The sequence below is a fragment of the Salvelinus alpinus genome, chromosome 33, assembly GCF_045679555.1.
Source record: "Salvelinus alpinus chromosome 33, SLU_Salpinus.1, whole genome shotgun sequence".
In the NCBI taxonomy this organism is placed as follows: Eukaryota; Metazoa; Chordata; class Actinopteri; order Salmoniformes; family Salmonidae; genus Salvelinus; species Salvelinus alpinus.
Genome location: NC_092118.1, coordinates 26,012,298 through 26,069,347, shown reverse-complemented (window position 1 = coordinate 26,069,347; position 57,050 = coordinate 26,012,298). Strand labels below are relative to the sequence as shown.

The 57,050-nt window shown below is 43.7% G+C and overlaps 1 protein-coding gene and 2 pseudogenes across 1 annotated transcript; 2 read left to right on the top strand and 1 right to left on the bottom strand.

The window, feature by feature from the left end:
- Nucleotides 1-479: 479 nt before the first annotated feature.
- LOC139563178 (nucleotide-binding oligomerization domain-containing protein 2-like) lies at nt 480-8,142 on the bottom strand (annotated as a pseudogene).
- Nucleotides 8,143-18,008: 9,866 nt separating this feature from the next.
- Nucleotides 18,009-20,920, top strand: LOC139563026 (membrane-spanning 4-domains subfamily A member 4A-like). Its single transcript, XM_071381270.1, has 7 exons — nt 18,009-18,162; nt 18,517-18,623; nt 18,778-18,888; nt 19,013-19,066; nt 19,180-19,341; nt 19,583-19,705; nt 20,148-20,920. The coding sequence occupies exons 1-7, from the start codon at nt 18,156-18,158 to the stop codon at nt 20,184-20,186; spliced, it is 603 nt and encodes a 200-aa protein (XP_071237371.1). The 5' UTR covers nt 18,009-18,155; the 3' UTR covers nt 20,187-20,920.
- Nucleotides 20,921-22,580: 1,660 nt separating this feature from the next.
- On the top strand, nt 22,581-28,802 carry LOC139563177 (membrane-spanning 4-domains subfamily A member 4D-like; annotated as a pseudogene).
- The last annotated feature ends 28,248 nt before the right edge of the window (nt 28,803-57,050 follow it).

Sequence of the window (57,050 nt, the reverse complement as noted above, 5' to 3'; positions counted from 1 at the left end):
ATTTAAGGCAGCCATAGGCTTTAGGTGATTGTGGGAGATTGTCTATGTCTAAGTGTTTAGTGTCAGCACTTATGTTTCTTAGCTTCACGATCGGTTGTTTTGTTCATTTTGTAAGTATTTGTTTTTTCCTTCATTAAAAGAAGATGTATTTTTCACGCGCTGCGCCTTGGTCCTCTCTCTCTTATCAAGACGATCGTGACAAATCTTTAATTTGTTGTACCCCCTAGCATATGTTATCATTGTCTGTTTGTATACTTCTTGTATGTATACTGGTTTATCTGCAAACAAAAAAAATTATAATAAAAAAATCTTGGCCTGATCTTGGTACTCCCCCGCCATTGTGATCTACATCAATTTTTGCCAAATTTATTCTATTACAATCACCTTCATACATAGGTTTAAATTATATTGTGAGCTAAACACAAAAATTTTAAAACATATAAAAACATTTTCGTTAAAGTATCACCTTAGAGATTACTAATAATACTGTCACCACTACAACAACAAAATACTTAAATATGTAATTTTGTCCTTGAAAAGTTGAATTGAAATACTGTAGAATTACACATTCCTATGGAGGACTGCTCCTTCTGGGGAGTGCCAATATGGCCGACCAGGTGCTTCAAAGCCAATACAATGGCCAATACAAACCATCAGCAGTACAGGGTTTATATTCATAATTGATTGCCTCCCACATTAACAGTGCTGTTGACAGGTCTGGGATCCACTATAATGTGACTTGTACAGTGTCCACAGATTAATGTCATTCAAACCAGGCATGTGTGTGTGTTGACATGCAAATTACTTGTTCTGAATGCAGAAGGATGTGCAAATATTGATAAAAGCAGCATGTGAATTCTTCATATTATATTTTGGAGAAATTATATTTCATTAATTGTACTCTGAATTGCTGTTTTACTTCAAATTAAAGCTGCAATATGTAACTTTTTGGGATTTTCTACATTATACTTGCTTGTTGCCACAAACTGAAATTAAGCAAACTATTAGAAATTTAGCAACCAGCAAATGGCAGAGAGATATCTGCATAGTGCATCTTTAAAATGTAATGGCCTACATTAACATTTCTCTGTAGGCAAGGTGACATAACAAGCCGTTCTTTCCCCACCATAGAGCACTGACACAATAGGACTAATGTAATCACTGTTAGTGATTCACTGATAAAATAAGAGTCGTGTCACCGCTGAATCAACCCTTGTCATCAAACATACTAGCACTGCCAGTCGGTGTACAATAGGGTATATAAGAATACTGATGTACCAGTTCAAATACCTGAGTGTTATTTGATAATTAGCCAGAAACAATAGGGTCACACAATGGTGCTTACTTAAAACAAGTGTCAGACCAGTTCCTTATCACAATGACAAATATGACTAATATGAAAAGAATGCTACCAAACAAGCTGCCTGTAGTAGCAGAGCAGGTCAGAAGTTGCTACTTATTGTGAATGGATAAAACAAGCTTGCCCACACTGTTTACATCATTGGGAACATCACATCCAACATGATCCATAATGTACATAAAAACATATAAATATCACAACTACCATTTTAAGGGAAATGCTACTAAAGAAGTTACATAAATTACAAACAGACATACACATGGCTGTAAACAATAATACTCCAGTATAGTTGACCCGCACTTGGCATCATCAGAATGTAAGCCTGGGTTCCCGCTGTGTCATCTCCTCCACCTCTTCTGGGCTGAGCTCATTACCTCTCAACCTAGAAAGAAAACAATTATTCTCTTAACTCTAATTTACAGTCTTTGGATTAGAGACCTTCTTAAGTGATTTGAGATCCATTCTTCACGTGTATGGGGAGGTATAGGAGACTACAACATACTGTACTGTATGTATAGGACATAACACTTTGTAAATTACATTTCTCAGCCAGTATATAACTGTCTAAATGATTAAAGCATAATGTTAACATACCACACTGCCTTCACACTAGTGTTGCTTTCAAGAGCCAGTATTAGACACTCCACACCTGTTCTTGTGATGCAGTTTTTGGTTAACCTGTGGAGGGCATGAGAGAGCAGAGTGAAAAATGTGTTTAGCACAACCACAACTTTCAAAATGTCAGTTGAGGCAAAACAGAACGTGGGTAGCTGCAAAGTCCTTTTCAGTATTCAGGATGTGCTATCAATATACTCACCACAGCTCCTCAAGCGTACTGTTCTTGATGAGTGGGGCAAGAGCACATGCTCCTGCACTGCCAACACCATAGTCTACCAGGCTGCCATGAAACATACATCTGACAGTAAGATTTATTCCTATATTGAAGTATTTGAATGATAACAGGGCTGTCTGGACATATAGTTGCCCATTATAGTATGGATGTGTTAGTAATGTTCATGGTTCAACCTATCACTAGTCTAACATTACCTGAGCCACACCAAGGTTTGGCTGTCCTTTAGAGCATTGGCAATGGCCTCTGCACCTTTATCACCTATTTTATTTCCCCAAAGCCTAAAAAACGAAGAGATTATTAAAATTGTAAATCAGATATTACAGCATTGTGATAGGCATAAAAACAACTTTGTCATTCTCAGAGAGATAGGGTAGTCTGCTTCCTACCCCAAGAACTGTAGTGACCGATTGAACCTCAGTCCCTCCGCCAGTTGCCCTGCCCCTGCTGCGGTGATGTTATTGTTTCCCAGCCTGCAATACAAAGTCAGAGAAAGTGTTCGATTGAATATGGTATTAGCTATTGCTATGTGAGGTAACATTGTACAGTATCTTATATGATGAGAGTTGAAAAATATCCTCACTTTAGAGAGAGAAAATTCTGCTTTATCTTCAGGAGGTGAGCAAAGCACTGTGCAGGCATCAGTTAGCTTGTTGTTGAAGAGCCTTTCAGAGATATTAATCAAGATCAATAAAGGTTATTCATCAGTTTTTACATCTGCATATTTGACATAGAACGTTTACAGCCACCATATCCTAGCTATAGGTCACCTGACAGTGGAAAATAGATTTGTACATACTCACGCAATCTTCTGAAAACACTCACACTGGATGCCTTTTTCAATCAATTTACAGATTCCCTCATCTGATATGTTATTGTGTCTCAGGCTGAGGGAGTGAAATAAAAAATAATCGTATTATTAGGCTTTAGTTTAGTGTCCTGTGTGTTATGTTACTGGCACAAGGTAACATGTTTATGCTAAAATAATCCCATAGTGAGTGTCATAGTAAATAGCTTAGTAAATGGTCCCGTGTGGCTCAGTTGGTAGAGCATGGCGCTTGCAACGCCAGGGTTGTGGGTTCATTCCCCACGGGGGGACCAGGATGAATATGTATGAACTTTCCAATTTGTAAGTCGCTCTGGATAAGAGCGTCTGCTAAATGACTTAAATGTAAATGTAGCATGGTAAAGCTTTCCACACTTACTATACAGAGTGGCAGACATGCAGGCAAGGCAGCAGCTGCTCCACCCCAACGTCTCCTACGTAGTTGTAGTCTAGCTGGAGCCCCACAGGGTTCCTAAGGTGCTGGAGCAAGTAGGCCAGTGCAGTACACTCCACAGGGCCTATGTTACAATAGGTCAGCTTCAGGTGTTCCACCTCTAGCTTAGCCATAGTGTCTCTGGCGATCCTGCTGTCCTGCATCTCATGGATGCACTTGATGAGCCACACGAAGCCCGGCATGGCGTGCATGCTCTTCTCCCCCTCCACGGGCCGAGGGATGGATTTAAAGTGCTTCTGCATGCCTTTGGCCAGTCACCACCTGCTTGGACTTCCTGTCCAGAGTGGGCCCAGGGCAGGAGAGGAGCAGCAGGCTACGGTGGCGCTGAGACAAGAGCCCAGACACAAAAGTAGCTGTTATCTGGAGGTTTGGGGTCTCTGCTGCCGTATTGGCCTCCTTCAAGGCCCCTTGTTGGGTCAAGCAGTGCCCCAGACATGCCCTGTGAAAGCCAGGCTGTTGCTGCCTGTCCTGGGGCTGAAAGAGCTTAGGGATGATGGAGCGGTCCGAGTTATTGTTCAGGACAACGTAGAGAGCAGCAAAGAAGCACTGCATGGTAATGTGCAGGAACTGGTAGTGTTTGCAGTTAGTGGAGGAGGAGAGGTCTTTACTACGTATGAGGAGCCCCATGCAGATATCTTCCTCGGTCACACAACACTTCTGTAGCTCTGTGCCTGTGAAGATGTAACAAGAGGCCCCCAGGCCCTCCATGGCTAGCTGCCCCAGATGCAGGGCAGTATCCTGGTGCTCCTGCACCCATCCTATCCCCATGGTGTTCCTCTGAGAGGCCCGGCGCTGGAAGAAGTGCTGCAGGATCATGAGGTAAACATCTGTGATGGTCTGGGGACTGCCCTCTCCCTCTCCACAGCCCAGCAGCTCCTTATAACACTTGGACACAATCTAGCAGAAAACCGGGATGTGACACAGGCCCAGTAGAGCTGTGTTGCTTCGTAGAGATTCCAGGACCCTGGTGGCCAATGTCGGGTTGCGATGATGCTTCCTCACGAAGCAGTCGATCCCGCCGGGCGAGAAGCCTTTCAAGAGGACTTCCTTGCGAAGGTACCGCTTCAGGGCAGGACCCACTGCCTCCGGCCGGCTGGTCACCACCTTAGGATGGGGATAAACTTTATTGTCCCTGAGGAGAAAATTGTCTTGATACAGGAACTGCTTCAGCAGCAAGTTGAAGAGCAGGGTGGAGGCGGGGGCACGCTGGGTGGGGCAGCAGTGCCTCTGCTCTGAGTCTGAGAAGCTCTGCATGAACTCATCCAGGCCGTCGAAGGTGAAGAGGATGAGGTGCGGATGGTCCAGGATGAACTGGAAGATTCGGTCCTGGTCCCCGTCCGGCCAGCAGCAGTGAAGGAACAGCAGCTCTCTGAGAGACAGCTCCCTCTGCTCCGAGCTCAGCCTGCGGCAGCTGAAGGGAAAGAGGAGGAAGAAATCATGTAGAGCCGCCCCCCTGGCCCAAAGGAGGTGTAGCCTCTGGAGAAGGGTGCTCTTCCCACTGCCTGCCTCCCCAGAGACTAGCACAGTGTCAGCCTCCTGGTTCAGGGTGCCCACCAGGCCCACCATGTCCTCCAGCCCCAGAGCACCAGTCTGGGGCTGGGCCTCACTGCCACCCTGGGCAAGCTCCAGCTGACCCTCTGTGACCCTCTGTGTCTTCTAGAGACAGACTGCTGGTTCCTCCAAACGTGCTGAGGAAATGTGACTGGGCCGACAGTGCTGTGCAGCTTCTTCTGATAGGACAAGCACTCTGCAGCAACACACAAATAATACGAATGATTGAAATACACAGGACATCATAGCAAACAATACAATATCTAACAAGTATTAGTGTAACATCTATGTATTAGTGCTATATGCAAATGCCTTGCAAGTAGCCGTGTGACTTTTAGTGCTTTGTGATATAATACAGTACCTTTGGGAGGAGCCTCTTGGTTAGATGGTGAGGGATGGTCTTCTGTTTGCTGAAAGTATTGCAGTAGTGTCAGGACCCGGTTGCGAACTCGGGTCTCCGGTGTGAGAAACAGTCACTTAGCAAACTGAGCCACTAATAGTCGGCAGAACCCAGAAGATGAGGCAGACACAGCAGTACTTGAGACTGTGTTTTAATAAAGAAAAAAGGAAAGTTCTTCAGGCAAAAATATAAATCCACAACGTCAAAAGTAATACCAAGAGAAAAAGGTAATCCTCCAAGTCAAAAGGTAAATCCACAAGGTGGTAGGTACAGCAGAAAAAAGCCTCAAAAGATAATCAAAAATAAATAAACGAGAACAAAAACAGAGTACCACAAGAGAATCCAACTGGAGTAACAAATGTACACAGCATTGCTGGGGCTGGGTGCTAACATTCAAACACAGATCAAAGAACTGAGGAAAACTAAGGGTTTAAATACATTCAAGGGAAACGAGGCACAGGCGCAAATAATAACTGGAAACAAGGGAAAACAAAAGGGTCAAAAAAGCACAATGGGGGCATCTAGTGGCCAAAACCGGAACAATCCTGGCCAAATCCTGACAAGTAGGACCTTTGTTGCAGGCTCCCCCCTTGATCTGACCTGGTAGAAGCCTTGCCTACATGACAAAGAAGTCAGTTAATTCACATTCACCCATACTATCTGAACCTAAATAACATGTCTAATTACAAAAAAAGTCTAAGGACAGCATGACCTGTTTGGATGTGCAAACATGAACTTAATTCCAAGAGGGACAGGGAAGTTGTGTAATATCATTGTACTCTACATCATACCAGGCATGTAGACATAAATAAAGCTTTTATACTGGTCTCAGGGTGCGATTGGTTACCTGTTGTGAGGGGGTGTACACAAGTAGCTGCACTTCATCGCAATCAGATGGTGTAAAGCTGCCCGTATCCAGCAGGACCTCCAGAGCTCCTTCAATAGGGTCCCTTAGCCTCCTCACCAGACCAGGCCTGTCTGTCTGGAGGGTCTGGATAGCTGTACCATGTGGTTATTTTGTACCTTCTCTAGTATCTTCTAGATCGGCAGTATGACAGTTTCCAAAAGAGAGGCCAGCTCTTTTGAAAACAATAAAATTAAATAAAAATGTAATGATCTGTATCTATGTAATGATCTGTATCTATGTAATGATCTGTATCTATGTAATGATCTGTATCTATGTAATGATCTGTATCTTTGTAATGATCTGTATCTATGTAATGATCTGTATCTATGTAATGATTTGTATCTACGCAATGATTTGAATCTATGTAATGATCTGTATCTATGTAATGATCTGTATCTATGTAATGATTTGTATCTATGTAATGATTTGTATCTATGTAATGATCAGCAGGTCGAGGGTTAGAAGCAGTCAGGGTGTGGCTGTCTGATGCCCGGAAAAGAAGGCAAGAAGGCAAGTGTAAAGAAAGAAGAAGAAAGTGATAAAAAGATAGAGAGAGACAGAGAGAACAAGATAGAGAGAGACAGAGAGAACAAGATAGAGAGAGACAGAGAGAACAAGATAGAGAGAGACAGAGAGAACAAGATAGAGAGAGACAGAGAGAACAAGATAGAGAGAGACAGAGAGAGCAAGATAGAGAGAGACAGAGAGAACACGAGAGAGAGAGACAGAGAGAACAAGATAGAGAGACAGAGAGAACAATATAGAGAGAGACAGAGAGAACACGATAGAGAGAGACAGAGAGAACAAGATAGAGAGAGACCGAGAGAACAAGATAGAGAGAGACAGAGAGAACAAGATAGAGAGAGACAGAGAGAACAATATAGAGAGAGACAGAGAGAACAAGATAGAGAGAGACAGAGAGAACAAGATAGAGAGAGACAGAGAGAACAAGATAGAGAGAGACAGAGAGAACAAGATAGAGAGAGACAGAGAGAACAAGATAGAGAGAGACAGAGAGAACAAGATAGAGAGACAGAGAGAACAAGATAGAGAGAGACAGAGAGAATAAGATAGAGAGAGACAGAGAGAACAAGATAGAGAGACAGAGAGAGCAAGATAGAGAGAGACAGAGAGAACAAGATAGAGAGACAGAGAGAACAAGATAGAGAGAGACAGAGAGAACAAGATAGAGAGAGACAGAGAGAGCAAGATAGAGACAGAGACAGAGACAACGAGAGTGAGAGCAGAGAGAAAGTTTCAAGCTAGACACAGGGATACCGGAGATGTTATGGTTAAAAGGAGTGACAGATGTGGGATTTATTAAAGGAGTTTTACCTGTAACTGTTACTCCTAAATTATTTTATTGACGTTATTGAAGGCAGTATTTATTGAAACCAGAAGTAATAGCAGGGATTATACCTATGTTAAATTAAATAATGGATAATGATGTTATTATTGGAGGAGAAGATGTTTTTTGAAACTTGTCCATGTTTTCAGTCCGAAAGGCTCCACTATGCTGAGACCTTGATGGTTTGGGAGTAGTAGGAAGAGGAGGGGGGGGGGGGGGGCAGGAGGAGAGCAAGATAGAGAGCAGAAGGCAAAGAGAAAGAAAAGCAAAAGAAAAGCCATGGAGATTCAGAATGGATAGAGGAGGAGGATGGAGAGAGTGGCCAGTACCCTATGATAGCATTGCCAAACCCACGGGCTGGGGATGATGGGGCACCGGTCACTCTGGATGTATACAGGGCATGGACACAGAGAGATGTGGTCCGAGCCAAAGAGGGTGTAGTGCATCCTAAGACAGGTATAGAAGGGTTCAGAAGAGATCTGGGAGGTCTAGCAGCCAGCTTTAAGCTAGAAACAGGGGAGATTGAGAGAGCAGTAAGACAGCTGGTGGAGAAGGACTGGGCAGCGGTCTGGGGACAGTGGGTACCTGGACATAATGATTTGGTGGTATTGCCCTGGGCAGCAGATGGGCCGTATGTCAACAGAATAACACAGCTGTGTAATAATCTGAGGGAACACTATCACCGACATACCGATTTTCCCAAGGTCCACGAATGTAAGCAGGGAGACAGTGAGACCATAAGTCAGTACCTAGAGAGGCTGAAAGATGTATTCAATGCCAACAGTGGGTTAATAGAGCCACCGGTAGCCCAGGGGAACAATACAGCATATCACCAGCTACTGAAAATAGCTTTCCTCAGTGGAATGCGCCCAGAGATAAGTCATACCATGAATAAGACTCTAGTAGGGTGGGGAAGAGCAACTCTAGCAGAGGTAAAGAGATATGCCGTTCACTATGAGCAGCATGGGAAAAATGACAGAACTAAAAAAGAACAGAAGGGAGTAGAGTACCTGATAGCAACCCTAGGGGAAATAGCGGGGAGGAGCAGAGACTGTAGACAGAAGAGGAAAAACAGGGAAACGCAATGACAGAGACGGAGAGGATCTGTGTTTTAATTGTGATAAAACAGGACACCTGGTATGAGAGTGTAAGGCTCTCCTGAGAAATGAGGGACAGGGATAATACCGTGATAGACAGAAAAGACAGAATAAGAATAGGAGGAGACAGGAAGACTCCGAGTAGGAGAAAGAGAGCAAGGACTTATTGGATCTAGACTGTGAAGTGTTTGAATTGGCTTAGCTTTAGGATATTATTTCGTGGAAAGACTGTCTGCCCCATTAGTTTTAAAAATATGAAAAGTTAGGAGGGCAGGCAGGTATTTTAGTTTTTATTTTATGTTTATGTTTAGTAAGTCGCTAGGAAGAGATATGATGATTTTGTTGAACGTAGTTGTTACCCCAACTGAAAGGGGGATGAAAGCTTAGGTGGTTTCAGGAACTAAGGTGTTAGACACTGAACCATTGCCCAGAAATGATTCTACACAGCAGGCCGAAATAGTAGCATTGACTAGAGCCTGCGAAATAAGAAAGGAGAGAAAGGTTACTATTTACACAGACAGCGCATATGCATTTAAAACCATACAAAGCAGCACAGATAAATCTTAAAGAAGATAGGACAATTGACAGAGAATTGTTACAGGATAGCCAAGAATGAACACCCCAGAAAGAATTGGACATGTGGAAAAAGAAAAGGGTAATTCTATGAGGTAATGTCTGGTATAAGGATCATTTATTTATTTTTATTAAAGTTACTGTTTAGATATGCAGTAATATTGACACATGGGTAAAGCCATGTGTCAACAGGGGGATGGTAGAGCAGGTTAGGAAACATTTTGTGGCCTATCGGGCCTATGGTATAACTAACTACTTGGGGAAAAAATTAAAGATTTGTTCACAATGTGTTATCTGTGCACAGAATAATCATCAAGGTAGAGTAAGAGCACCACTGGGGGAATACCCCCCAGGTAGAATATCCATTCCAACAATTGGAAATGGACTTCATTGAACTATCTCGAAGTGAGGGAAAGAAGTGGTGTTTAATAATAGATAAATATATTAAATGGGTAGAAGCGTTCCCAACTTACTTGGCGGACACAATTATGGTAGCTAAAATATTAGGTCCAGATATTATCCCTAGAGTTGGTTTACTAGGATCTATTTCTTTAAACAACCGAGTACATTTTAGCTAATCAGGTAGACCATATAGAATTCCCGAATTGGGTGGACCAGAGCAAGCAGATATAGAAATAGAACATACCCTAGCAGAACACATGAGAATGTTGTTTGTTAACCACACCCGTATGTCAAAGCTTTTGTGTCCTAAAGGCGAGTTAAAGAAGAAGGTGATTCCCTCGATCCAACCGGGAGACTGGGTGTGGATTCAATCCTTGAGGATAAAAGACTGGAAGCAGCCCCGTTGGGAAGGCCCATACCATACCACTGTTAACTATCGCCTTTGCCATTAGAATAGCGGAGAGAGCTACTTAGGTCCACGTTACCCACTGCAAAAAGATAGGAACACATACAAACATTGCTGAACACACACAGAGTTAGGGGGCAGAACCGAGTACCAATAGGGTCCGGGGGTTAACCCCCTAACAAAGATTCCCTTTCCTGACCTATCATCACTGTGTGTGCTCATAGAGGTGTGACTATGGGGTGGTTCCTAGCAGACCGACTAAGGGCAGGAGAGGGTTGGCGGTTTTTGGGAATATTAGGGACTCTGAGCTGCATCATAGTCTTGGTAATCTTTCTGATACATCCAGATCCACCACCTTCCGGTACTAATTATACGACGCCGTTGTCATTGATAAGAAGTAAAAGACAAACTATTTAACACACTGACCATCAAGGACGAGTGACTTACAGAATAGGAGTCAAAGAAGGTCAAGATGTAGGATTTAAGGTAAACATTAAACAATTTCCTAGGAAAGCAGACAACTGTACAGGGATTGGGTTGGCCAGATTGAGATACTCGGCCAACCCACCTCGGTTCACTTTAACTCCTGGTGAGTACCAGTGTTATAGATACAAGAATGGCACCAGGAATTTATGAGATTTTAATGGATGTAAGTCTGATAGTTAATGTGACTGACTTTGGAAGCACAGGAGAAAATTCTTAGCCTCACAGCACCTATAACTGCTGTATGGTTGGCTTGTACCAGCAAAGGACGCATACGACAGAAACTACCAAAAGGGTGGTTAGGTACTTGCGCCCCAGTGCTATTGGTCCAACCAGTTAGAGTTAGTCATCAGAGGCCAGTTATAGGAGGCCAAAGTAGGCACAGGAGGAGTTTTGACCAGGATGGGAGTAGCCCTGTCTAGATGAATGCTATTGGCATCCCCAGGGGAGTTCCAGATGAATACAAAGCTATGAATCAAATAGGTGAAGGCTTTACCACTACGTTATTTTGGTGGTTGACAATAAATAAAAATGTGGATTGGATTAATTACATCTATTATAATCAACAGAAATTCATGAATGACACCGGGGATGCAGTTATCTGACCAATTATCCGCCACCTCCCTCATGACCTGGCAAAATAGGCTGGCTCTCGATATGTTATTGGCAGAAAAGGGCGGGGTATGTAGAATGATAGGGGTTTATTGCTGCACGTTTATTCCTAACAACACATCACCAGATGGGACAGTTACAAGAGCTCTAGCAGGGTTAACGGCTCTAAGTGAAGAATGGGCTGAGAACTCAGGGGTTAATACATCTGTGACAGGGTGGTTCGATGAAATGTTTGGTAAATGGAAAACTATAGTAGCTACCATTTTGGGGGATGCTATTGTTTGTATGGGTATGCTCGTATTATGTGGTTGTTGTCTTATTCCCTGTGTTCGAGGCTTGGTGAACAAGGCGTTGGTGAATGCAGTGACTCAGCAGATGTTGAGGTACGGACCTATTCCAGACTCCGACCAATGGGATGAGGCCTGGTGGACACTGATGATCCCTTCGATGCCGATAATTTACAATTAGAAAAAACTTTTCTTAGTTCTAACGTGTGAAGGTTATAGTGAAAATCTCAAAAGGAAGAGTTATAACTGGAAGTAGAAATATAAATATACCCAGGTGAGGTGAAATAGACGTTGTAAATACATTTATGGGTGTGATGATGTGATTTTTTTAATAAACAAATGTTGTATCAAGATGTAATATTTAGTCAAAGGGTGGATTGATAGAATAATTTGTATGTTTAAGATAATGACTAAAGTATTCCACCCTGAAACCATATAATTGTATGAAATATGTTAGAGTCATAATTCAATAATGTGTGTGACTAGGCCATTGTGTTACTATTTTGCAATATGAGCTGGGTATAGTTGAGACATCCAAGGCCAACTGAACTGTCGACTTGTGAGAACTCTGAAACCAATAACAGGAAAGAGGCCTCCCCAACCTAGGTAGGGGAGTAACTGTTAGAAAGAGCTAGGCTTGCAGAAGATAATGAGAAACTATGTGTTAGTATTGTTGAAAAATACAGCCCACCTAAAGAGAGGTGGAGTTTCTACTGATGTGAGTTCATGTGTGTGTGTGTGTGTGTGTGTGTGTGTGTGTGTGTGTGTGTGTGTGTGTGTGTGTGTGTGTGTGTGTGTGTGTGTGTGTGTGTGTGTGTGTGTGTGTGTGTGTGTGTGTGTGTGTGTGTGTGTGTGTGTGTGTGTGTTATAAAAAGATTGTGTTCTCATTTTGAAGTGAGAGCGCTCTCTGAATAAAGTATTGATCTATTGCAGAATCTGAGATTTTGTCTAATTCTTTATTATCCAGAGATTTACGACCTCTGGGGAATAGACAAAGCTTGAGTGATAGTTGAGTTCAACCATTGGGATAAAAATTCTCGTGACAGTCTATAAACCAGATAAAGTAAAACAATTTTAGAGAAGGCAAAGAGATAGCTAAGGGTTGTGATTGCACAATTGTCATACATTGAATTTTGCAGAGAGCATGTGAGAAATAGGTGAATCCAAAACGTGATAATAAGCCTCAAAGGCAACCGTGACACCTGCATTCAACTTTGCATCTGTAAAATAAAAACCCTTTATGCTGAATAGACCATGGATAAAATTGTAACTTGCGTTTCAGCGGGAGATTTGTCTGATTTCTTCGAGATCATCACCTGTCTACTCGAGTCCTGCGAAACAGAATGGTCCACTCAAATGAAACAGGCTGAAATCTGTCAACTCCTGTCTCACTTCCTCATTCCACAATTCCTCATTCCTCATGCCGCTAGATTTCCCGCTGTAAATTATGGCTTTTTCCTAAACCATTTAATAACGAATCTATAAACATATTAAGTTATTGTTTCAACGTAAAGCATTTGCAAGTTCTCTGAAAGTATTGTATTACTGTGAGCTATTGAATTATGAGAAACTACATGTGCATGTACCTTTTATCTAAAGGGAAAGTGACATGTCAATGAAACGTTTAGAATTTGTTTAAATCCTGGCTCTTTATTCCAATGATTTAATGTCCCTTCTAATAGGTCTCAGTCAGTGGCGACTCGTCGTTCATGGCAGGTGGGGCAGAGACACACATTTTTTGCAAAAAAATACAATAAAAATAAATAAATGTTATTTTGGTGTCACATATCAGTTTGAAAACAATGTAAAACATATATATTTCATTGTGTTAATAAAGCTGCACACAAACATGGTCTCATTTTTGTTTTCTTGAGAAGGCAGCTCCAAAATACAGTGTTTCAGCCTAGCTCAGTGCTTTCTGTGGTGGTGGTGCAAGCCAGTAGAAAATACGTAGTGTTTAATGCCAAAAAATTCTAGCCCCTTGGGTGCTGCCATAGAGTTACATTAGAAGTGCCCATACAATAAGGCTCAAGGTCATTGGCCATAGATAAAATGATGTGAAATCACTTTATATGTACAGTAGCTTTGATTGAACTGATCATGTCAACATCATACTTTCAAAATCTTAGCTAGCGGTCATCATCATGAATTAAGTCGACAATCTACTGGTAAATCCTTTTGAATCTTTGTCATATGAAGAGAAATAATGAAGAGAAATTATAGATAAAACGTATTGGTGCTCATCGGCCATTGGAAATAAACATTACACAACAAGTTGGAAATCACAAATTCAACAATGAGTGGTTTGGAAGGAATCAGTGACGGTGGCTAACTGCAAGCATTGCAAAGCAATCACTATCCTGCTATTCAGTGGAGTGGCAGTGTCGTCCCAAATCTGGGATTAAGGGGCTCTTTTCCAAGTTTAAAATGATTAACATTCAACATTGGCTATGCTGTCAATGAAGCATGATTTGTGCTGCGCTCAAAACAACTGTTAACTCGGAACTGCAAAACTTGACTTCAATGAGTTCAAGACAACTGGGAAATCGGGAATAAACGAGATCCGACTGGGAAAATACATTTTGAATGGTCATCCAACTCGGAAATGTAAATCTGTTCTCTTTCGAGAGCTACGACCTGAAGATCAATTAAATCATCATGATTCAAAAAAATATATTTTTCAGAGTTCCCAGTTGTTTTGAAAGCGCCATAAATCCAGACTTTGATGACAACATTTTCCCACAAAGGACCACCACGCCACTTTCCTGTTCAAGTGAGCACAGTACAACAAGGTGAGTCCAAAAATGAATTGTATGCTGCTGCATAAATGCTGTAATATTCCAGGGAGATATGTCTATTGTAACTAAGAAAGTAATAATAAGTGTATGTTGTGTAGTAACATGTTAGTAGGCCATATGCCTCACCCTAATAATTTGGCATATTGACCTCTCTTAATTGTGCCTACTGTTCTGACTTGGTGGTGCACATGTAGCCTATAACCTGTTTTAGAGAAATGTAATCATTGAATATTGTAAGAGCTTTCATTGTCAGCTTATATGCCCCCCTTATTTATCCTACAGTTCTGACTTGGTGTACAGGGCGAACACTGTAAGAGCGGCACATGTTCTGAATTCTGTTGCTGTACATTTCAAAAGTGCTAAACAAATAGTTATATTGACTACGTCCATCCTAGCTCGCTCATTAATGTCTTAATCCCCTCATGCCATAGTTTGTACATCTCAATTGTCATTAGAAACCACATTTGTTTAAAACTTCTTGTGAATAGGGTGGCGCTGTTTTCACTTTGGGAAAAAATCGTGCCCAAATTAAACGGCCTCGTACTCTGTTCTAGATCATACAATATGCATATTAGTATTACTATTGGATAGAAAACACTCTGAAGTTTCTAAAACTGTTTGAATTATATCTGTGAGTAAAACAGAACTCATTTGGCAGCAAACTTCCATACAGGAAGTGAAAAATCTGAAAACGAGGGTCTGTGTCAGGGCCTGCCTATTCAACTGGCTTTTATTTATCGATCTGTATGCACTTCATACGCCTTCCACTAGATGTCAACAGGCAGTAGAAGGTTGAATCGGGTGTCTAGCTTGATGTGAGGCAGAATAAGAGCTTTTGGAGTGGCAGGTCAGCTCTTTTGTCAGTTTTCGACGGCGCGCGAGGGAGCTCCACGTTGTCTTCTGAGAAGCGTTCGGTATACACGGCGAATTGCTCCGGCTCTGATTTTATTTGATACATATGAGAAAAACATCATAAAGTAGGATTTTTCAACCGAGTTTGATCAGTTTATTCAACGTTTATTGGGAATTTTGGAATTTTTTGTTCCATGCGCAAACATTTCTTGGACACGTGAGCTCCACAATGCTAGCCAAAGTTGAAATTCGACAGAAGAAATGGACATTCTAAAACCAAACAACGATTTATTCTGGAAATAGGACTCCTTGCACTACATTCTGATGGAAGATCAAGAAAGGTAAGAGATTATTTATGATGTTATTTCGTATTTTTGTGGTAAATGTTGGCTCCAACAAGGCGGAGAATATGTGAGCGCTGTCTCACAATACTGCATGCTGTATGTTCTACTAAAGTTATTTTTAAAAATCTAACACAGCGGTTGCATTAAGAACCAGTGTATCTTTCATTTGCTGTACATCATGTATTTTTTAGTAAAGTTTATGATGAGTTCTTTGATTAGATTAGGTGACTGTCCAAAATATCTCCGGAGATTTTGGTGAATTGTTGCTATGTATTCACAATGTATAACCACGATTTGCAGCTCTAAATATGCACATTTTCGAACAAAACATAAATGTATTGTATAACATGATGTTATAAGACTGTCATCTGATGAAGTTGTTCAAGGTTAGTGATTAATTTTATCTCTATTTTGTCATTTTTGTGAAAGCTATTTTGGCGGGGAGTAAATGGCGTTTTGTGTTTGGCTATTGTAGTGAGCTAATAGAAATATATATTGTGTTTTCGCTGTAAAACACTTAAAAAATCGGAAATATTGGCTGGATTCACAAGATGTTTATCTTTCATTTGCTGTACACCATGCATTTATGTATTTCACGTTGCTCTCTGTAATTATTCTGGCTGCTTTGGTGCTATTCGTGATGGTGGCTGCAATGTAAAACTATGATTTATACCTCAAATATGCACATTTTCGAACAAAACATAAATGTATTGTATAACATGATGTTATAAGACTGTCATCTGATGAAGTTGTTCAAGGTTAGTGATTACTTTTATCTATATTTCTGGGTTTTGTGAAAGCTACCTATGCGGTGGAAACATGGTGAAAACATGTCGTTGTGTGTTTGGCTATTGTGGTTAGCTAATAGAAATACATATTGTGTTTTCGCTGTAAAACATTTTAAAAATCGGAAATGATGGCTGGATTCACAAGATGTTTATCTTTCATTTGCTGTATTGGACTTGTGATTTCATGAAATTATATTATATGATATCCCTGTCCCGTTAGGCTAGGCTATGCTAGTCAGCTTTTTTGATGAGGAGGATCCCGGATCCGGGAGAGAGAAGCGGTAGAGCTTTGCAAGTCAGCCATATTAGCACTTTTTTATTTTGAAAGGCACTAAATGAGGCTGAATAAACTGTTTTGCTGCCAGACCAGGCTCCGCTGATAGCCAGGTGTAGAAAATATTTTGGGACAGCTTTATGTAGGCCCTAACAGTTTGTGGGCACCGTTTGTCACCGTTATAGTACACTTAATGTATTGTTTAGTGTTGTGTTGTGTAGTGACTTTTTGTTATTTTTTGGCCTACCAAGATTTACATGCTAAAATTGCCACAGCTCTCAGTTAACAGTAAAACAAACAGTAAACCTCTGTTTCTGACAGAGGCATAATAATGAAGACTAGTTTATCTGATCAATTTCGTATCAATGTGGCAATATTAGGGGGATGTCTATAGCTTTATAAGAGTACAAAATGTATCCGATTACAATAATTATAACCATTGGGGTATTTGTAGGTTTAATTGAGGTTTAGAGTTTAGTGAATAATTTGCCACAAATATAATGCTTTTAGTTTTCTAAACATTAAGGACTAACTTATTTCTTGCCACCCATTCTGAAACTGACTGCAGCTATTTGTTAAGTGTTGCAGTGATTTCACTTGCTGTGGTAGCTGATGGCATGATTTGTGTTAATGTTTACAAAGCACTTATCAAGGAGCGTGCCCCTCCACAACAACCCAGTGGCATACTGAAAAGGTCTTCACTGCTGACCTATGTGGGTGGAAGTCACACATTTTCAAATAAAAGAAGCAAGCTATAAATCAAACTAAACATTGTAGTCCAGTCTTTTGAATGAACATCTTTCAATCAAATAAATAACAGTAAGATCATATGACCACGATTCAACTTGTGAAAAGCCTTACAGTCGAATGAAATGTACACCTCACATGTAATGCATTGAAGTGTAAGTCAAATCTAAGCTAGTCTAAATGGTCCATGTCTGCTAGGGCTGATGTCGGGCGATGAAACAACGGAAGCAATTCATTTTCAATGGAAGAAAATCGATGAGAAGCATAGTGGGCGGGGGGACCGTTGGGCGATGCGAACATGACATGGGAACATTATGCAAATACTCTGCGATATCGCAGTGCAATTAACCAATCGTAGCTCACTATAGCTTACAGTCTGAAATGGCACCCTACCCCTGGTGGCCTGCGGACCGAATTTGTCCCACAGGGGGTTTATATGGCCCCTTAGGGTACCATTTGCATCTGAAATGGCAACCTTTTCCCCATAAAGTGCACTACTTAGGGTGTCATTTTGAACACGAACATAGTCTTCAACAATTTTCCAGTTAAAACCATCAGTTAGAATATTCTGTCCTGCACTGAGGAAATCTAACAGTTAAGGGGGAGGAGTGTGTGAGCCTAGAGAGGGGTCAAATTCCTCTGACAAGAAGGGGGCGGGATTGGATAAAAAATAACGGGGCACACAAAGAGTTTAGGGGCGTTGGTGGTTTTGTTATGAATTTCGTCAAGGAAGTCAAAAGTAGACTATTTTAAAGATTATCGAAGGTTTCAGAGATCTTAATAACATCCAACAGTTATGGCAGGTAAAACAAATATCATTGCATTGCATGGTTAGTAAAAACAAGACAATCTGGACTCTGATCTGCATGTTTGCATTAAAAACAAACACAATCTTTTTTGGGCCTTCCTCTGACACGTCTTAGGGTGTCATTTTGAACACAACGATTTGCCAGTAAAAAACATCAGTTAGAATGTATTGTCCTGCACTGAGGAAATCTAACAGTTAAGAACTTTTGTATGTGAACTTTTGCATGTCAACAGCAATCTGTGTAATATGCTCATCCCAAAGAACATTTAAATCTATTCAATCAATTGGATTGAATTACAGTAGGTTCAACAGTCTATTGCAAGACTGTTTACTCAAATGTTATTTTCAGATGAAGAGGCCGTGCCCGGTGCAGAGGGTCCTCTTGTCGCAGTGACTTTTCAGAAAACTGCTCACAAAAAACAGAAGTACCTGGAGTCTGAACCCAAAGCATTGGGGGTAAAACATCCTGAGCAAATAAATGAAGTGTTGTCTGTGTAGTCTGGCAATCCATTTAAATGTCACTATAATGTATTATGATTTATGAAATGTTATTTAATGTTATTTAATATGTAGCTCATTTTACTTTACCTCTCTCTGTTCCTCTTCTCAGGTGGCTCAGATTGCTCTCAGTTTATTCTACATAAGTTCTGTCATTGTCATGTTCACCAACAGCATGACCATGTTGGTTGAAGATTTAACACATGTCATTGGATCAGTGTTTGTGAGTGACCACCATACATGTGCCCCCTGCACTCACTTGATTGATATTAAAAGACAAGCAAATGAAAGAGTTGAGTGTTGAGACTATGAGTTTGACGTGACATTTACTGTTGTACTCTCTTCAGGTGATCATAGCTGGTAGTTTGGCCATAGCTGCACAGAATCTCCATCTTCCCACTGTAAGTTATGCAATTTGTAGGCGTACATGTTCTTTGAGAAAACAAGTGAGATATACTGTATCAGTGGCATTTATTCTGCTCTCAGTTGCTCTCCTCTCCTCCTTCTGTCTCAGCTGAAGGCCTGTCTGGGGATGCAGGTAGTGGCCTGTGTAGCATCAGCGTTCAACTTGATCGTCTCTGTGTCAAACTTGGCTGGACACAGATATGGTTATGGCTGCTGGAAATACGTTGAAATCAACAGCACTGATCACAACAATACTTGCTATTCAATCACTGTGAGTATGTACAGACAATATGTCAGTATGTGTTGGAAATATTTTAATGTAAATGGATATGGAGAAAGAGGATGTTCAAACTGTGATGCTCAGATTACATGTTAAAGTGGGCTGAGATTGAGAATGTCCTATCAAATGTTACAAGCAAATATTACTTATCAAATGTGTAAAGAGGCAAATATGTCATACAATAGGAAAAAACATGAAACAAAGTACACATTGCTCCAATTCTTGTCAACAGGATTCTACTGCACATTACTTTGCTGAGTTGGTCCTGATACATACTGCTCTCATCGCTATCTCTGTCACGCTGGCTGCCTACTGCTGCAAGGTGGTCAACTGCTGCTCCCCGGGACAACGAATGGTGAGTCAGTGTAGAAATGGAACCTCTAGAATCAGAAACGGACTGGCCATAGGTCAATTCTGGCAAATGCCAGACGGATCCATTGGCCAGTGAGCCAGTCTAAATTGGGGTTTTATCACAGAATTATCATGATTTGGCTTATGATGGGAACAAAAAGGGAAAGAAAATGATCCAGTGAGTTGTAAATGCCCAGGCTAATTTCTAGTCCCGTGCAGTCCATGCCTTCCTAGAACCTTCCTTGAAATGCGAAGTTCGGTTGGAGGCCAACCAATACTATGCTTGTGGTGTGTCTAGAATGAGCTGAGTGGCCTTTTCTCATCGTTTCAAATATTGTATTTGACCAGATACCGAACAGGTCATCTGAATTATCATCAGTGGTTGAATGTTGTTTGAACATGACGGTTCTAATCTCTTAATTGAGTGTGTGAGTTCTCTCTTCTAGCCGGTGATCACAGTCCAAGTCCCTCCTGCTCAGCAATGAGGAAAGATTCTGTGTGAGGACCAATCAAGACAAGAGATCCAACCCTACTAACCAACCACCAAAAACATGTTATTCTTCCATCAACAAAAATATTGTAGTCCTATATGTCTACACATACAATGAGTGCACAAAACTTTAAGAACACTGTGCTTCCCACAGTTGTGTAAAGTTGGCTGGATGTCCTTTAGATGGTGGACCATTCTTGATACACACGGGAAACTATTTAGTGTGAAAAACCCAGCAGCGCAGCAGTTCTTGAGACAAACCGGTGCCCATTCACTCTCTGAACGGTACACATACACAAAACATGTCTCAATTGTCTCAAGGCTTAAAAATCCTTCTTGAACCTGTCTCCTTCCCTTCATTTACACTGACTTAAGTGGATTTAACAAGTGATATCAATAAGGGATCATTGCTTTCACCTGGATTAATCTGGTCAACCTATGTCATATAATGAACAGGTGTTCATAATGTTTTGTGCACTCAGTGTAAGTCACGCTGATGGATTTCTTTATGTAATTAAAAACTCTTTGACATGATGTAGCCTAATGTGAGTTACATGTTTAGGGGTCCTAGCAGGTGCAGGAACCCTATTGTTCTGTTCGTGTTCTTGTTATATTTCCTGGGTCTTCCTCCTTTTGGTCAATATCTCCACAAGCGATTGTTAAAAAGTTGATCAATGGAGGGTTTATAAATGGCTTACAATTCACCAATAAAGTATACCCATCAATTTATATTACAATGCCGCCCCTTTTTGGCTAACAGAGAACTACAATTCCGCTAGATATGAAGTGCCCATTTCTCCTAATCCATTTGTAGATGGTAGACTTAGAGTAATGGTAAATGGATAACTATAGTGTTATGAAGGGTTAGAGGTAAGAGGTACAGGGGCAAGCGTACAGCTACAAAGTCTTATACAAAGCCTAAAGAGCTGAATGAAATCCAAGAGATGAATAAACAGACACATTATTACAGTGATTATATGGATGAGGGCTCGATTCAATCAGATTCACGTTAGCCGACACCCGTATATCTGGTGTTTTGACGGTGTTGGAGGGGGGAGCGTTTTAGACCTGTCAAATCCACAAGCAGCTCCAGGTGTGGTGACACTGATGGTTTCTCAGAACTGATGGCTTCTACAGTTGTGGCGAGAGTACAGCATTTTAGCTAAGCCTAACCTTTTTCCAAACCTTAACCTAATTCTCCTAACCTGCTAATTTAATTCTCCTAACATGTTACTTTAATTCTCCTCCTACTATACAGCCAGTCATTTTTGTGCTTAATCAGAATAACATAGACCCAGCACAATGATCTAAGAGCTGGGGTGTGCAAAACCCTGCATGCTTTCTGTCACACATCCTAAACAATTTCCTGCCTTGAAAATGTTTTGAAATGCATAACCTGGTCAAACGAACCATAAAAACAACAAGGTAATAGGATTGGTGGACAATAGTTGACATGTTGTTGTTTAGGATATTAGCTTTTATTTGTTCCATCCAAAGAGCAAAATAGATAGATAGGTAAGACTTGACTTCCTGGTTTTCTGAGGTTTGTCTGAAACTTTGCTGTTCCTGTGTGTCGACAGCTGTAGAGGAAGTTACAGGACCTTCCTTTAATGTCTCCCCTTAGAGACATAATGTGTTGGTGGATGATCATGGAGTTGAGGAAAATAAACCTAGAGCACCAGTTGACTGTAGTTTATCAGTCCTCTGTTCTTTATGAGTAGGTAACAACAGGGCAACAACAACCTGACTCTGACTCCTATCAACCTGCCTCATTAGATGGATACAGGCTGCATCTCAAATGTACCCTATATAGAACATTACTTGGGGTGCCATCTTCATCCAAAATTGTACCATTTTCCCTATATAATGCACTACTTAGGGTGTCATTTTGAACACAGACATAGTCTACGACAATTTTCAAGTCAAAACCATCAGTTAGATTTTCCTGTCCTGCACTTCTGAAATCTAACAGTTAAGGGGGAGGAGTGTGTGAGCCTAGAGAGGGGTCAAATTCCTCTGACAAGAAGGGGGCGGGATTGGATAAAAAATAATGGGGCACACAAAGAGTTTAGGGGCGTTGGTGGTTTTGTTATGAATTTCGTCAAGGAAGTCAAAAGTAGACTATTTTAAAGATTATCGAAGGTTTCAGAGATCTTAATAACATCCAACAGTTATGGCAGGTAAAACAAATATCATTGCATTGCATGGTTAGTAAAAACAAGACAATCTGGACTCTGATCTGAACATGCTTGCTTTAAAAATGCTTGCTTTAGAAATAAAAACAATCTCATACCAGAACATTTGCATGTGAACAGAAATCATCTCAATATGCTGCTCCCAAAAAGACATTGCAGTAGGTTCAGCAGTCTATTGCTCGACAGTTACCCGAATGCTCTTTTCAGATGAAGAGGCTGTTCCTGGCGCAGAGGGTCCACTTGTCGCAGTGACATTTCAGAGGAATCCTCACCAAAAAACAGAAGTACCTGGAGTCTCAACCCAAAGCACTGGGGGTAAAACATCCTGAGCAAATAAATGAAGTGTGGTCTGGCAATCCATTTAAATGTCACTATAATCTATTATAATCTATGAAATGTTATTCATAATAATCTGTAGTTCATTTTACTTCACCCCTCTCTCCTCCCCCCTCAGCTGACTCAGATTGCCCTCAGTGTGTTCTATTTCAGTTCTGTCATTGTCATTCTCACCAACGGCTTGAGCATGGTGGTTCTAGACCCACCACAAATCATTGGATCAGTGTTTGTGAGTGACCACCATACATGTTCCCCCTCTATTCACTTGATTGATGTTAAAAGACAAGCAATTTAAAGAGTGTTGAGTCTGAGGTTGACATGTCTCTTACTGTTGTTCTCTCTACAGGTGATCATAGCTGGTAGTTTGTCCATAGCTGCACAGAATCTCAATTTTCCCACTGTAAGTTATACAATTTGTAAGTGTACAAGTTATTTGAGAAAAAAAGTGAGATATACTGTACCAGTGGCATTTCTTCTCCTCTCCTCTTCTTTGCTCTCCTCTCTTCTTCTCCCTCTTTTCTCAGCTGAAGGCCTGTCTGGGGATGCAGGTAGTGGCCTGTGTAGCATCAGTGTTCAACTTGATCGTCTCTGTATCATACATGGAAGGACCCAGTTATGTCTGCTGGAAATATGGTCTAGGGAACCTCACTGATTACTACAAAACTTGTGTTTTATTTAACGTGAGTATTTACAGACAGTATATCAGTATGTGTTTGTTATAATTAAATGTACATTGCATTCAGAAAGTATTCAGACCCCTTCACTTTTTCCATGTTTTGTTACTTTACAGCCTTTTTCTAAAATGTATTTAAATTGTTTTCCCCCCCTAATCAATCTGCACACAATGCCCCATAATGACAAAGCAAAAACAGGTTTTTATAATTTTCTTGCAAATGTATAAAAATTAAAAACTGAAATATCAACATCTACATAAACATTCAGACCCTTTACTCAGTACTTTGTTGAAGCACCTTTGGCAGTGATTACAGCCTTGAGTCTTCTTGGGTATGATGCTACAAGCTTGGCACACCTGTATTTGGGGAGTTTCCCACCTTCTTATCTGCAGATCCTCTCAAGCTCTAGCCGGTTGGATGGGGAGAGTCACTGCACAGCTATTTTCAGGTTGATGTTCAATCAGGTTCAAGTCCAGGCTCTGGCTGGGCCACTCAAGGACCTTCAGAGACGTGTCCCGAAGTCACTCCTGCTGTTACGTTTGTCGTATGAATTGGACCAAGGCGCAGCGTGGTATGCGTACATTCTTTATTATAATAAGAATGAAAACTGAACAAACTAACCAAAATAACAAAACGACACGTGAAGCTATACAAAACGAATGCTGACAGGCAACTACACATAGACAAGAACCCACGAACACCAAAGGGAAAATGGCTACATAAATATTATCCCCAATCAGAGACAACAATAAACAGCTGCCTCTGATTGGGAACCATATCAGGCCACCATAGACATACAAATCACCTAGACCTACAAAAACCCTAGACATACAAAAAAACCTAAACAATACAAAAACTAACGTACCTAACCAAAATATAAAGAAAACAGAGATATCTCAGGTCAGGGCGTGACACCTGCGTTGTCTTGGCTGTGTGCTTAGGGTCATTGTCCTGTTGGAAGGTGAACCTTTGCCCCAGTCTGAGGTTCTGAGCGCTCTGGAGCAGTTTTTTTTAATCAAGGATCTCTCTGTACTTTGCTCCGTACATATTTCCATCAATCCTGACTAGTCTCCCAGTCCCTGCCACTAAAAAACATCCCCACAGCATGATGCTGCCATCACCATGCTTCACCGTAGGGATGGTGCAAGCATTTCTCCAGACGTGAAGCTTGGCATTCAGGCCAAAAAGTTCAATCTTGATTTCAACAGACCTGAGAATCTTGTTTCTCATGGTCTGAGTCCTTCAGGTGCCTTTTGGCAAACTCCGAGCGGGCTCTCATGTGCCTTTTACTGAGGAGTGGCTTCTGTCTGGCCACCATAAAGGCCTGACTGGTGGAGTGCTGCAGAGATGGTTATCCTTCTGGAAGGTTCTCCTATCTTCACAGAGGAACTCTGGAGCTCTATCAGAGTGACCATCGCGTTCTTGGTCACCTCCCTGACCAAGGCCCTGCTCCCCCGATTGCTCAGTTTAGCCGGGCGGCCAGCTCTAGGCAGATTCTTGGTGGATCCAAACTTATTCCATTTAAAAATGGAGGCCATTGTGCTCTTGGGGACCTTCAATGCTGCAGAAATATTTTGGAACCCTTCCCCAGATCTGTGCTTCGACACAATCCTGTCTCAGAGCTCAACAGACAATTCCTTCGACCTCATGGCTTGGTTTTTGCTCTGACATGCACTATAAACTGTGGGACTTTATATATGATTTGGAAAGTGTGTGCTTTCCAAATCATGTCCAATCAATTGAATTTATCACAGGTCAAGTTGTAGAAACATCAAGTATGATCAATGGAAACAGCATGCATCTGAGCTCAATTTCGAGTCTCATACCAAAGGGTCTGAATACTTATGTAAATAGGATATTTACATTTTTTCTATTTATATATACATTTGCAAAAATGTCTAAAAACCTGTTTTAGTTTTTCCATTATGGGGTATTGTGTGTAGATTGATGAGGGAAAACATTTATTTAATCAATTTTAGAATATGGCTGTGACGTAACAAAATGTGGAAAAAGTCAAGAGGTCTGAATATTTTCCGAATGCACTGTAAATGCTAAAGTGATGCTGATATTAGATGTTAGAGACGGCTGATATTGAGAATGTCCTATGAAATGCTATATGCAAATATGACTTATTGGATGTGTAGAGGCAAATACACAATATATATAAAAGTACAGTATGTACCGCATCAAATTAGTGGATTCGGCTATTTCGGCCAGACCCATTGCTGACAGCTGAATAAAATCGAGCACACAGGCATGCAATCTCCATAGACAAACATTGGCAGTAGAATGGCTTTACTGAAGAGCTCAGTGACTTTCAATGTTGCACCGTCATAGGATGCCACTTTCGAAGTCAGTTTGTCTCATTTCTGCCCTCTTAAACTGTCCGTCAACTGTAAGTGCTGTTAATTTGAAGTGGAAATATCTTGGAGCAAAAACGGCTCAGCCGCAAAGTGGTAGGCCACACAAGCTCACAGAACGGGACCTCCGAGTGCTGAAGCACATAGTGGGTAAAAATGGTCTGTCTTCAGTTGCAACACTCACTGCAGAGTTCCAAACTGCCCCTGGAAGCAACTCAGCATGAGAACTGTTCATCGGGAACTTCATAAAATGAGTTTCCATGGCGAGCATCCGCACACAAGCCTCAGATCGCTATGTACAATGTCAAGCGTCGGCTGGAGTGGTGTAAAGCTCGCCGCCGTTGGATTCTGGAGCATTGGAAACGCGTTCTCTGGAGTGATGAATCACGCTGGACGATGGACGAATTTGGGTTTGGTGGATGCCAGGAGAACGCTACCTGCCCCAATGCATAGTGTTAACTATAATGTTTAGTGGAGGAGGAATAATAGTCTGGGTCTGTTTTTCATTGTTTGGGCTAGGCCCCTTAGTACCAGTGAAGCGACATTTAACACTACAGCATACAATTACATTCTAGATGATTCTGTTCTTCCAACTTTGTGTCGAAAGTTTGGGGAAAGCCCTTTTCTGTTTCAGCATGACAATGCCCTCATGCACAAAGCAAGGTCCATACAGAAATGGTTTGTTGAAATCGGTGTGTAAGAACTTGACTGTCCTGCACAAAGCTCTGACCTCAACCCCATCTAACTCCTTTGGGATGAATTGGAACGCCGACTGCAAGTCATGCCTAATCGCCTAACATCAGTGCACGACCTCACTAATGCTCTTGTGGCTGAATGGATGCAAGTCCTTGCAGCAATATTCCAACATCTAGTTGAAAGCCTTCCCAGAAGAGTGGAGGCTGTTATAGCAGCAAAGGGGGGACCAACTACATATTAATACCTATGATTTGGAATGAGGTATCCACATACTTTTGGTCATGTAGTGTATGTCATACAATGGGAAAGAAAACATGAAAGAAAGTACACAATACTCCAAATCTTGTCAACAGAATTCTGTTATACATTACTTTGCTGAGTTGGTCCTGATACAAACTGCTCTCATCGCTATCTCTGTCACGCTGGCTGCCTACTGCTGTAAGGTGGTCAACTGCTGCTCCCCAACGAATGGTGAGTCAGTGTAGAAATGAATCCTCTAGAATCAGAAACAGACTGGCCATAGTCAGATCTGGAAAATGCCAGACGGGTCCATTGGCAAATAGGCCAGTCCAAATTGGGGTTTTAGTGTAGAATTTTCATGATTTGGTTTATGATGAGGACAAGGGGATTTTTTCCCTCCAATTTCATGCAGTCCATCCCTGCTTACAACAGACATCACCTTGAAATGCAAAGTTTGGTTGGAGACCTACCAATACTATGCGTGTGGTGTGTCTAGAATGGGCTGAGTGGCCTTTTCTCACCATTCAAATATTGTATTTGATCAGATAATCTGAATTATCATCAGTAATGGAATGTTGTTATAACATGACTGTTATAATGTCTTAATTGAGTGTGTGAGTTCTCTCTTCAAGGTCCAAGTCCCTCCTGCTCAGCAATGAGGAGAGATGCCGTGTGAGGACCTATTAAGACATGCAATCCAACCCCCTAACCAACCAGCAAAAACATTATACTTGTCTTATACTTCCATCAACTGACATATTGTAGGCCTATATGCCTACACATATGTCAGACCGATGGATTTGTTATTTTTATTAGAAACTGCTTGGAATGATGTAGCCTAATGTGAGTTATATTTTAATAGGGGTCCTAGCAGGTTGGTGGAACTGTGATGGAAAACATTTTGTTGGTGCTTTTCTATTTATCAATTTCTGTGTTCTATGTTTGTGCTTTCTATAAACCAATTTCTGTGTTCATGCAAGTGACTGATTAAACTAATCCTCACTATCAGTATCTGCAATTGGCAGTATGCCCAGAACCTTGTTTAGAGAAAGGGAAATCCCAGTTTCAAGGTCTCAGCTTAGAGAGAAGAAGCTTTGTGAGGTATTGGTCTGTCACATGCATGACCCAGTATTGGTTGTCACATGAATGAAGCTAACATTAATTATGAATGATGTATAAGCTAAATCATGCAAATATAACTTGTCAGTATATAAGGGAACTAACGGGACTGCCCGTTAGAGCTCACTTCAGACCGGTACTTTATGCATCTAAGTTTGACTGTGACCTCTCCAGCTTGCTGACAATAAAGAGTGATTCATTTATAATTGACTTTGAGTGTCCATGTGTAAGAATTTACACAACAGAACCCCTACATTATGATCTATGGAGGGTTTCTAAATGGCTTACAAGTTATCAATAAAGGATATCCATAGGGGGTTTGAACAGGCTATGTGGGTTAGAGCATGATGCTGGCAACACCAGGGGGTTAGAGTTGATTCCCACATGGGCCACATACTGAATGTAAGTATCACTGGCAATTGTAATATAAGTAGCTTTAGATACAGTGCCTTCGGAAAGTATTCAGACTCCTTGACTTTTTCCACATTTTGTTATGTTATAGCCTTATTCTAAAAAATTTGCAAACATTTCTAATAACCTGTTCTTGCTTTGTCATTACGGGGTATTGTATGTAGACTGCGGAATATTTTTATTTTATTTTATCCATTTTAGAATTAGGCTGTAATGTAACGAAATGTGGAAAAAGTCAAGGGGTCTGAATACTTTCTAAAGGCACTGTCACGTTCTGACCCTAGTTCTTTTGTTAGTTCTTTGTTTTAGTATGGTCAGGGAGTGAGTTGGGTGGGTTGTCTATGTTCCGTTTTCTATGTTGTGTTTTGCGTTTGGCCTGGTATGGTTCTCAATCAGAGGCAGGTGTCGTTAGTTGTCTCTGATTGAGAATCATTCTTAGGTAGCCTTTTCCCACTTGTGTTTATTTTCTGTGTCTGTGTGTTCCACACGGAACTGTTTCGGTTGGTTATTTCACGTGTCGTTTATTGTTTTGTTTCAGTGTTCGATTGTTTTAATAAAGAGCATGAACACGTACCACGTTGCGCATTGGTCCTCCGATCCTTACTACTCCTCCTCGTCTGAGGAGGAGGAAGACAGCAGTTACAGGCACTGTATATGTCACTGGCAATTGTAATATAAGTAGCTTTAGATAAAAGTGTCTACCAATGACCATATCATTATCATATGGTATCACAATGTAAAGAACCCAATTCAATATCATTCCCATTATTTCAATGTGCAAATACGGTGGAAAAAGTAGAAGTAGCTGGAACGTAAAAGTTATTGAATTGTTTCTATTCAGTGAGCAACTAGCTCTCACAGTCCATGTTTCTCAAACTTCAAATTTCGAAGTTGCTGCAAATGTCAAATGTATAAGTATTTAATGTTAAATTTAGCCATTAACTCCAAATTTGTAAGGTTAGGTATCAGGTTTCAGGTAAGACCCAAGTACAGACTGTGTTGAAGTAACAATGTTTATTGCAACAACAGGGGAAGGCAAATGACAGGTCAAGGCAGGCAGGGGTTGATAATCCAGAGTAGCGGAAAAGGTACAGGACGGCAGGCAGGCTCAGGGTCGCTGGTTAACTTGAACAAACCAGACGAACTCGCGCAGACAGAGAAAACACAGGTATAAATACCCTTGGGATAAGTGGCAGTCAGACATGGTTTTAACTCTAGACACGGGAAAGGTAGGAAAAATATGGAGGTATGAGGCAACAGAGGACGAACAGCAGAGGGGCTAATGATCTTGAAAGGTCTCAGCTTCTGGGGTAGTAGCCGTGGCACTATAGCGGTGGGCCAGCGCCTCAGGCTTGACCTCCTTAGATACCGGTCGGTGCTGCGGAAGCGAAGTGGCCCGGACCTAACTGAACCCCTCCCGGAGGTCCTGGTACTCTACGGAGCTGGCGGAGAGGTCCGGGGAAATTTCCAAGCCCCCAGGAAGATGTCTCGGGGCAGGTAGAGCTGACTCCAGGCAATGAGTGTGGCAGGACGGGCTCCAGCCCACAATGGCGCCAGTAGCCCAGTCAGTGGAGGGATTGTGTTGCTGGAGCCAAGATAATCCCAATACCACGGGAACCTGTGGAGACTCAACCAGCAGGAATTGGATCGTCTGCTGTGGTTCCCCGACACTCATAGGTTGAAGGGGGTGGTCTGGTGGGTGACACACCCATGGGAATGGAGAGTGATTGAGTGGGGATGCCCAGTTCGGACGCCAGTATAACGTCTATGAGACTCACATCGGCCCCCGAGTCGATGAGTAACTGGAGAGACTTGGACTAGTTGCCCCACCACAGGATGGCACGGAGAGGGGGGCGAGCAAGGGGAGATGAACAATTATCTTTAAGGCCCACCAGAGTACTCACTCCTACAAATGAGCTAGGTCTCTTGAAGGGACAGGTAGACACATAATGACTGGCAGTACCGCAATACAAACAACTCTGGATCTGAAGTCTGCATACGCGTTCGGCTGGAGACAGCCTAGCCCTGCCGAGCTGGGCTCGGGAAGAGGTGAATCGGAAGTCTTCGGAGGTCCTTGGAGGGACTGGGGTAAGCTCCGGATCCTCTCGGGGACGTAGACGCCGGGCATTCATCAGATGCAAGGTGGGATCCCTGAGTGAGTGATTGGGACCGCAATCGGACCTCTTCTCCCTCCTATGTTCCCGTAGCAGACCATCGATCCAGATGGTTAAAGTAATGAGTGAGTCAAGATCCGTCGGTAGTTCTCAGGCTGCCAGCTCATCCTTTACCTCCTCCGATAATCTGTGCAGGAACGTGTCAAACAGCTCATCCGGGTTCCAGTTACCATCTGCTGCTAGCGTGCGGAACTCCCCTGCATAGTCGAAGCTGGTGTAACTTCCGGCAGCCTCTCCCCCAGACACCGTAACCTAGAAAACTTTTCTCACCTCCGCCACAAATACCTCCAGACTGAGGCAGAAAGCGGATTGTTGCTCCCACACCGCCGTGGCCCAGGCAAGTGCCCTTCTGGACATCAGCGTAATAATGTACGTTATCTTTGAGCGGTCCGAGGGGAACGAAGAAGGCTGCAATACATTGCTAAACTTTTACCCAGAAAGTGAGCAGGAAGATTGCCTTGAAAGACATGGAGTAGCTTTTCAGACCTTTTGCCTCAGTTTTGGCTTTGTTTATCAGGCTGCAGGTAGCAAAAAGCATGTCTAGGGCCTTGATGATAGACGGCAAGTTGCCACTGGTCGGACCGCAGAAATACACGCACTCCATCGCGTGTCTGAAAGACGATTAAGACAGCAGCCAGTCTTTTCCTTGAGAATGGTCCATCGCTCTGGGCTGGCACTGAACAGATTGTAAAGACGATACTTCTGGGCACAACAGAGCTGCATGTACACCCACAAGATTAAGAGTATGGAAGGCACAAGGTGAGTATGTGGCCAGTGGATTATTTTGCAGTATGTGTGCTTAAACTCCCTTCACTTTGTCTGACATACTTGCACCATTGTCATAGCCTTGACCACGGCAATCTGCTATGTCAATACCATGCCCTTCCAATGCACTCAAAATCATTTCAGAAATGTCACTGCCTGTCTTTCTAGCACAGTCTTTAAGTTCAAGAAAACGTTCCGTTATTTCTGAACTTTATGTTTGTGTACATATCTCACCAATAATACATTTTGCTCAGTATGGGAAATGTCTGGAGTTACATCACATATAACCGAGTAATAGATTGCATCTTCTCTTTCATAAAGTATTGTTTTCAAAACCCTTTGACCACATATTCCTATGAACTCGTTTTGGCTCTCAGGGCTGAGGTAATGAGTCAGTTGTGCTCACTATTTAGTTTCATTAAATAGTACCCGCAAAACACCAGTCTCAATGTCAACGGTGAAGAGGCGACTCCGGGATGCTGGCCTTCTAGGCAGAGTTCCTCTGTCCAGTGTCTGTGTTCTTTTACCCTTCTTAATCTTTTCTTTTTATTGGTCAGTCTGAGATATGGCTTTTTCTTTGCAACTCTGTCTAGAAGGCCAGCATCCCGGAGTCGCCTCTTCACTGTTGACGTTGAGACTGGTGTTTTGCGGGTACTATTTAATGAAGTTGCCAGTTGAGGACGTGTGAGGCATCTGTTTCTCAAACTAGACACTCTAATGTACTTGTCCTCCTGCTCCGAGGCCTCCCACTCCTCTTTATATTCTGGTTAGAGCCAATTTGCGCTGTTCTGTGAAGGGAGTAGTACACAGCGTTGTACGAGATCTTCGTACATGGAATAGCCTTCATTTCTCAGAACAAGAATAGACTGACGAGTTTCAGAAGAAAGTTCTTTGTTTCTGCCCATTTTGAGCCTGTAATCGAACCCACAAATGCTGAAGTTCCAGATACTCAACTAGTCTAAAGGCCAGTTTTATTGCTTCTTTAATCAGTACAACAGTTTTCAGCTGTGCTAACATAATTGCAAAAGGGTTTTCTAATGATCAATTAGCCTTTTAAAATTATAAACTTGGATTAGCTAACACAACGTGCCATTGGAACACAGGAGTGATGGTTGCTGATAATGGGCCTCTCTACGCCTGTATACATATTCCCTTAAAAATCAGCTGTTTCCATCTACAATAGTCATTTACAACATTAACAATGTCTACACTGTATTTCTGATGAATTTTATGTTATTTTAATGGACAAAAAAGTGGCTTGCGATAAATTACATCCATAGGTTTACAACCAGCTCGGTGGCTGTGTGGGTTAGAGCATGGTGCTGTCAACACTAAGGGGTTGGAGTTGATTCCCACATGGGCCACATACTAAATGTAATTATCACTGGGAATTGTAATATACAGTGGGGAGAACAAGTATTTGATACACTGCCGATTTTGCAGGTTTTCCTACTTACAAAGCATGTAGAGGTCTGTCATTTGTATCATAGGTACACTTCAACTATGAGAGACGGAATCTAAAACAAAAATCCAGAAAATCACATTGTATGATTTTTAAGTAATTAATTTGCATTTTATTGCATGACATAAGTATTTGATACATCAGAAAAGCAGAACTTAATATTTGGTACAGAAACCTTTGTTTGCAATTACAGAGATCATACGTTTCCTGTAGTTCTTGACTAGGTTTGCACACACTGCAGCAGGGATTTTGGCCCACTCTTCCCTACAGATCTTCTCCAGATCCTTCAGGTTTCGGGGCTGTCGCTGGGCAATACGGACTTTCAGCTCCCTCCAAAGATTTTCTATTGGGTTCAGGTCTGGAGACTGGCTAAGCCACTCCAGGACCTTGAGATGCTTCTTACGGAGCCACTCCTTAGTTGCCATGGCTGTGTGTTTCGTGTCGTTGTCATGCTGGAAGACCCAGCCACGACCCATCTTCAATGCTCTTACTGAGGGAAGGAGGTTGTTGGCCAAGATCTCGCGATACATGGCCCCATCCATCCTCCCCTCAATACGGTGCAGTCGTCCTGTCCCCTTTGCAGAAAAGCATCCCCAAAGAATGATGTTTCCACCTCCATGCTTCACGGTTGGGATGGTGTTCTTGGGGTTGTACTCATACTTCTTCTTCCTCCAAACACGGCGAGTGGAGTTAGACCAAAAAGCTCTATTTTTGTCTCATCAGACCACATGACCTTCTCCCATTCCTCCTCTGGATCATCCAGATGGTCATTGGCAAACTTCAGACAGGCCTGGACATGCACTGGCTTAAGCAGGGGGACCTTGCGTGCGCTGCAGGATTTTAATCCATGACGGCGTAGTGTGTTACTAATGGTTTTCTTTGAGACTGTGGTCCCAGCTCTCTTCAGGTCATTGACCAGGTCCTGCCGTGTAGTTCTGGGCTGATCCCTCACCTTCCTCATGATCATTGATGCCCCACGAGGTGAAATCTTGCATGGAGCCCCAGACCGAGGGTGATTGACCGTCATCTTGAACTTCTTCCATTTTCTAATAATTGCGCCAACAGTTGTTTCCTTCTCACCAAGCTGCTTGCCTATTGTCCTGTAGCCCATCCCAGCCTTGTGCAGGTCTACAATTTTATCCCTGATGTCCTTACACAGCTCTCTGGTCTTGGCCATTGTGGAGAGGTTGGAATCTGTTTGATTGAGTGTGTGGACAGGTGTCTTTTATACAGGTAACGAGTTCAAACAGGTGCAGTTAATACAGGTAATGAGTGGAGAACAGGAGGGCTTCTTAAAGAAAAACTAACAGGTCTGTGAGAGCCGGAATTCTTACTGGTTGGTAGGTGATCAAATACTTATGTCATGCAATAAAATGCAAATTAATTATTTAAAAATCATACAATGTGATTTTCTGGATTTTTCTTTTAGATTCCGTCTCTCACAGTTGAAGTGTACCTATGATAAAAATTACAGACCTCTACATGCTTTGTAAGTAGGAAAACCTGCAAAATCGGCAGTGTATCAAATACTTTGTAGCGGTATTAATTAGAGAAAGGTAAAGAAGATTTTGTTCGGGCGCCAGGCAGGTATTAACCCTGCCGAAAGAAAAGAATAGTAGAACAGCGAGTACCACTACCAGACCCACACACATCAACAGAAGAGACTGCCTAGAGTGTAGCCTGTTGACCAGATAGCCAGCGGAGAGAAAAAGAATACACATCACATTCCTTCCACAATTCTTGGTAACCCCACCAAACATACCTCATATAACAATAATGGCAGAGCAAATAAACAGCAACTTCATACAATAACAAATGAACCCAGTCATCACACAGAGGATTTGCAATAGTTTGTATTTTCTTCCTGGGAAGGAGTGCAGAGGGTATGAATGTGTGGTGTTCATATACACACTAGTCCAGCTCCAATGAAACTTCAATGTACTTAGGAAATAGAGTCGGTTGCAGTGTAAAGCACTGGACCATAGCGGGAAGAGAAAGAGAGAAAGGGAACAAGAGAGGGCTTAGCTGTGGTCTTGAGGTTGCAGGTATCCGGTCTGACTGTCCGATGGTATGTTGGGTTGTAGTTGAACGCTTCGCAACAAATGTTGCTACTAATCCATTTGATCCATAACCATCGTGGTCCCAAATGAGAACAACCACGTCATCGAGCGATCACACCGAGGATTGATCCAAACACTGTACAACCACATACGCTGAAGACAATCAAAAAACCTCTGCAGCATAGCACACAACAAAAACTGTCGCGCCAATCAATAGCTCCTCTCCAATAGAGCTTAACGAGCTCTTTTATCTCCTCCTTCCTACTGCTCATGCGCTCTTAAAGTGGCAGCGCACTTAAGTGCAGGATTTCGCCACAACTTGTTCTCCCCACTGTAAGTCACTTCAGTTAAAAGTTTCTACCTATTATCATATGATATCACAGTGTCAAGAACCCAATAAATATATTTCCCATTATTTCAATATGCATGTATAGTGGCAAAGTAGTGGCTGGAACATTAAAGTTGTTCTATTGTTTCTCTTTAATGAGAGCACAACATGAGCCATGTGCCTACATTAATGAAGCGACTCAGAGTAGGACTAATGATCTAGAATCAGTTTAGCCTTTTAGGTCATAATGAATATCAGATTCCATGGACATGGGGACCTGAACTGAGATCAGCACCATAGCAGCACTAAAATGTGGCTATATATGAAGTGCACATCTCTTATAATCCAGATGGTAGATTTGGAGTAATGGTAAATGGATAACTGTAGTGTTATGAGCTAGGGTTAGAGGTAAGCCTGAAAAGCTGTCATCAAGTCCACAAGCGGCTCCCATTGTGGTGACACTGATGGTTTCTTGGAATTTATGTTTTCTACAGTTGAGGCTAAATGGAGTATAGCATTTTAGCTTGGCCTAACCCTAACCCTTTTCCTAACCTTAACATAATTCTCCTAACCTGCCACTATAATCGAGCCACAACCATAGACGTCATCAGTTCCGAGAAACCATCAGTGTCAACACACCGCCAAAACATCAGCTATGAGGGTGACGGCTTGCGAGGGTTTACACTTGATCTGATTGAATCTAGGCCTTAACTGCTGTACATTTGATTTGAAAGGTGAGCATTGTTCATTCAAGAGACTGGACAACAGTTTGAAGTTTGATTTAAAGCTTGCTTGTTTCAGTCTTTGCTTACTTTGATTCAATAATTTTTTTGTGAGTTCCCCTCATACTGACTGCCTCATATTGTAAGAGGACATCACTGCTGGTATTCTGAACCATGGATATAGGAGAGGCCACATCTTCTTTGAAGGTCGTTTTGGGAATGTGTTCCTCAAAAACAAGCTGTTATATAGAGGAAATGTCTAACAACAAAAACAGAATTTGTACCCAAATGATTATTGAGTAGCTAAAGTAGTTTTAAATGCATAATGTGAGGGACCACACATAATTCTGCTAGGTCCTAGGAGATGTGTAGCACAGATTAGGGTGCCAGTCAAATTGTCAAACCCAATAATATATGCTGTAGTGGTCTAATGCAACCACTTGAGGGAACTGTTGTGTAAATTAGAGCACGCTATCTGTTGACGAGACTGGACTGTGAGGCTCCATCTCTTACCGTTTTCCTATGACACATTTTCTTTAGATTCCCCTGACACTAACCTTTCATCCGTCACTTTCTATTATCTGTAAGCTTCAAACATTCTATAGAACTCAGTCACAGAAATGACTGATGCACAAATTAGCAGATATAGGGATGTTTTCTTCACCCACATCATAATTCTGTTTGCAGGGTTCACTGTGATCATTTAGCCAGTTAATTGTAATTCGTCTAAATTGGGAAATCATTTGACATGAGATGATGATTAATTGACTGTGTTTTGACAACTCATTCTAAATAAAACAGCTCAGGTGGAAATTGTAATGCTGTTTCCTCCAATATCAATAAAATACTAAAATACTAATGAATACTAACAGTATGCAGTGGAGGTGTGGGGGAAATAAATAGTTTAGCCATTGGGAGCATGTATCTATGCATCATGCTCACATGCTGTGTTTCTGATGTAATCTCATAAAAACACAACCATGGAAACAGCAGCATTCTGATTGCTATCTACTCCTCATGCATTCTTTGATCTGAGAAATAAAATACCAGCGGAACATTTTTTGGGGGGGGACTGTCTGTTGTTGTATTATTATTATATTATTATTGTTTCCTCCTGTGTGCCATGATTAGTTCATTGTCTTTTTCATTATGTTCTGAGGGCGAAATCTTCAAAAGTCAGACAAAGGAAGTATGTAATGAAAGACAGACTGGGGTGTATGATTTTAAAGTCAGTTTCTTCCTAAATATGAAAAGGAGGCAATCCTACCACAGGGAGTAGCAGTGTCACACATGCATTGTCTTTATCCAACCAGCACAGCATAGTTATTGCTATATCTAATGTTCTGTGATATGAACTAGGGGTTGTGGCCTGGTCTGAGTCAATTTCAATTAAATTTTACACTGTGCTTTTGTAACCATTCATTTAACCCAGTCTGACCATGGGCATGAATATCTGTGACGATTTAATGAAAAGTTGTTTATTGTGAATTCCTGGATGTGGTACGTACAGATGTTATTGTGTTGTTCATACACAGTCTTTGCATTTTCTAAATGATGCACTGTGACTGTAGACACAGCTTTATGATGTGTGTACACATTTAGAAAGCAGACAAAATACATCTTATAGAGTAATATACAGCATTTCTTCTTCTCTTATAGCTGAAACCATACCCATTCCAGGAGCAATGATGCTAGCCAAGTCTCTACAGAGTACAGACCATTCCGACTAATTTCCTTCCTCAGTGATGAGGTGATTCTTTGGTCTATATGGGTCTCCAACGGTGCGGGACAACTTCTTGAATATAGCCCAGACGTATAATAATGTTTTCACAGATATGTTATAGAGAGTCTGGCTGCATTGTGTGTCTGATGATTAAGGGGTGGGGAAAAAATCCCCAAATTGTTTGGAGTCTATACAGTCCTGCTGATATCATCTTGGAGCTACAGTGAGGGAAAAAAGTATTTGATCCCCTGCTGATTTTGTACGTCTGCCCACTGACAAAGAAATGATCAGTCTATAATTTCACTCTTATGCTTGTTCTTTAGTGTAAAAAGATAGTAAGGACTAGTGTCTGGTGCAAATGTCTTGACACACCGGTCACCACCAAGCTCCTATGCTCTGGGTCATTGGTTGTAATGAAAGGTGCAGGCCTGTGAGCTCTGCAATGGACACCCAGTGACAGACTGACATGTCTATGAACAGCCAAGCCTGGGACTCCTTCATATATGTACTGTAGCCTCTGGCTTGTTCTAACCACAGTATGTATCCAGCTACATACAGATCCCTGGACCTGAGCAATGGACCAGTAAAGGGGAATCAAGACAGCGATGGGACTCCAAGTTTCTGTGGTCCTCCAGATCACCCCGTGAAAGAGAAGGAGAGAGAGAAAGAGGGGGATTTTAGAGGGAGATAATGTTCATTTTTCCACAATACCCACAGAGCCCCAGCCAAACCCGACATGGCGGAAATGTTCATCAGCATGTGGTTTATTGGACATTAAAGTAAGGTCCTGCTCCATATGGACTCAATTCAGCTCCCTGAGCTGCACTAAAGCAGCTGCTAAGCACTAAATAACTTAACTCCACACAGCCATTTTAACCTGATGGCTATGAATAACATAGCACAGCCCAGCCATTGCAGGCAATGAATAACGTAGTTCAGCACAGTCGTTTCATCATCATGCATTTTTCTGCTCTTAAGATATCAAAAACATGTGGTGAGCTTGACGTTAGGCCAGGTGCATCGAGTGTGCACGTAATGTGGTAGAAAAAAATGTAGGCTAGGAGTTGTTTTGAATACTAAGATATTGAAATATAAGATGTGTGATTGTGGATGTGACTTCAAAATAAATCTGGACCGTTCTTGCTTTGTGCTTGGTGTTAGATCAGTCAGACAAGGATAGGACTGGGAGGGTAGAGTTGGTCTATCCATAACCTGATAGGATCAGTCACAGAGACATTCTCTATTTCCTTATCAGTGTTTGGACAGGAATGTACTGTAGGCTCTCTCTGACTGGTACCTATTACTACCTGTCTGTAAATTGGCTCCATGGTTCCTTAGCCATCATCAGTAGCTGTAAATGTCAAGCGGCCATCTTTCTTTTATTTTCTTTCTCCGAGTGCACTGTGAGGTCAGAGTATGCATCATCATATTAAACTTCATGGACTGCTGAAATTCATTGGTTCTTTAAATCCCTGCACTGAGAACTTGTGGTGTGTTGATAAAAATTCAAACATTAAATACAGTGTAGAGGGTCCTCACTCAAAAAAGAGAGATGAACTCTGCTGAAATTCATGGAAATCTGGAAGACTAAATCAAAGGTGTGTGTGTTAATCAAAATGATAACAGCTTCCCTAGACAGACTAACTAAGCCACCCTAATGAGAGCGAGAGGGGGGATGGAAGATACAGGTGGGTACATTATTCTCCCAGTCAAATTATGGAGAGGTTAATTGGCAACAGGCTTTGCTGTAATAATGGTAAGAATAGGAGACTGGTTTTCTGTCTCTTATTGACTCATATGTTGATAAGATTGGTGTCCAATTAGTCAGTTCTCTCCAAGGCCGGTGAGCGAGGAACTTAAAAGAATAACCTATTTTAAAGGGAACAGAGCAAGGATGTGTGTGTGTGTGTGGCCGCAAGTGTGGGTGTCAATCGGGATTTAATTGATAGGAAGATTAAAGCTCACATCTGAGAAACGAAGGAGCTTTTTTCGGGCGCCAGAAAAGTCGAAAACAGAAGGAGAGTCTGGTCTCCTCTCCAGTGCCTGCCTGCCTGGCCGAGATTTGGGGTGCGGTGAGCACGGCCGCTCAAGGTTAGCACTGGGGCCCCCGCTGAGCGCCTGCTGTCTGAGATGGGTCCTACTTGTTGGACATTCATTATCAAACTCTGTTTGCTCCTTTCATCTGCAGCACTCTACGTAAACTACAGAGGCACCTTGCAGCTTGACATCTCTCCATTCATGCTGTACCTTTAACAGCATGCTGCCACTTCAAAGAGGAAGAGCTGCCTTTGATGTTGCAAAAAGAAAGAACCTCAATGATCTACTAAAACCAATGCAGCAACTTTTTGGAGGGAGCAGGCTGGCTGCTATTCATCTCCAACTAGCTCACTGTCTTTGAGTTTGAGAAGGGTTCTTCTTAATGTCCAACCTCTCTTCTGTTCTTTCTGTCCATGGCAAGTCTTTCCTTTGCAGATCCATCAAACACAGAAAACCCAAGTTAGCATTCGTTAGAGACAAGACATCATAGCAGGTGGTTAATTCAATTCAAAGGGCTTTTGGCATGGGAAACACATGTTTACATTGCCAAAGCAAGTGAAATAGATAATAAAATATAAAAAACAGTAAACAGTAAAGTTCCAAAGGAATAGAGACATTTCAAATGTCATATTGTGTCTATGTAGTGTCTCTGTCTGTTTCTCCCATAATCTACGGTTATTTCTCCTCACACTGCTGTAATCATATTAGTGTCTCCCCTACAACCTAACATACAGAATTTGATTGTTTAATTCTATTTAAACTTAAAACAGTCACAAGGCAGACTATTTCAATCATCATACTCAGTCATAAAATAGTTACTGATTACATGCAATGCCAGCTTGCGGTACATAATATGTTGCTCCAGAATCCAGTAATGATGCCATGTAACAGGAAATACACATGGCGTGCACAGACACACAGACGCACAGACGCACAGACGCACAGACGCACAGACACACAGACACACAGACGCACACGCACTCGTCCATCTGGGACCAATCTAAACCAGTTGTTTCCTTTGAATCCAATGTTGCAGTAATTTGCAGTTTTTTCAAAGGATCTGTAAGCTTGTGGAAATGACAAATGTTTTTTAGTTTTTCCTGTTTGTGACAGACGAGGAGCCTTTAAATCTGATGCAGAAATCACAGATATAAAAGGAGAAAGTAGGCGTTCTTCTTGACTGGCTTGCGGCCATCTTTAATCTAAAACATTGCTGGGAAATTGGTCAAAAGGCCAGTTTGTTGGCCATGTGTGTAGACTGAAGAACCTCACTCCTGGGAAGATGGAGCAGGGGGACAGGGCAGGCTGGACTACTAGAGGCTGGGGTTGTGAAGGCTAGGCCGCCCCTTACACCCCTCCCACCAGCCAGCCAACCACACCTCAACACACAGACAACAAGTGCATCTACATTGATTTTCCACTTTGATCTGTGTGCTGAGATCTGTTGATTTTTTCCTTTTCAAATCAAGAGTAATTTCCAATCTAAAAGCGGCAATTACAGTCTGTTGGATATAAAAGGCCTGAAGCTACTGGCACCCTTCATCCACCCAGACACTGAATAATTCACCACAGCAGAGTTCATTAGCAATGAGGCTTCCTCCATTACAAACATATCCTTAGTGGCTGGAAAATCCAATGGCAAGCAAACCTGTGGAAATGTTATTATTACTGTACTGACTGACTGACTGAATCTCCTGGCATGAGAACACCTGGACCATTTAGTTAGTACTGTGACGATTGGGCGCTTACTTTTCAAACTGATTAAACATCCATCATCCTCTTGCATTAAAATATTATGAATTTAGAGAAAAGTGTATTCTGATTGTTTAAAGGCGGAAGACTCATTGTGATTTGAAAACGTTCACATACTGCACCTTTGGTCCAAAGACATTAAGAAATGACTTCACCTCCCTTTCTATGAGTGACAGCTAAGCGTGTGCTCAGAGCTGGAGAACAGGTCCCGGCTATTTAAAAAAATATATATATATTATTTCACCTTTATTTAACCAGGTAGGCCAGTTGAGAATAAGTTCTCATTTACATCTGCGACCTGGCCAAGATAAAGCAAAGCAGTGCGACACAAACAACAACACAGAGTTACACATGGAATAAACAAACATACAGTCAATAATACAATAGAAAAAGTCTATATACAATGTGTGCAAATGAGGTAGGATATGGGAGGCAAGGCAATAAATAGGCCATCGTGGCGAAATAATTACAATATAGCAATTAAACACTGGAGTGATAGATGTGCAGAAGATGAGTGTGCAAGTAGAAATACTGGGGTGCAAAGGAGCTAAATAAATCAAATAAATAACAGTATGGGGATGAGGTAGTTGGATGGGCTATTTACAGATGAGCTATGTACAGGTGCAGTGATCTGTGAGCTGCTCTGACAGCTGGTGCTTAAAGCTAGTGAGGGAGATATGAGTCTCTAGCTTCAGTAATTTTTGCAGTTCGTTCCAGTCATTGGCAGCAGAGAACTGGAAGGAAAGGCGGCCGAATGAGGAATTGGCTTTGGGGATGACCTGTGAAACATACCTGCTGGAGCGCGTGCTACGGGTGGGTGCTGCTATGGTGACCAATGAGCTGAGATAAGGTGGGGCTTTACCTAGCGATGACTTATAGATGACCTGGAGCCAGTGGGTTTGGCGACGAATATCAAGCGAGGGCAAGCCAACGAAAGCATACAGGTCGCAGTGGTGGGTGGTATATGGGGCTTTGGTGACAAAACGGATGGCACTGTGATAGACTGCATCCTATTTGCTGAGTAGAGTGTTGGCGGCTATTTTGTAAATGACGTTGCCGAAGTTGAGGATTGGTAGGATGGTCAGTTTTACAAGCATGCTTGTTGTGATATAGGAAGCCAATTCTAGATTTAATTTTGGATTGGAGATGTTTAATGTGAGTCTGGAAGGAGAGTTTACAGTCTAACCAGACACCTATATATTTGTAGTTGTCCACATATTCTAAGTCAGAACCGTCCAGAATAGTGATGCTGGACAGGCGGGCAGGTGTGGGCAGCGATCGGTTAAAGAACCTGACCCTGTCCCAGGCTAATTGCTAACGAGCCGGCTGGTGGATGAGGCTAGGTCAGGCCTAACAGTGATGACCCACGATCAACACTGTAGGATCAGAGATGAGGGGGCGATGCCGCCTCTTCACCACACACACACACCACACACCCACCGAGTGATTACAGGGACGGCTGTTTAATCCATCCAATTGTCATCTCATCAAATTTTTAACAAGTGAGTCCCGGTGCAAATGTCAACAGACAGTGAAAAGTGATATTCAGTGCCAGTGACTGATTACAGGGGCAGACAGCTTTAACTTTAGCACTTTGTCAGCTCCTTAATTCAATGAACTTGACAATTATTGAAGTGGCTTTATTTTTACCCTTTCTTTTCTACACATGAAAGGCTGCCACACTAATTAGCTTTCATTCTTTTCTTCTCTCTTTTTTCATGCTCTTGAATCGGCAGAAACCGGCGTATTCCAATAATTTGCATTATCCTGTGAATCTAGGCTTTGAAGTTCTGATATGCTGTAAGAAATAGGGGCCCACTTATCCCGCATGAAAAACATTTCAAAGCCCATAAATACGCTGGAACAGATGTACATTATCATTGGATTTGCTTTTTTCTCTTTGCTCCTGTATTGGTAATAGACTACCTCGTGTCCTTCTCATCCTTAGCGTTTAGCATCTCGTCTCTACAGAAGCTAGCACCCCACTGGGCCAATCCGCACTTCAAAGCTCTCACTGCCTATCTGCTGGAGACAAAGAGAACGCATATGGCAGCCTCTCATTTTCCACAATATCATTGCTCTCCTGCTTTTGGCAACAACAAGATAGGGTTCATCTCCACCCTCTCCCCAACACCCCTACCTCCTCTCACCCGACTCCCACTCCCATCGCTCAACAACACACAATCTAAGGGTGTTTTCACATAGTGTCATCTTTAAAATAACCGATCTCAGTACTTTTTAAATTGAACTCCGGGGTCAAAAAAAGCAAAAGAGGTTCTCTTGGTATTCACACTGCTCTTGAATTTGAATGAGGACTCAATTCTTTTGCAGGTTCACTTCACCTATTTTGTGGTCCGAGTCCCCTCTGCATATCATTCACATTGCTATGTTTAGAAAGGAACCAAGATCTTTTTCCAACATTCACTCAATGCATTCTGGGTTTTTACAAAGTACAGGACAAGCCATTCCATCAGAATGTGTTATCGGACGGCTAGATATACCTACTTACATTTTGGAAGCTAATAGATTGCATTTAGTTAAAGATGAGACATAATTATAATCAGAAAATAATAACAGAATAAATAGCAGAAGAATACCTGCAGATTTAAAAAACAGTTGAATGTAACTAAATGTATTCTATGTAATTATTTATCATGAGAGCATACTAATGCTGCATATCTAAGAAAGGTTCAAATCTGACTTTTCTGGTAACAAATAGTTATAAATTGCTGAGGTGTAGTCACTTTTGAGGACACAAGCTCAAGTACACCGTGCAAATATGAAATCTGTTATACAATGTATTTCCTATTCAACAAATCTGTATGAATAAGGCTTGACATAACTCGCATACTTTCTAAATATAGTATAATCAAATTATACAATGACTAACTATAAGAGTTCACCTTCCTTATAACTGTAAAATACATATTTGTATATTTAGTGATAGAGAAAATGTGCATATTTTCTAAAGGTCTCTCGATCAAAACATCTGCCCCCATCACTGTGAACATCTCACAGAGCTTTAGCTTGGCTTCCTGACAAACAGAAAGTGTGTTTTGTTTCAAATCTATTCATTATTTTAGATTACTGGCTATAAATCAATCTCTAAATGTGCTACAGTGACAGAACTACTCTTACCTGCTGCACTGCGGTGTAAGGATTCCAGGCATATGCATTGTTAGTGGCTGTGATGTAGGGTTCAGCCAGGAGTTGATGGACAGTCGTAAGAGCAAATGAAATGGTAGGAGGGACATCCCAGCTTCAAGTGGTGTCAGATTTCACATCCTGCTTTACACAGGCAAGAGAGACATACTCCTGTGTCTGTGACAATCAGGTCTACCGCTTAATGCAAGCCATTTCGATCTACAGTATGGTGTCAACAGATTTATAAGCGAAAACGTTGGTCGGAACCAATACCAGAACGATGCAGGTCCCCAAAACAGGGGACTTTACATTTAAGAGGTATAATGCTGTAATTGAAAATTGTACACCCAATGTAGGCTAGTGCCCCCTTGAGATAGGGTACAAAATACAATACTATGTTGTGATTCTCACCAAATATATGTTGTCTTCTTACACTATTCAAACCCCACAATCGAATAAATAGCTTATGAAGCTCTCCGACTAATAGATCACATATTGCAATCAAGAAATCTGAACTAAAAACTTTACACATATTTGGAATTTCTGTGACCAATCGATAATCAATATCCAAAAACCGCACACGTTGTTTGTGGCACCATTGTGAGGGGTTATGGCAGGGGAAACAGTGTTGCAGTAGTCAAGTGGAGGGATAATTGGAGGGGAAACGGTGTTGCAGTAGTCTGGTGTGAGAGGTAATGGCAGGGGAAACGGTGTTGCAGTAGTCAAGTGGAGGGATAATTGGAGGGGAAACGGTGTTGCAGTAGTCTGGTGTGAGAGGTAATGGCAGGGGAAACGGTGTTGCAGTAGTCTAGTGAGAGGTAATGGCAGGGGAAACAGTGTTGCAGCAGTCTAGTGTGAGGGTTTATGGAAGGGGAAACGGTGTTGCAGTAGTCTAGTGTGAGGGGTTATGGCAGGAGAAACGGTGTTGCAGTAGTCTAGTATGAGGGGTTATGGCAGGGGAAACAGTGTTGCAGTAGTCTAGTGTGAGGGGTTATGGCAGGAGAAACAGTGTTGCAGTAGTCTAGTGTGAGGGGTTATGGCAGGAGAAACAGTGTTGCAGTAGTCTAGTGTGAGGGGTTATGGCAGGAGAAACGGTGTTGCAGTAGTCTAGTGTGAGGGGTTATGGCAGGAGAAACAGTGTTGCAGTAGTCTAGTGTGAGGGGTTATGGCAGGATTAACGGTGTTGCAGTAGTCTAGTGTGAGGGGTTATGGCAGGGGAAACGGTGTTGCAGTAGTCTAGTGTGAGGGGTTATGGCAGGAGAAACAGTGTTGCAGTAGTCTAGTGTGAGGGGTTATGGCAGGGGAAACAGTGTTGCAGTAGTCTAGTGAGGGGTTATGGCAGGGGAAACGGTGTTGCAGTAGTCTAGTATGAGGGGTTATGGCAGGGGAAACAGTGTTGCAGTAGTCTAGTGTGAGGGGTTATGGCAGGGGAAACGGTGTTGCAGTAGTCTAGTGTGAGGGGTTATGGCAGGGGAAACGGTGTTGCAGTAGTCTAGTGAGGGGTTATGGCAGGGGAAACGGTGTTGCAGTAGTCTAGTGTGAGGGGTTATGGCAGGAGAAACGGTGTTGCAGTAGTCTAGTGTGAGGGGTTATGGCAGGAGAAACAGTGTTGCAGTAGTCTAGTGTGAGGGGTTATGGCAGGATTAACGGTGTTGCAGTAGTCTAGTATGAGGGGTTATGGCAGGGGAAACGGTGTTGCAGTAGTCTAGTGTGAGGGGTTATGGAAGGGGAAACGGTGTTGCAGTAGTCTAGTGTGAGGGGTTATGGCAGGTGAAACAGTGTTGCAGTAGTCTAGTGTGAGGGGTTATGGCAGGGGAAACAGTGTTGCAGTAGTCTAGTGAGAGGAGTTATGGCAGGTGAAACAGTGTTTGCAGTAGTCTAGTATGAGGGGTTATGGCAGGGGAAACGGTGTTGCAGTAGTCTAGTGAGGGGTTATGGCAGGGGAAACGGTGTTGCAGTAGTCTAGTGAGGGGTTATGGCAGGAGAAACAGTGTTGCAGTAGTCTAGTGTGAGGGGTTATGGCAGGGGAAACGGTGTTGCAGTAGTCTAGTATGAGGGGTTATGGCAGGGGAAACGGTGTTGCAGTAGTCTAGTATGAGGGGTTATGGCAGGGGAAACGGTGTTGCAGTAGTCTAGTGAGGGGTTATGGCAGGGGAAACGGTGTTGCAGTAGTCTAGTATGAGGGGTTATGGCATGGGAAATGGTGTTGCAGTAGTCTAGTGTGAGGGGTTATGGCAGGAGAAACGGTGTTGCAGTAGTCTAGTATGAGGGGTTATGGCAGGTGAAAGTGTTGCAGTAGTCTAGTGTGAGGGGTTATGGCAGGAGAAACGGTGTTGCAGTAGTCTAGTATGAGGGGTTATGGCAGGGGAAACGGTGTTGCAGTAGTCTAGTATGAGGGGTTATGGCAGGGGAAACGGTGTTGCAGTAGTCTAGTGTGAGGGGTTATGGAAGGGGAAACGGTGTTGCAGTAGTCTAGTGTGAGGGGTTATTGCAGGGGAAACAGTGTTGCAATAGTCTAGTGTGAGGGGTTATGGCAGGATTAACGGTGTTGCAGTAGTCTAGTATGAGGGGTTATGGCAGGGGAAACGGTGTTGTGTTGCAGTAGTCTAGTGTGAGGGGTTATGGAAGGGGAAACGGTGTTGCAGTAGTCTAGTGTGAGGGGTTATGGCAGGAGAAACAGTGTTGCAGTAGTCTAGTGAGAGGGGTTATGGCAGGGGAAACGGTGTTGCAGTAGTCTAGTATGAGGGGTTATGGCAGGGGAAACGGTGTTGCAGTAGTCTAGTGAGGGGTTATGGCAGGGGAAACAGTGTTGCAGTAGTCTAGTGTGAGGGGTTATGGCAGGGGAAACGGTGTTGCAGTAGTCTAGTATGAGGGGTTATGGCAGGGGAAACGGTGTTGCAGTAGTCTAGTGAGGGGTTCTGGCAGGAGAAACAGTGTTGCAGTAGTCTAGTGTGAGTGGTTATGGCAGGGGAAACGGTGTTGCAGTAGTCTAGTATGAGGGGTTATGGCAGGGGAAACGGTGTTGCAGTAGTCTAGTGAGGGGTTATGGCAGGGGAAACGGTGTTGCAGTAGTCTAGTATGAGGGGTTATGGCATGGGAAACGGTGTTGCAGTAGTCTAGTGTGAGGGGTTATGGCAGGAGAAACAGTGTTGCAGTAGTCTAGTGTGAGGGGTTATGGCAGGAGAAACGGTGTTGCAGTAGTCTAGTATGAGGGGTTATGGCAGGAGAAAGTGTTGCAGTAGTCTAGTGTGAGGGGTTATGGCAGGAGAAACGGTGTTGCAGTAGTCTAGTATGAGGGGTTATGGCAGGGGAAACGGTGTTGCAGTAGTCTAGTGTGAGGGGTTATGGAAGGGGAAACGGTTTTGCAGTAGTCTAGTGTGAGGGGTTATGGAAGGGGAAACGGTGTTGCAGTAGTCTAGTATGAGGGGTTATGGCAGGGGAAACGGTGTTGCAGTAGTCTAGTGAGGGGTTATGGCAGGGGAAACAGTGTTGCAGTAGTCTAGTATGAGGGGTTATGGCATGGGAAATGGTGTTGCAGTAGTCTAGTGTGAGGGGTTATGGCAGGAGAAACGGTGTTGCAGTAGTCTAGTATGAGGGGTTATGGCAGGTGAAAGTGTTGCAGTAGTCTAGTGTGAGGGGTTATGGCAGGAGAAACGGTGTTGCAGTAGTCTAGTATGAGGGGTTATGGCAGGGGAAACGGTGTTGCAGTAGTCTAGTATGAGGGGTTATGGCAGGGGAAACGGTGTTGCAGTAGTCTAGTGTGAGGGGTTATGGAAGGGGAAACGGTGTTGCAGTAGTCTAGTGTGAGGGGTTATTGCAGGGGAAACAGTGTTGCAATAGTCTAGTGTGAGGGGTTATGGCAGGATTAACGGTGTTGCAGTAGTCTAGTATGAGGGGTTATAGCAGGGGAAACGGTGTTGTGTTGCAGTAGTCTAGTGTGAGGGGTTATGGAAGGGGACACGGTGTTGCAGTAGTCTAGTGTGAGGGGTTATGGCAGGAGAAACAGTGTTGCAGTAGTCTAGTGAGAGGGGTTATGGCAGGGGAAACGGTGTTGCAGTAGTCTAGTATGAGGGGTTATGGCAGGGGAAACGGTGTTGCAGTAGTCTAGTGAGGGGTTATGGCAGGGGAAACAGTGTTGCAGTAGTCTAGTGTGAGGGGTTATGGCAGGGGAAACGGTGTTGCAGTAGTCTAGTATGAGGGGTTATGGCAGGGGAAACGGTGTTGCAGTAGTCTAGTGAGGGGTTCTGGCAGGAGAAACAGTGTTGCAGTAGTCTAGTGTGAGTGGTTATGGCAGGGGAAACGGTGTTGCAGTAGTCTAGTATGAGGGGTTATGGCAGGGGAAACGGTGTGGCAGTAGTCTAGTGAGGGGTTATGGCAGGGGAAACGGTGTTGCAGTAGTCTAGTATGAGGGGTTATGGCATGGGAAACGGTGTAGCAGTAGTCTAGTGTGAGGGGTTATGGCAGGAGAAACAGTGTTGCAGTAGTCTAGTGTGAGGGGTTATGGCAGGAGAAACGGTGTTGCAGTAGTCTAGTATGAGGGGTTATGGCAGGAGAAAGTGTTGCAGTAGTCTAGTGTGAGGGGTTATGGCAGGAGAAACGGTGTTGCAGTAGTCTAGTATGAGGGGTTATGGCAGGGGAAACGGTGTTGCAGTAGTCTAGTGTGAGGGGTTATGGAAGGGGAAACGGTTTTGCAGTAGTCTAGTGTGAGGGGTTATGGAAGGGGAAACGGTGTTGCAGTAGTCTAGTGTGAGGGGTTATGGAAGGGGAAACGGTGTTGCAGTAGTCTAGTGTGAGGGGTTATGGAAGGGGAAACGGTGTTGCAGTAGTCTAGTGTGAGGGGTTATGGCAGGAGAAACAGTGTTGCAGTAGTCTAGTGTGAGGGGTTATGGCAGGAGAAACAGTGTTGCAGTAGTCTAGTGTGAGGGGTTATGGCAGGACAAACGGTGTTGCAGTAGTCTAGTGTGAGGGGTTATGGACGGGGAAACGGTGTTGCAGTAGTCTAGTGTGAGGGGTTATGGCAGGAGAAACAGTGTTGCAGTAGTCTAGTGTGAGGGGTTATGGCAGGAGAAACGGTGTTGCAGTAGTCTAGTGTGAGGGGTTATGGCAGGAGAAACAGTGTTGCAGTAGTCTAGTGTGAGGGGTTATGGAAGGGGAAACGGTGTTGCAGTTGTCTAGTGTGAGGGGTTATGGCAGGAGAAACAGTGTTGCAGTAGTCTAGTGTGAGGGGTTATGGCAGGGGAAACAGTGTTGCAGTAGTCTAGTGAGAGGGGTTATGGCAGGGGAAACGGTGTTGCAGTAGTCTAGTATGAGGGGTTATGGCAGGGGAAACGGTGTTGCAGTAGTCTAGTGAGGGGTTATGGCAGGGGAAACGGTGTTGCAGTAGTCTAGTATGAGGGGTTATGGCAGGGGAAACGGTGTTGCAGTAGTCTAGTGAGGGGTTATGGCAGGGGAAACGGTGTTGCAGTAGTCTAGTATGAGGGGTTATGGCAGGGGAAACGGTGTTGCAGTAGTGTAGTGTGAGGGGTTATGGCAGGAGAAACGGTGTTGCAGTAGTCTAGTGTGAGGGTTTATGGCAGGAGAAACAGTGTTGCAGTAGTCTAGTGTGAGGGGTTATGGCAGGGGAAACGGTGTTGCAGTAGTCTAGTGAGGGGTTATGGCAGGGGAAACAGTGTTGCAGTAGTCTAGTGTGAGGGGTTATGGCAGGGGAAACGGTGTTGCAGTAGTCTAGTGAGGGGTTATGGCAGGAGAAACAGTGTTGCAGTAGTCTAGTGTGAGGGGTTATGGCAGGGGAAACGGTGTTGCAGTAGTCTAGTATGAGGGGTTATGGCAGGGGAAACGGTGTTGCAGTAGTCTAGTGAGGGGTTATGGCAGGGGAAACAGTGTTGCAGTAGTCTAGTATGAGGGGTTATGGCATGGGAAATGGTGTTGCAGTAGTCTAGTGTGAGGGGTTATGGCAGGAGAAACGGTGTTGCAGTAGTCTAGTATGAGGGGTTATGGCAGGTGAAAGTGTTGCAGTAGTCTAGTGTGAGGGGTTATGGCAGGAGAAACGGTGTTGCAGTAGTCTAGTATGAGGGGTTATGGCAGGGGAAACGGTGTTGCAGTAGTCTAGTGTGAGGGGTTATGGAAGGGGAAACGGTGTTGCAGTAGTCTAGTGTGAGGGGTTATTGCAGGGGAAACGGTGTTGCAATAGTCTAGTGTGAGGGGTTATGGCAGGATTAACGGTGTTGCAGTAGTCTAGTATGAGGGGTTATGGCAGGGGAAACGGTGTTGTGTTGCAGTAGTCTAGTGTGAGGGGTTATGGAAGGGGAAACGGTGTTGCAGTAGTCTAGTGTGAGGGGTTATGGCAGGGGAAACGGTGTTGCAGTAGTCTAGTGAGGGGTTATGGCAGGGGAAACGGTGTTGCAGTAGTCTAGTATGAGGGGTTATGGCAGGGGAAACGGTGTTGCAGTAGTCTAGTGAGGGGTTATGGCAGGGGAAACGGTGTTGCAGTAGTATAGTATGAGGGGTTATGGCAGGGGAAACGGTGTTGCAGTAGTCTAGTGTGAGGGGTTATGGCAGGACAAACGGTGTTGCAGTAGTCTAGTGTGAGGGGTTATGGACGGGGAAACGGTGTTGCAGTAGTCTAGTGTGAGGGGTTATGGCAGGAGAAACAGTGTTGCAGTAGTCTAGTGTGAGGGGTTATGGCAGGAGAAACGGTGTTGCAGTAGTCTAGTGTGAGGGGTTATGGCAGGAGAAACAGTGTTGCAGTAGTCTAGTGTGAGGGGTTATGGCAGGAGAAACGGTGTTGCAGTAGTCTAGTGTGAGGGGTTATGGAAGGGGAAACGGTGTTGCAGTAGTCTAGTGTGAGGGGTTATGGAAGGGGAAACGGTGTTGCAGTAGTCTAGTGTGAGGGGTTATGGCAGGAGAAACAGTGTTGCAGTAGTCTAGTGTGAGGGGTTATGGCAGGGGAAACAGTGTTGCAGTAGTCTAGTGAGAGGGGTTATGGCAGGGGAAACGGTGTTGCAGTAGTCTAGTATGAGGGGTTATGGCAGGGGAAACGGTGTTGCAGTAGTCTAGTGAGGGGTTATGGCAGGGGAAACGGTGTTGCAGTAGTCTAGTATGAGGGGTTATGGCAGGGGAAACGGTGTTGCAGTAGTCTAGTGAGGGGTTATGGCAGGGGAAACGGTGTTGCAGTAGTCTAGTATGAGGGGTTATGGCAGGGGAAACGGTGTTGCAGTAGTCTAGTGTGAGGGGTTATGGCAGGAGAAACGGTGTTGCAGTAGTCTAGTGTGAGGGTTTATGGCAGGAGAAACAGTGTTGCAGTAGTCTAGTGTGAGGGGTTATGGCAGGAGAAACGGTGTTGCAGTAGTCTAGTGTGAGGGGTTATGGCAGGGGAAACGGTGTTGCAGTAGTCTAGTGTGAGGGGTTATGGAAGGGGAAACGGTGTTGCAGTAGTCTAGTGTGAGGGGTTATGGCAGGAGAAACAGTGTTGCAGTAGTCTAGTGTGAGGGGTTATGGCAGGTGAAACAGTGTTGCAGTAGTCTAGTGAGAGGGGTTATGGCAGGGGAAACGGTGTTGCAGTAGTCTAGTATGAGGGGTTATGTTAGGGGAAACGGTGTTGCAGTAGTCTAGTGAGGGGTTATGGCAGGGGAAACAGTGTTGCAGTAGTCTAGTGTGAGGGGTTATGGCAGGGGAAACGGTGTTGCAGTAGTCTAGTGAGGGGTTATGGCAGGAGAAACAGTGTTGCAGTAGTCTAGTGTGAGGGGTTATGGCAGGGGAAACGGTGTTGCAGTAGTCTAGTATGAGGGGTTATGGCAGGGGAAACGGTGTTGCAGTAGTCTAGTGAGGGGTTATGGCAGGGTAAACGGTGTTGCAGTAGTCTAGTATGAGGGGTTTTGGCATGGGAAACGGTGTTGCAGTAGTCTAGTGTGAGGGGTTATGGCAGGAGAAACAGTGTTGCAGTAGTCTAGTGTGAGGGGTTATGGCAGGAGAAACGGTGTTGCAGTAGTCTAGTATGAGGGGTTATGGCAGGAGAAAGTGTTGCAGTAGTCTAGTGTGAGGGGTTATGGCAGGAGAAAGTGTTGCAGTAGTCTAGTGTGAGGGGTTATGGCAGGAGAAACGGTGTTGCAGTAGTCTAGTATGAGGGGTTATGGCAGGGGAAACGGTGTTGCAGTAGTCTAGTGTGAGGGGTTATGGAAGGGGAAACAGTGTTGCAGTAGTCTAGTGTGAGGGGTTATGGCAGGAGAAACAGTGTTGCAGTAGTCTAGTGTGAGGGGTTATGGCAGGAGAAACGGTGTTGCAGTAGTCTAGTGTGAGGGGTTATGGAAGGGGAAACGGTGTTGCAGTAGTCTAGTGTGAGGGGTTATGGAAGGGGAAACGGTGTTGCAGTAGTCTAGTGTGAGGGGTTATGGCAGGAGAAACAGTGTTGCAGTAGTCTAGTGTGAGGGGTTATAGGAGGGGAAACGGTGTTGCAGTAGTCTAGTGTGAGGGGTTATGGCAGGGGAAACGGTGTTGCAGTAGTCTAGTATGAGGGGTTATGGCAGGGGAAACGGTTTTGCAGTAGTCTAGTGTGAGGGGTTATGGCAGGGGAAACGGTGTTGCAGTAGTCTAGTGTGAGGGGTTATGGCAGGTGAAACAGTGTTGCAGTAGTCTAGTGAGAGGGGTTATGGCAGGGGAAACGGTGTTGCAGTAGTCTAGTATGAGGGGTTATGTTAGGGGAAACGGTGTTGCAGTAGTCTAGTGAGGGGTTATGGCAGGGGAAACAGTGTTGCAGTAGTCTAGTGTGAGGGGTTATGGCAGGGGAAACGGTGTTGCAGTAGTCTAGTGTGAGGGGTTATGGCAGGAGAAACGGTGTTGCAGTAGTCTAGTGTGAGGGGTTATGGCAGGGGAAACGGTGTTGCAGTAGTCTAGTATGAGGGGTTATGGCAGGGGAAACGGTGTTGCAGTAGTCTAGTGAGGGGTTATGGCAGGGTAAACGGTGTTGCAGTAGTCTAGTATGAGGGGTTTTGGCATGGGAAACGGTGTTGCAGTAGTCTAGTGTGAGGGGTTATGGCAGGAGAAACAGTGTTGCAGTAGTCTAGTGTGAGGGGTTATGGCAGGAGAAACGGTGTTGCAGTAGTCTAGTATGAGGGGTTATGGCAGGAGAAAGTGTTGCAGTAGTCTAGTGTGAGGGGTTATGGCAGGAGAAAGTGTTGCAGTAGTCTAGTGTGAGGGGTTATGGCAGGAGAAACGGTGTTGCAGTAGTCTAGTATGAGGGGTTATGGCAGGGGAAACGGTGTTGCAGTAGTCTAGTATGAGGGGTTATGGCAGGGGAAACGGTGTTGCAGTAGTCTAGTGTGAGGGGTTATGGAAGGGGAAACAGTGTTGCAGTAGTCTAGTGTGAGGGGTTATGGCAGGAGAAACGGTGTTGCAGTAGTCTAGTGTGAGGGGTTATGGAAGGGGAAACGGTGTTGCAGTAGTCTAGTGTGAGGGGTTATGGAAGGGGAAACGGTGTTGCAGTAGTCTAGTGTGAGGGGTTATGGCAGGAGAAACAGTGTTGCAGTAGTCTAGTGTGAGGGGTTATAGGAGGGGAAACGGTGTTGCAGTAGTCTAGTGTGAGGGGTTATGGCAGGGGAAACGGTGTTGCAGTAGTCTAGTATGAGGGGTTATGGCAGGGGAAACGGTTTTGCAGTAGTCTAGTGTGAGGGGTTATGGCAGGGGAAACGGTGTTGCAGTAGTCTAGTGAGGGGTTATGGCAGGGGAAACAGTGTTGCAGTAGTCTAGTGTGAGGGGTTCTGGCAGGGGAAACGGTGTTGCAGTAGTCTAGTATGAGGGGTTATGGCAGGAGAAACAGTGTTGCAGTAGTCTAGTGTGAGGGGTTATGGCAGGAGAAACGGTGTTGCAGTAGTCTAGTATGAGGGGTTATGGCAGGGGAAACGGTGTTGCAGTAGTCTAGTGTGAGGGGTTATGGCAGGGGAAACGGTGTTGCAGTAGTCTAGTGTGAGGGGTTATGGCAGGAGAAACGGTGTTGCAGATGTCTAGTGTGAGGGGTTATAGGAGGGGAAACGGTGTTGCAGTAGTCTAGTGTGAGGGGTTATGGCAGGGGAAACGCTGTTGCAGTAGTCTAGTGTGAGGGGTTATGGCAGGAGAAACAGTGTTGCAGTAGTCTAGTGTGAGGGGTTATGGCAGGAGAAACGGTGTTGCAGTAGTCTAGTGTGAGGGGTTATGGCAGGGGAAACAGTGTTGCAGTAGTCTAGTGAGAGGGGTTATGGCAGGGGAAACGGTGTTGCAGTAGTCTAGTATGAGGGGTTATGGCAGGGGAAACGGTGTTGCAGTAGTCTAGTGAGGGGTTATGGCAGGGGAAACAGTGTTGCAGTAGTCTAGTGTGAGGGGTTATGGCATGGGAAACGGTGTTGCAGTAGTCTAGTGTGAGGGGTTATGGCAGGAGAAACGGTGTTGCAGTAGTCTAGTATGAGGGGTTATGGCAGGAGAAACAGTGTTGCAGTAGTCTAGTGAGAGGGGTTATGGCAGGGGAAACGGTGTTGCAGTAGTCTAGTATGAGGGGTTATGGCAGGGGAAACGGTGTTGCAGTAGTCTAGTGAGGGGTTATGGCAGGGGAAACAGTGTTGCAGTAGTCTAGTGTGAGGGGTTATGGCAGGGGAAACGGTGTTGCAGTAGTCTAGTATGAGGGGTTATGGCAGGGGAAACGGTGTTGCAGTAGTCTAGTGAGGGGTTCTGGCAGGAGAAACAGTGTTGCAGTAGTCTAGTGTGAGTGGTTATGGCAGGGGAAACGGTGTTGCAGTAGTCTAGTATGAGGGGTTATGGCAGGGGAAACGGTGTTGCAGTAGTCTAGTGAGGGGTTATGGCAGGGGAAACGGTGTTGCAGTAGTCTAGTATGAGGGGTTATGGCATGGGAAACGGTGTTGCAGTAGTCTAGTGTGAGGGGTTATGGCAGGAGAAACGGTGTTGCAGTAGTCTAGTATGAGGGGTTATGGCAGGAGAAAGTGTTGCAGTAGTCTAGTGTGAGGGGTTATGGCAGGAGAAACGGTGTTGCAGTAGTCTAGTATGAGGGGTTATGGCAGGGGAAACGGTGTTGCAGTAGTCTAGTGTGAGGGGTTATGGAAGGGGAAACGGTGTTGCAGTAGTCTAGTGTGAGGGGTTATGGAAGGGGAAACGGTGTTGCAGTAGTCTAGTGTGAGGGGTTATGGAAGGGGAAACGGTGTTGCAGTAGTCTAGTGTGAGGGGTTATGGAAGGGGAAACGGTGTTGCAGTAGTCTAGTGTGAGGGGTTATGGCAGGAGAAACAGTGTTGCAGTAGTCTAGTGTGAGGGGTTATGGCAGGGGAAACGGTGTTGCAGTAGTCTAGTGAGAGGGGTTATGGCAGGGGAAACGGTGTTGCAGTAGTCTAGTATGAGGGGTTATGGCAGGGGAAACGGTGTTGCAGTAGTCTAGTGAGGGGTTATGGCAGGGGAAACGGTGTTGTGTTGCAGTAGTCTAGTGTGAGGGGTTATGGAAGGGGAAACGGTGTTGCAGTAGTCTAGTGTGAGGGGTTATGGCAGGAGAAACAGTGTTGCAGTAGTCTAGTGAGAGGGGTTATGGCAGGGGAAACGGTGTTGCAGTAGTCTAGTATGAGGGGTTATGGCAGGGGAAACGGTGTTGCAGTAGTCTAGTGAGGGGTTCTGGCAGGGGAAACAGTGTTGCAGTAGTCTAGTGTGAGGGGTTATGGCAGGGGAAACGGTGTTGCAGTAGTCTAGTGAGGGGTTCTGGCAGGAGAAACAGTGTTGCAGTAGTCTAGTGTGAGGGGTTATGGCAGGAGAAACGGTGTTGCAGTAGTCTAGTATGAGGGGTTATGGCAGGAGAAAGTGTTGCAGTAGTCTAGTGTGAGGGGTTATGGCAGGAGAAACGGTGTTGCAGTAGTCTAGTATGAGGGGTTATGGCAGGGGAAACGGTGTTGCAGTAGTCTAGTGTGAGGGGTTATGGAAGGGGAAACGGTTTTGCAGTAGTCTAGTGTGAGGGGTTATGGAAGGGGAAACGGTGTTGCAGTAGTCTAGTGTGAGGGGTTATGGCAGGAGAAACAGTGTTGCAGTAGTCTAGTGTGAGGGGTTATGGCAGGGGAAACGGTGTTGCAGTAGTCTAGTGAGAGGGGTTATGGCAGGGGAAACGGTGTTGCAGTAGTCTAGTATGAGGGGTTATGGCAGGGGAAACGGTGTTGCAGTAGTCTAGTGAGGGGTTATGGCAGGGGAAACGGTGTTGCAGTAGTCTAGTATGAGGGGTTATGGCAGGGGAAACGGTGTTGCAGTAGTCTAGTGAGGGGTTATGGCAGGGGAAACGGTGTTGCAGTAGTATAGTATGAGGGGTTATGGCAGGGGAAACGGTGTTGCAGTAGTCTAGTGTGAGGGGTTATGGCAGGACAAACGGTGTTGCAGTAGTCTAGTGTGAGGGGTTATGGACGGGGAAACGGTGTTGCAGTAGTCTAGTGTGAGGGGTTATGGCAGGAGAAACAGTGTTGCAGTAGTCTAGTGTGAGGGGTTATGGCAGGAGAAACGGTGTTGCAGTAGTCTAGTGTGAGGGGTTATGGCAGGAGAAACAGTGTTGCAGTAGTCTAGTGTGAGGGGTTATGGCAGGAGAAACGGTGTTGCAGTAGTCTAGTGTGAGGGGTTATGGAAGGGGAAACGGTGTTGCAGTAGTCTAGTGTGAGGGGTTAT

Excerpts from the sequence above, each read along its gene's own strand:
- LOC139563026 (XM_071381270.1), top strand. Across the intron at positions 19,067-19,179 it reads AGAATCTCCATCTTCCCACT|CTGAAGGCCTGTCTGGGGAT; the intron begins GTAAGTTATGCA and ends CTTCTGTCTCAG. Across the intron at positions 19,342-19,582 it reads ATACTTGCTATTCAATCACT|GATTCTACTGCACATTACTT; the intron begins GTGAGTATGTAC and ends TCTTGTCAACAG.